At 37.9% G+C, this 72,089-nt stretch overlaps 1 protein-coding gene and 1 pseudogene across 1 annotated transcript; both read right to left on the bottom strand.

Annotated features, from left to right (window-relative positions):
- Window positions 1–7,952: 7,952 nt before the first annotated feature.
- On the bottom strand, window positions 7,953–8,229 carry LOC101395884 (large ribosomal subunit protein eL43 pseudogene; annotated as a pseudogene).
- Window positions 8,230–31,385: 23,156 nt separating this feature from the next.
- Window positions 31,386–53,017, bottom strand: EREG (epiregulin). Its single transcript, XM_004419235.3, has 5 exons — window positions 52,784–53,017; window positions 40,403–40,489; window positions 38,144–38,267; window positions 37,384–37,533; window positions 31,386–35,055 (listed from the first exon to the last, which is right to left on the bottom strand). The coding sequence occupies exons 1-5, from the start codon at window positions 52,851–52,853 to the stop codon at window positions 34,974–34,976; spliced, it is 513 nt and encodes a 170-aa protein (XP_004419292.2). The 5' UTR covers window positions 52,854–53,017; the 3' UTR covers window positions 31,386–34,973.
- Between the last annotated feature and the right edge of the window lie 19,072 nt (window positions 53,018–72,089).

Here is a 72,089-nt window from a genome sequence, read left to right as displayed (position 1 = left end):
CAATCCTCCTCTTTTTGCTGAAGAATATTGGCCCTGGGCTAACATCTGTGTCCACCTTCCTCTACTTTATATGTGGGACGCTGCCACAGCATGGCTTGATAAGCAGTGCATAGGTCCGTGCCCAGGATCCGAACCTGCAAACCCCTGGGCTGCCAAAGCAGAGGGCACTAACTTAACCGCTATGCCACCAGGCCGGCCCCTACATCTCACTTTTGAGCCAGCAATTCCACTCCTATGTATTTGCTGAAGACAATGTGCAAGGCTATTCATAGCAGCCATATTCATAATTTTCCCAAAACAGAAACCACCCAATGTCCATCAACAAGAGAAGAGAGAAGCAAATTGTATTATATTTGTATAGTAGTATACTACTCAGCAATAAAGAAGAACGATATACAATAACATGGCTGAACCTCAAAAGCATTAAATTAAGTGAAAGCAGCCAGACACAAAAGTTTCAATATAGTTTATTGTTTCAATTACATTAAGTCCAAGAATAGGCCAAATGACTCTATAGTGGCATAATTCAGAAAGCAGATGCTCTGAGAGCAGGGGAAAGAATGAACTTATTAGAAGAGGGACTGAGAAAATTTCTAGGATGATAAAAACATTTTATATCTGGTTATGGATGGTGGTTACATGGATGTATTACCCATGTTAAAGCTCATCAAAATGAGGTCATGGGTCCAAAGCAAGACTCCAGATGAGGAGGCAGGAAGGGCACAAATTCAGGGTCTCAGTTGGATGAACAAGAAAAATGTCTAAGTATTGGAACTACATAAGCATATAGTTCCCATAATCAGGGAGGGATGGAGGAGGCACCAGTCAGATGAGGACCAGTAGCAAACGTGGCTTGATGTTGAACCACCATACAGGTGGCTGAGGACACTTTAAATCTCCTCAACCTCACTAGAAACACAACTGGTCCTAGTATATGGGACAGAGATGGGCTGTAAGGAGAGTGGCCGTAAGAGCAAAGAGCCAGCTAGTTACATTGGGACTTTAAGCTTAAAATGGCCACAGTCGGGGGCTGGCCCAGCAGCGTAGTGGTTTAGCTTGCATGCTCTGCTTCGCTGGCCCGGGGTTCACAGGTTCAGATTCTGGGCGCAGACCTACGTACCGCTCATCAAGCCATGCTGTGGTGTCATCCTACATATAAAGTAGAAGAAGATGGGCACGGATGTTAGCCCAGGGCCAGTCTTCCTTAGCAAAAAGAGGATGATTGGCAACAGATGTTAGCTCAGGGCTCATCTTCCTCAGAAAAAAAAAAAAAAAAAAGGCCACAGTCACACTTTAGGTAACAGTCCCTCCTGCTCCTCCTCTTCTTTTCTTGAGAGCTGGGTTGGGGGAGTGAGGTTACTCTACTCCTTTCCAGAGTTTTCCATTTAAAACTAAATTTCACCTCCTTCTTTCTCCTCCTATCTCATCCTGTCCATATCCCATACCCCAACGTCTCCCTAATCTTACTTAAAGATATGAGTATTTCCTTAAAAAGTTGTCATGGTAGCAAAAAATTCCCATTGTAAAGTAAAGACCATCAAGAGCAAATTAGAGGCCAGAAATTGCATGAAAGGAGAGTGGTATCTGTGGTGACAGAGAGACACAAGATCTACATTGACATTGAGCCAGAGATTTTGGTGCCAGATATAAATGGAGGAAAAGTGGCTCTTTTTTTAGCCTCATTTTCTGCAATAGGAGATATAGATGTCTATATAAATCAGGCCAAAAAAGATTTTTAAAAAATGACAGTATCCTGGTGCCCAGAGCCTTAATATATTTGTTTTCTTCCTTCCATTCCTCTTTCCTTCCGCCCTCCCTCTCTTGCTTCCTCCTTCTCCTCCTCCTCCTTTTCCTCCTTCTTTTTCTTTTTCATAGTGGTGGTGGTAAATTAAGTCAAACTCACAGTGGACATGAGATCTCAAGGAGAGACGCATGTTTGTGAGGAGGCAGAAGAAGTAAATGATCCATGTTTTCCTCCGTCTTTCAAGGAATTCTATCATTGCCACAAGCTGTCACGTTTAGATACTGCATGTAACGTGAAGTAAGGAGTGTGCACAGCGGTGGTCAAGTTGCCTTCCTTCTTCACATATCATTGCCCTCTGGAGCACCATGGGATAGCAGAAAGCATTAGTTTTGGAACCAGGACCAGCTTTAATTATAACTTATATAAGTTATGTGATCTTGAATAGACTATTCAAAACTCTTTTAATCCATTTCCTCATCTCATAAACGGGGATGACAAGAGTATTTTATAGGGTTGCTTTGAGGACTGTGATGGTACCTGATCCACGGTAGACACCCAGTGAAGGTTAGTTCCCTTCTATGTCCTGCACCTTCGGACAGTTGACATCTATCGGTTCTCTCCCACGTAAATAGATTTCCTCACCTTCAACAAAGAAGTAGGATGAATGCAAGATGACTCTTTGTAATAAAAATAAAAACATTTTATGTTTATAAAGTACTTCACAGTGTACAAGTGTTTTCCTATGAGTAAATTAGAGCATCTGAGGAAAAGAAATGAGTAAGCAGATGAAAGGACCCTCAGGACCTATTCATCCTCTGGGTTTCGGCTCATAGAAGGACCAGTCTGTGTTATACTCACCAAGACATTTCTCCTTTTGTTTACTTCAGCTTTCAAGTGACTTGCTAAATAGTTGCAATATCTAAGCTTTATTCATTGCTTTTAATGAAATTATTTTATCAGTATAATTTGCATCATGTGTTTAATTCATTCATTATTTAATAAATATTTATTTAACATTAATAAATATATTTTAAAGCACCATGTGCCAGGTGCTTTTACAGACAGTGGAGATGAGCAGTGAACTAGACATATGAGCTCCTTGCTCTTGTTATAATCGAGGGATAGAGACAATAAACAAGTAGATAAATGAAGACAATAATTTCAAATGATAAAACTATGAAGAAAATAAAATGAGTTAGGGAAGGCTGGGGTGATAGTGACTACTGTGTACCGAGAGGGGTGGGGAAGTTCTCTTTGAGTGTGCATTCCAGCTGGGATGACTGAGGAAGAGACAACCATGCAAAGATTTAGGAGGACAATGTTGAAGGCAGAGGGAATAGCAAACGCAAAGCCCCTGAGGGTGGATTGTTTTAGGACATGCTATACTCCCCTAGGAGTCCTTAAAAACAAGCGTATGGTAGAACTAATAGTCACGTGGAATTATGTGATCTGTGAAGAAGGTACAGTTACAAACATGAGCAGCCACCCAGTCCCAACTGAATAGAATGGATTAAGATCCTTTCTATATCCAAGCTAATAATCTATTATCACCTCGCATCCACGAGGAGAACCAGGTTTGTGTGTCTCCAGGGGAGCCTGGAGAGTTATTCACTCAGTGAATAACTTAATATAGTGAGTTCTATTAAATTTTATACTTTGGCTCTTCCCACCATTTGAGGCAGTGTCCAGAGGAATGTAGGGTTGGAAGAGTTTTGTTCACATGCCCTCCGCTGCTCTCGATCTCCACTTCCTTTCTTACTCTCTACAGAGGCAGCTGTGACATCCTACAAGGATAAGGAGATGATGTATATCTTCTACCACCCACTTAGAAATACTTTGGTGTCATTGGCCACAGTTGTTTTTCTCTCATCCCCACCCCCATCTCTAGCCCTGCCTATCCAGCGTGAGAACATGGAAACTCATTTTGGGAAATGTGATCTAAGTGGTCCCCAAAGTTAACATTGCTTATCCCTGGGTGGTTATATTAAGGGTGAATTTTTTTCATTGTATTCTGCTGTGTTTGATTGTTTTTTGCAAGACATATAAAAAGTTATAGCTTTCTTATTTTTAAAAGATATGTTGTCTCATAGAACTAGATATAATCAGAAATGACCTTTATTTTTTCCAGTGACTATATCAGTCCCTAGTTGTTACATGCTAAAAAAGGGGCATTTATGACCTGAGATGACTGAGTAGCTGTGGTTTATACAGGTGTTCCTCATTGAGACAAACAGCATAGGTGAAAATCTTATAAAAGAGATAAAATGGTGGTGAGTTGGTAGGAATTCCTCTTTACTTTATTTTCTTTATTTTAAAGCATTCTTCAGAGAACTATTTTCAGTAGCAAAGATGTCACAGTGCATTTAAAATAAATTTGATTCAGTCACAAATGTTAAGGACATCTCTAGCACAAAGGGCATTAAGCTCGCTGGGTGTAGCAGGGGATAGGGATAAGATAAACAGTTTGAAAAAGGATGTGATATCACTCTTCTCTTTAGGAAAGCATTTCTTTGTCTTAGAGTTAGAGCTCCAGGCGGAGGAAATGGGAAGGCGGGGAGAACATGGACAGGTTCCAGAGGAGATGATGGGTCATGGAGAATGAATGAGTCAACCGGCATCAGAGGGCGTGTAGTGAGGGGTTGGGGAAGACGGAAGAAAGGAAGCAGTGGGGCCTTTGAACGCCCTCACTCCCACACCCATGTACACACACCAGGCTCTTAGGGGACATGAACAATCCTAGTGTCCTAAAAGAGTGACTGTGTTCCCCAAGCAACCAATCACTGCCAGAAACCGGCTTGGCTCTGGGGGAGAGTCTGACACACTAAAGTCAGAGGTGATGAAAGTCGAAGCATCACCCCAGTAGACGAGCGTTGTAAATTATCAGCATTTTGGTCTTCTGTTTACAAAGGTTGGGAAGGAAACAAGAAATCGCTTCTTGAAGGAAGAATTGCAAAGAAAGCTGATGGCATTTCATTGTAGAAAAACAAGTAGTTACCTCTGTTGAGATAGAATTATCTCAAAAAACCTTTTTTAGTTATTTTAAGGTATCCCAGAAGTCTCTCTACCTCATCTGTCTGAGGTATTTTAATTTCCCAGTGGACACAGATGGGAGAAGGACCATTGTTTCTGTGAACATCTACTTCTGCATCTCAGGCCTCTGGCATATACACCTGACATTTGCCCGTCTTTCATCATATCTCATTCCTCATTTTACATTCCCAGTATTAAAAATTCCTTGAATTTATGTAACACTTGATATTCTAAAGATCTTAAAATTTTTTACAGGAATTTCTTACTTAATGCTTATGCACTTTTAATTCAACAAATGGAAACATTCATATGCCAATATATAGTAATTAAATCTTATGTACCCACATGAAACAAATAAATGGACAAAATAAGAATATTACCTTATTCCTTCTCAAATTAATGTTCTATCTTTTTGACATTGCTACTTCTGAAGTAAATCAAAAATGCTTGGAAATAAAATAAAAAGACTTTGATTTTGCCATCCTTACAGCTTCTAGAGTGATCTGTTAAACCATATATGGGATTATGTTACTCCTATAACTAGAAGGTCTTCCCATTGAAGGAAAAAAAAAACCCAACAACTTCATTATAGCCAAAAGCATCTGTGTGATCTGGCCTCTGCCTGTCTCACCCACACTAGGGTGGTCACCAGACACCTTGGTTTACACCTAATTGTTTTAAAGTAATTAAGAATGCATTCTGTTACTCTCAAAAATATTATTTGATAATAGGTGGTCACTCAACTCCAACCTCATTTCTTTTTTTTTTTTTTTTGTGAGGAAGATCAGCCCTGAGCTAACATCCATGCCAATCCTCCTCTTTTTTGCTGAGGAAGACCGGCCCTAGCTAACATCTATTGCCAATCCTCCTCCTTTTTTTCCCTTTTCCTCCCCAAAGCCCCAGTAGATAGTTGTATGATGTAGTTGCACATCCTGCTAGTTGCTGTATGTGCGACGCCGCCTCAGCATGGCGGGACAAGCAGTGCGTTGGCACGCACCTGGATCCGAACCCGGGCCACCAGTAGCGGAGCGCGCGCGCGCTTAACTGCTAAGCCACAGGGCCGGCCCCTCCAACGTCATTTCTTTGCCCCTTAGGGTCATTGCCCAGGACATCTCTCCCACCTAGAACACATTTCTCCTCCCCTTCATGTGGTTAACATTTAGGCATCTTCCAAATCTACTCAAACTCACTTCTGCACACCCCAATATAAATCACTTAGTCTCTTTCATTACGTTTTTCTTGCTCATGTCACAATTTGTGATGGTACGTTTACATATATGTTTATTTCTTTAGTATTTGTCTTTTCCACAGGACTCTGAGGCAGGGACAGGACTGGTATTCAGTTGGTTCTCACTACTATGGCCTGCAAGGACTGCTGTGTATCTGATTTTTCCACCATGGATACCCAGTGCTGGGAACAGAGTAGGCCTCAATACATTTCTTCAATAAATAAAAGAATGACAAAATCATAGCTTGCCCTCTGAAATCAATTTTCGTGAATTCAATTATACAGCCTCATTGAACTCTGACTCTTTGTAAGGCATGAACAGAGTGGTTCAAGAACCATCAGCATCAGCATCAGCTGGTGCTTGATAGAAAGACTGAATCTCAGGTCCAAACCTGCTGAATCACAGCCTGCTGTTTAACAAGATACCCAAGTGAGTCCAATGCACATGAAAGTCTAAATGCAGTAACTTAGTGCACATTTATGTAATAGGCATGGAAAAATAAGAAGCTAAATTACTACTCACACTTCCTTCACTTTTAAGCAAACTTCATGGTTTACTATATAGGGCAATTCCTATTTAAACACAGGTGAAAATTTTGTCAATTATTCTAAAATTCTTAAATGCTATCCCTGGTCTTTCTTGTAAATCATATAACAAAACAGATAATTCTGTTAGAAAGTTTCTGATTTCCTGTCTTGACATGTTGTCCTAATCTAAGCAAGAATAGTCAGATTTGAGGTCTAATCTAAAATAAACATAAAAGTACACAGAGTATTGAAATTCTACAATGGTTTTAAAATAAGTAAAATTATCTTACTAAAAAAATACTAGAAATTAAAAGTAAAATCATAGTGATACATAATAAACTCATTTAGGTTGATGACTCACATGTCATTTATGCGTGTCTCCAAGGCCCACTGAACTAGCACATAAAAAGAACTTTTGCCTTTTACTTAATTCAACAGAGTCAGTTGATTTCTTGTTAATCAAGATTTTGAAACGTCAACTGAGGTTTACTTTAGAATAAACAAGGACAATTGAGGAGGACCCAGGCCAACATCCGGAATGTTGTGATCAAATGAACTTTGACTCAAAGCAAATAATGTTACGAATTCCATAGCTGATCTGGCATTCTCATTGACTCGGCAGCTTTCTCTATCAGGCTGAATGCCATAAAGAAGGCAAAGAGAGCAAACTCATTCGTACATGCCAAGGCATGTTTAAGCTTAACATTTAGCATGCTAGGTAGCTGCTGAATACAAATCTTGCATATTAGGCCAATCTTAATATATATAGTTATCATTGTACTCCTTAAAATTTTTTGACTCAGAGTATTGAAGAAATAGGGTAAGGTACTAATTTGTCTTATAACGTCCCAAACCCAGAACCTAAAAACACAAGGACCTCCATGGATTACTAAACTGAGTATTTGATTGCAGTGTCTGTTGATGCTTTAGCTTACTTCCATTAGATGCTGTAAATACCCAAATGCACAGAGAAGAAGAACTAAGTTTCAACGAATGTAAATTCAAGACATTCCCCAAGTATAGAAGTGTCCAAGGCTTCTGGAAGGAACAAGAGACCCGTGGGAGGCTACAATATTGCCAAGGCAATACAGTGTAGATGTAAAGGCATAGGCTTTGGAGTCAACAGGATTGGATGCAAATCCTGGTGCCCATCATTTGTACTAAGCCTCATCTGTGAGTAAACCATAATAATTACTTCAGAAAGATTTTAAAGGATTAGATCAAATCAACAGATAATGCATAAGAGTTGCTATTAACAATGAAAATAGGACTATAGAATTAAAACAAAATATTAAAAACATTAAGCTTTCTGGGAACTTCAAAAGAACTCACTATGGTGTAAGATAGTTATATAATTTTTTTTCCTGTTACATAAATTAACCCATTTATTGTAGGTTAGCAACGTTTCAAATGGTGAAGCTTCTACCGCTCTTTTGATTCCTTCAGGCTTCTGATGGCGAACTTCACTGTGAAGGCAGAAGTGGTGTTGCAGGTCCAGGCACCACCTGCTACCGTTTTCATGCAGGAACCACAGTGCCAGATCCCCACAGCTCATCTCTTCATCAGTTTTGCTACAGAATGAGCAAGTGTACTTGGTGTGCTGGCTGATTTCAATTTTCTTCACCATTTTCCTGAGGGAGGCACCATAATGGGTCCCACATTTACAGACAATTCCAACCTTCTTGGCGCTTTTAGCCATGTCACCTCAAACTAGGTCCAAGCCCAGAGAGCTAAAATAGCTATATCTTAAAACCGCTCTTACCAGAGGTTAGCTTTAGACAGTTCATTCATTCATTCAATTGTATTGATTGAGAGTCCACACTGCATTGTGCCAATTACTAAGGACACAAAAAGAAAACAAAGGTTTTGTGAAAAGGAACTTGAAATTTAGTAGAGAGAAGATTTTTTTAAAACAATAGTCATACAAAAACTATATGAATTGTGATAAATATTATGGAAGAAAATCATAGAATGCTATCAGAAAATACATCAAGAAGAATTCACTTAAATCACAAGGTCAGGAAAGGCTTCTGAGAAAAAGTGGCATTTCACCTAAGACTCGAATAACAAGTGGGACCTTGCCAAGGCAAGGGGGTAGGGGAGCAGTCCAGGTACAGAGGTCAACAGAGAGGTAGCTTTGAGTTTGGCCGAGTTTGCACTACTGGAAGAGCCAATCAGGCAAAGAGTGGTGGGAATCCAGATGAGGCTGGACCATGCAAAGCCCTGGGGGTCTTTTACCCTGAACCCAGTGGGCTGCCATTGAAGAATTTTAAGCAGAAGAATGATGTAGTCTGATCACCCTGTCTTCAACATGGAGGATGAATTCGAATGTGACAATAGTGGAAGCAGGGAGATCAGTTTATTAGAACAGTGTCTTAAAACCTTGGAACATAAATTTACCTTTAGCACATTCTTTGTGTAGGCAGCTTTGCTGAAGCATGAGAAGCATTAGGGTTTTACAAGCTCACATTCCGGTTTCCTTTTAGACCATTTTAAAACACGTGTTCACTAAGAGATTAACTAACAACCGTGTATTTTGGCTCATTCACTTCCAACAAAGATTTATTAAGATTTCTCATGTGCCACTTACTGTCTTACGCACTGGGAATAGAGTGGTGAACAAAAGACAAGAAGACATTGCTCTCATCAGTTCTTACATTCTAGTGGAGGAAGAACTTAAACAAGTAAACAAATAAATATATAACATATAGTATCATAACACCTATGAAGAAAAATAAATCCAAGTGAGAGCATAGAGAGTAAGGGAGGGTGGTACAATCTTAGGATGGTCGGGAAGATCTCTCAGATAAAGTGATTTTTTTTAGCACAAGTGAAGAGAAGGCCTTTTAAAATCTAGAAAACAATCATTTCAGGCAGAGGGAACATAAGTGCAAAGACACTAGGCTAAGTGTTGTGCTTAATATTTTCAAGAAACGGCCTGGAATTTTGGTCGAAATTAATGCGATTCTGTCATCACCACCACCACCACCAGCATTATCATCATCATCATTGTCATGTAACTGTAGAAAAGCTTCCTAGAGTCTTCATAGGACATGTTATTGATTTAGCTCCATGAGAGACAGTCTCACATTAGGCAGAACTTAGAGCTCAGTGAAAGTCTAAATTTTTAAGTACTCCTAGATTTTATAACACTTTGGTTTTAAAAGTTAGGAAAAGAAATCATTTTAAGACAGATATTTTCAGTCTTCAGAATGAGTAAGAATCAACTGAGGCACTTAGTAAAAATGCCCATTCCTGTGTCAAGATTTTGATTTATTAAATCTAAAGTAGAGCCCAGGAATCCACAAGTGTGACAGACATCCCAGATGATTTCTTGATGCAAGTGGTCCGAGGACTGTGCTTTGAAAAATGTCATTTTAATGCCTTTTTAGTGATTGAGATCTCACAACTATTACAGTTTCCACCATTGCACATCTGTGCTGAAACTCAATAATGAGGGTCTAACATATCATTCTCCAAATGGCAAAAGTGACAGACACAACAAGAAGAACCAACCTTAATGAAAAACCATCTGATATATGGAAATTGATGGAGAAGTGAAACCAATGAGCTCAAATTCACCGGCACTTGAAGTACAAGGCTGATGACACATTAATAATTTTCTTCAATGTTACTTTTCTAATTGGCCTCAATGACAAATCTTTTCTACTAATATAACTTAAGGGGAAATTCTTTAAATAGACATTATTTACAAAAAGTCTGGTATCTGGCATTCCTAGGGAATAATGTTATAGTTAATTAAGATATGCCAACCACGACTTACGTAGCACTGTTAATTTTCAAGTACTAGAGTATACAAATACAGTTGTGTGTCACTTAGCAACTGGGATACATTCTGAGAAATGTGTCATTAAGAGATTTTATTTTTGTGTGAACATCATAGAGTGTACTGAAAGGAAATAAAATTTGCCTACCCACAACATGTCTCTTTACCATGAGCGTTATTTTATGCTGATTATTTTTAAGAAACAAAACACTCAGAAAGTTTTTCTTCTTATCTCCCCCTTAACTGCCTAAAAGAATTCAGATTAAAAAACCTGTCTCAGGACCTTAGCATAATGTGAACTAGATGGTAGACAGGGAGGAAGCTAGAAAAGCCTGTTTGTTGGGCTCCCCTCTGTGTTCTTCTGTTTCTGTGTGGCCAAACACTTGTTTTCCAAATGTTTGCTCCTTTGCACCCATCTGTGAATTTCCTTCCTCCCCTTTGAAGTCTCAAACCACTACCCACAACAGCCTCTTTGGTCTTTAGCTGAGGATGGTATTTAGGATGAGGGCTTTGGCCATTTTGGTGAATTACTCGATTTTCCTGGGTTTCTCCCGGGTACACATGTTATTAAACTTTTGTTTTTCTCCTGTTAATCTGTCTCATGTCAATTTAATTCTTAGACCAGTCAGAAGAACCTAGAAGGGTAGAGGAAAATTTCTTCCTCCTCTACAGTACTTACACAAACCTAGACGGTTTAGCCTACTACACACCTCAGCTATATGGTACTAATCTTATGGGACCACCATCATACACACGTTCCTTTCTTGACTGAAATGTTGTTACGTGATGCATGACTGTATGCGTGGTCTTTAAATAATTCTTCACAACATTTCAATATCCCAGTGTTATAATAATGCATAAGAACTATGTACTGGAAATTTTCAGAAGTACCAATTAATAGAGAATTCTGATTAATAAAATGGTGGGTAATAGAAAACTGATATCACTGTATTTCTTCATTCAAATATTAATATTTGCAACATGGAAAGGTTGTGCTTTCAATAAAATTTCCCTTGCCTTTATATCAAGTATCAATTGATATGTTCATTTTACTTAATTACTTGGTAGTAACAAAAGTCTCCTCTAGACAACCTTCATGCCAAGATGATTATATCCTGTTAGTCAGTTTCCAATCTTTAAAAGTAGTCACTGGATCATCATCCTGTTTTGCCTTAGAAAAGGAAAGTGATACCTAATATGGGTCAGCTGTTTGGATATGTAGTGTTTTTTTTTTCTTCCCTAGTAATTAGCTCTTTTTATTATCTCATTTCAAAAGAGTAATAAGGTACTGGGAGACATCTACTGTTTTTGAAAACATAAACCTGAGATTAGCATTTGTAGAAACATAGCAAGGGATATTAACAAAGTAAACAGTAATTTTAGATCAGACTCTGAGATTCTGAACTTCAAGTGATTTGCCACTCTTTATGTGAATTTTTTTCAAGGGCTTTTAAAAATAATTACAATTATTATGATAAATAATTTTAGTTGGAAGTTGAACTTGAAAGTAGACTAATATTTTTCCATCTGTGTATATCACTTTTATATTTGAACTCAAAACTCAAAGTAACTCTTCTTCCCATCCCCACCTCCACACCTCAGATCCCAGTATAATGGTAATTTAATCAGATATTTGCACGAATATTATCTTGGCTCAGTGTTAAACACAAACAGTTTTTTGAACAGAATCACAGCCATTGTTCCATTAGGCCTGTAAGCCTCCTAAAAGACATTTTGATCACAAAATCCAATGAGCTTGAATTCTAAAATCCAAAGCAGAATTTTAATAGCTGCAGGCAAATTTGTTTTTGGCCAAACCTCACCCTGCCCACCCTGCAGTTTAGGTGCCAGTGCATCAGAATGTAACTCTGAGTAAAGTAGGGGCATTTATGATTTTGCTTCCTCCTTCCCAAAGGCACTGTTGAAATCTGAAGGGCCAGTAAGTCTGATTCTCAAATCTCCTGTCTTCAGATCACGTTATAGCCCCATCCACCTCTCTGATGACACCCCATTTCCCTTGAAAGGAGAGTACAGAACTTAGTCTTTGCTTAAAAGGATGATAAAAAAGCATCTGATACTAGAGCTGTTTGGGAGAGGGAGAGTTTATATTAACAGCAGGCCTTTTGAGGCTCTGCTTAATCACTTCTTCAATTTCATATAACCTAAGGAAAAGCCACCCTTATTCTCCTCAGAGTTGTCAGTGGGAGATCATTACGCATGCATACATACATATAATTTTATTTTAATTGAATATTAAATGTGTTCTCATGCCAAGACATTTCCTTGGCACGTATATCTGATTTTAACATTGCAGCTGTAAATCACCAGTTCGAATAGAAACCTCAGGTACAGTCCTTCCAGTGGAGAAATTAAACAGAGATTACATGGCAACCTGAAGCATTGGTGTCATCTGTTAAGATTCCAGTTTCTGTTCTAAGCATTGCTAATACATTGCTTTGGTTGTGCTTTTTAAGTCCCCTGTGTGAGGAATTTCGAAGTAATAGGAAGTTGTTCATTTAATGTGATAGAAGGATTGCAACAGTTCGAGACAGGATGGTTCTTGACTGCCTGTTAGCAAAGGAAAAGGCACGTGTCTCCTGAGTTTTTTGGCTTGTGCCAGTCCGGAGCTCTGCTGAGGCGTGTCAGCACTGATGCGAGGCATATGGGGTAGTCCTGGAGCTTGAAATCTTAGTGTTTCCTTCCTTCCCTGGAGTGTAAGCTCCAAGAAAACAGGAGCTGTGAACATATGATTCATTATATCTAGAAGGCCTAGAAAAAGGCAGGCACAGAAGATGTGCACGATAGTATTCATTAAAGCAAATGGAATTATCCAATCATTTATTCAAGAGAAATTTATTGAACACTTACCAAGTAAAACATTTATCGAACACGTGTGTGGATTACAGAGATAAATAAGATACAGATGTTAACCTTAAGGAATTTTTAGTTTATTAGAGGAACTAAGTGTGAGTTAAAATAACTGATAATACAGGAGCCAGCCTGGTGGCGTAGTGGTTAAGTTTGTGTGCATTGCTTCAGCAGCTGGGTGTTCCCAGGTGCGGGCCTATGCACCACTCATCAAGGCATGCTGTGCCAGAGTCCCACATACAAAACAGAGGAAGATGGGCACAGATCTTAGCTCAAGGACAATCTTCCTCAGGCAAAAAGAGAAAGACTGGCAACAAATGTTACTTCAGGGCCAATCTTCCTCACCAAAAAAAAACCAAAACAAAACTGATAATACAAAATAGAAAATGATAGGCAATATTAGAGAGGAATTGCTCTTGTATTTTTTAATTATTTTCAAAATATTTCCATATCGATTTAATATGACCTTATGCCTTGGAAAACACTCTGAAATGTACTGTATGCTAAATAAATGTGAATGATTACTATAGTTATAAATGGCTCTGTTGTCTCTGAAGAGTTACAATGTTGGAGCCACTGCTTTAGGAGGATTCCTCTTAGATTTCTACAGATCTCTAAACAGAAGACACAGGCAGTTTATAAGATCATCTGTGATCTGTGGCTGTTTGTTAGAATCACCTTCAGAGTTCTCAAAACTCCCAGTGTTCAGGCCACACCCCGACCAATTAAGTCTGAATATCCCGTGGTGGAACCCAAGCATAGCTACTTTACAAAGCTTGCCAAGTAATCCCATTGGTTGAGATTGTTGTTCCTAACCCTGTCTGCACATAAGTAACATGAGGAGCTTCTAAACACCAAGTCTCACTCTAAGAGATACTGACTAATTTGTCTGGAGTAAGCCCTAGGCATAGGTATATTTTTTAAATTTCTTACGTTCAATAGTAATGTGCAGCCAGGGTTGCTATGCACAGAGTTAAGGAATAACAAAAAATTATATCTAATTGTGGGAGAAATATGTTTTTGTCATTGGCAATTGTCACTGGTCATCTGTAATAACTAGGTAATATCCAGTTTAAGAGACTACTCTGTTTAATTAATTTTTCCCAGTTGTAAGTGGTTATGAGGATGATCAGAAAGGATTTCTACCCCTGAACCTGTCACAGGTTGGGCCTGGGAGGACAAGAAGACTGTCCTGGAATTCTTGGCCCCATGAGCTGGTGTGGTCACTCTTAGTCATTTCTCTTTGATGGATAAAGCCCAGACATGAATAGCGTGCGAGTGTGTGTGATCATTTCAACACAGATGTCACCACCTATACAAACCACCATCTGGGAAGGAAATTGATTTACCTCTTGCACATCTTACATGGGTAAAACAAAGCATTGTGTTATTTCAACTATCATTAGTTTGTAAATACTTCTATTGTGTAATCTATGACAGTTTGGAAATTTCTCGGATATCAGTTTCTCAGAACTATTGATATAAATGGATCCTTCTGATGCACTATATCCTCTGTTTATAAAAAGAAAGTATTACCAAACTGTAAGTTTACTGAAAAACTCAGATATCTTCCATGAAAGGCAAAATTACCTACTTTAATTTCAAAGAGAATCTGTGTGATTTAAATGTAGAACAGAGGAGCAAATTCAACATAAAGGAAAGGTGGAATAATTACGAGAAGACTAATGGTGCTAAACAATGTCAGCAGGAATTCTAGTGCTTTTGGAGAAAAGAATTGACTCATCTCTCAACATTTAATTTATTTTATTTAGTTCGCTTAATACAAATTTTTCCTAATGCCTTCAAATAATTTCACATTTCCGTTCAAATGAGTCACATGAATGGTAGCCTAGGGCAGTTTATCTTGCTAGAATTTTTTTTTTTCAGCTCCACCTGCACAAATTCTGACAAGTTATTGTGAATTCATGACTGCAAAGATCATTTTGGGGGAATGAAATTTTGATGAGAAATGGAATCCAAGACAGCATCACATTCTCTGGTGCTTTTCTTTAACTTTCTTGCCTATCCTCTAGCCAATCATAGCCTCAAATACCAACCACATTGTTACCCTGGCAGTGACACATTCTAATCAGACTAAGAATGAAAGACAGGTTTAATGGGTCAGCTCCTCCTGGTTAGCCTTGGCTTCTCCTGAGAACAGTCCTTCTCTCAGTAGAAGGGAAGGTAACACTCATGTACTGAATATCCATTGGATATGTTATCCCATGCAATTCTCACCACAATCCTAGAAGTTAGGGGAGATAATTATACTAATGTTAAAGAGTAGAAAACAAAAATTATTAGAAATAACTAATAATGTTTTAAAATTTTTTATCGTGTTAATTTTTATAGATGTAAATATCTAATTTGAAAAAAATCTACATCTATATTTTAAACTATTCATTTGTACTGTGGGGGATCAGAATTGGCCACCTCAAAATATGTCTCTTTACCTTGATTATTTTCTCTAAAACACAATTTGACCTCCCCCCGCCCCCTGCCCCACTAACTGCCTAAAAGAATTTAACTCTGGGTATGGATAGACTGGGAGGGTACATGCTAAGCCCATTCCAAGTAAAACTAGAAGTTTTCTTCTCAAGAGACATTTACGTTTATAAAGGAAATTTGTCTCCCTCTCTGTACCAAGAAGAAGGGGAGATGACCTTATCTCTGGAAACTCTTATCAGTGTGGAAGGCGAGGACTTAGATCTGCATACTCTTGTTTACTATGCTTTTCTGGTAATCTCCCATAGCTGACTTCCCCTACCCCCAACATCCTCCTTTGTCTTTCTATTAAGAGGAGAACCTAAGCCATTTTGTCGAGAAACTCAGTTTCTCTGGGTCTCTCCCACGCATACATGTTAGAAAGCTTTGTTTGATTTTCTCCTGCTGTTTGGTCTCATGTCAATTTAATTTGTAGCCCAGCCAGAAAGTACCCATCATGTGTAGAGGATAGTCTTCCTCCCCTTCAGTACTCAGATGATTCCAAACCAATTAAATTACTTGGAAGCTAAGTGAATTATAGACGTTAAAAAAAATTACAGGCATAGGAAAAAAGAAAATCTATGAAATACTGTACTCTCAACTACAAAGCAAAAATGTAATGTCAAACATACTTGGATAAAGAGATTAAAAAAACATGTGTCATATATTTTACTCTTTGAAAAGCTATCTTGCCCATAGATATCCCTCTCTTCACTCTGCTTTTTAAATGATTTTTTTTTTTTTTTTTTGGCACTGGGCACAAATTGGGTCTTGCTAGTTGTCTGAGCTGACAAACTAGCAAACCCCTTCGTCTGGAGCATGTCTGGGAGCCAGAGAGGAATGAAGAGATTAAAATCAAGCTCCTTATTGTGCCTGTTGAGCAGCAGCTCCTACAAAAGGCATTGGGTGAGGGGGGACACTGTTGTCAGTGACGTGTTGCTGCTCATGGGACGTAGTCCAAAATCTCTAATATGGCCTTTAGGCCCTACCTAATCTGCCCACTTCACCCAATGTGATCTCCCACCATCTGCCTCCTCCCCATCTAGACCCTGACCATAGGCACTCTCTCCAGGCTTCAGATATGACCTGTTCTCTTCCAGCTCAGTCTTTGCTCAAATTCCTTCTTCTGCCTGGATAGCAAACTCCTCTCCTCACTGCTTCCATTTTACTAAAATGTGCTCAGGGCTCAGTTTAAACATGTCCTTCTCAGGGACACTTCCTTGACTCACGCAGAGTTGTTTGGGTCCTGCTTGTGTATACCCCATGTCACTCTGTGGGTGACTTAATGGCTTTATGATTTCTTATTTAATATCTGTCTTCCCCAGTGATAATGATGGTAACTAACACTTATCTGTTATCAGTAACAACTTCCTGAGGGAGCTATTATTATTCCTATTCACAGGTGAGGTCACTGAGAATTTCTGATATTGAATAACTTCCCCAAGGAGACAGCAAAGGATAAAGCGAAGCTGTAAACCTGGGCACTTGACTGTGAAGCCATCCTTCTGACCACTTTATTGTTACCTGAGCCCCACCTGGTTGTCTTGTTTCCAATCTACCCCTTACACCTTGCACAGGGCCAGGCACATCCTGAAACCCATATATACATACAACAAATGTATATACATTTGTTGAGTGTAGGAATAAATGAGCTGAGAAAAAAAGTAAGAAAAAAATAAAATTAAAAGGTCTTGGTAGCCGGCAACTCACAGTTAGGCCATGGTGTCCCCCCCTGAATATAAACTGTACCCAGAGAATATCAAGAAGAGGCAGACAGGACTATGCCATGACAACAGTGGAACATGATAAAAATAAGACCACTTCCCAGTCATGTGTGAACACAGAGACAGGGTGTGATGCAATCACAAAAATAACCAAATGCCCTCCTTTCCCAATTAGCACAAGTCAATACTATTCCTTTACCAACGAGAAATCCAACCTTGTATCCTTTCTCCCGTATCTTAAATAGAAATTTTTAAGAGACCCAATTGAATTACCCATGCTTTCTGATAGCACCCAATCCAGAACAAGCCCTGATTTCCTTATACTCTCCCCAAAATCATCCAGCAGAGACCCAAATGCTATAGAAAGCCCCTCCTAACTACCCTTCACCAAAAGCATCCTGTGGCATATGCTCTCCCTTGCTACAGCAGCAACAGAGTAAGAAATATAACTTTGTTTGACCATATGTGTGTTCTTAGTGGACTTTCACTGGTGGGCATTGACAGAGCAAATGAGTGGTTATTTTAAAAAGTTGTGGTTAAATAAATTTAACCTCAAAAAGTTAGGACTTGTACCCATTAAACACATATTCTTATTAGTTGCTTAGACTGGTGAATTTTACAGTAGATGATACTGAATTATTTTAGTCCTGATCCATTCAATGAGATATTTATGGATTTAGTTTACTAAGTGAATGTTCTCTTGTTTTAAGCAATATATTTGAGGACTGACTTAAAAAACAAGCCAACAAAAAATAAGTCCCATCTCATACTGTTGCTCTTTGGGAAAGCATCCTTAGTTCCCAGAAGGAGAAAGGTGAATTACAGATACGGCTGTAGAAGAGAGATGATATGGCTAGCTCATTTTATAAATGCCATTGTATTAGTTGCAGAATTTTCTTATCCTTGGGAAAACTGGTAAAAAGGCAAAAATTCTATATTGATGTCCCCCATATCTTTGTGTAACCTCTTTTATGTATTGTCACCACTCTGGCCTTCAAATCCTTCCTCCTGTCATCTCAATTCTCACATTATCACTCTAACTTTTTAGCCAGGATTATCATCTTCAATAACTTTCCATGGTCTGCATTTTTCTTTCACTCTCCTCATTAAAATTCCTCTCCTTGGAGGCACACTTTTCTGCTAATATGATATATGAATGTGTGCTAATGTAATTAAGGGTGCTAATGGATTAATGAGTTGTCCCTCTTTGACAATGACCTTTTAAGGAGCGTCATTTGTCTTAATACAAAGAGTTGATTACATTGAGAAGAACACTTATGGTTTAGTGGGAGAAATTTGGAATAAGAAAGACTTTTCAGCACCCACCAACAGTATCATGTAAACAGAATTTGCCAAAACTACAATTAGGGATACCTGTATAATTATTTTCCGTTACAGAAGTGTCGCTACTTAGGAACTTCAACTTGTAAATTTATATATACTTTCCTAGATACAAAGAGGTACAGTGCAAAAGCATGTCAACTCTGCCTGCCACCAACAGGTGGCATTAGGGATTCTAAATGGCTACTTCTGTCTTCAGGCACTGTTTTATTGGCTGTTTTGCTTAGTTTTGAGGTATGTTAAGAATATAGATTATTGTACAGTAAGAGAAATTCATTTAATATGTGGAAAGTGTTGTTTCTATGCAATCACAGCAACTAAAGACAGGAAAAGTGGTAGACAGAAATGCAAGGACTTCAGACTGTAGCTAGAGAATAAGCATCAATATTGGATGCCTGTTTATATTCATTCAAGAAAGGAACAGAAGTTTGTTTGGAAACTTAAAGATTAAGCACGGTTCAAAGTACAGCTGATGAAAACTTTTTTAGCCAGCCACAGATGGCTCACAGGTTTGAGGACTGGGGATTCTAAGCAACATCAAAGAGAGTGGCGCGTGGAGCCTGGGAGCTCCACGTTATGCTGACTAAGATGATAAACGAGGAGATGACGGCTGTCAGCCAACTGTCAGTGGAGATGATACTGGTTTATTTTACAAAAATATGCTTTGTAGAATATATAACAGCAAGAAAGAGACAAGTATGCCAGATTTTAGCAATTTGAAGGACCAACTTACTTTTCAATTTAGTAAGTACCTGTAAACTGACTGACTTAAGAGAAAGCACTTTGGAACATTCTTTCAGAACCTAACCTGTTCATCTGGACCATTCTGCCTCAGTTATAAATGTAATTATTGCTACTACTTTTTAAAACTAGCAAAATCTGTGTTGCATTTGCAGTTTGTAAATACAGGGTTGCAAACATGGGAGAGTTTCTATCTTCCAGTGTTATAATCATAGAAGCCCATCAGAACCCCAGGAAATACATCTGACTCCAGTTTGAATCCTGGGTGTGGACCTACGTACCGCACATCAAGCCGTGTGTGGTGGCATCCCGTATATAAAACAGAGGAAGATGGGCACAGATGTTAGCTCAGGGCTAATCTTCCTCAGCAAAAAGAGGAGTATTGGCAACAGATATTAGCTCAGAGCCAATCTTCCTAATCAAAAAAGAGTAATACTCTCTTTCAAAATGTGTCTTATTTTTAAATTATTTTCTGTTTGACTTATATAACAGACATGTGTGCCTAAGAATATGACAAATATATTTATTATAGTAGCCAAAAATAGAAAATAATTTAAATGTCCAATAATAATGTGAATATAAACCATGATCTTTGTAATGAAACATTTTGTAGCTATTGAAATAATATGGAGCTATTTTATGTTAAGTGCAGGAAAAAAGTATGAAATTACATATAAAAAGATCTACATTAGAAAATAATACCAGAAACACTAATAATCATTGTCTTTAGGCAGTGAAACCATAGGGAAACTTTTTCATTCTATTTATATTTTCCAAATTTTACATTTCATCTTAAAATAAAAATACATAAACATTTTCTATGTGATTTTGCGGGCAAGAACAAGGAGATTACAAAGATTAGAGGGTGCTGTTCTCATTGGGAAAGATGGAGAAGAAACTTATGACTTGCTATTTAACTCTAATAAATGTCGATTTAATATTTTTTAAAATAGTGCTGAAAAGTTCTTGCGAGTTCACTGGGAAATATTTAATGAAAACTGGGATTTCTCTGCTAATCATTGAAGAACTACGTGTCACTCTTCTTTGAGTAGTAAAGGCATCTGGGAGTGTCCGTGACACAAAGATCTAAACAAGTTTTTAAGTATGATTGATTTAAGATGGGAGGAGGAGGAAATATTTTATGCTTTTTCACACTAATTTCCATGGGAGTCCTTTTTTGAATCAATTTTCTTAGTGTAAAAGTAACATATACTTATTGTGGAAATTTGTGAAATATGTAAATGACTTTTTACAAAATTCACATTCCCACAGTCCAGAGATAATTAATATTAACCTTATGTTATTTGTCTCCTCTTTTCCTTTCTCTCACTCCCTCTCCCGTCTTTCTAATTCTCTTTTTCTCTCTTTCTCAAAAATGAGATTGCACAGAATAGTTTTTGCCGTAGCATGGAGGTGACCAGTCAGATCTCCCTTCAGGAAAGAGTGTCCTGATCAGCTGTGAGAAGTGCAGCTAGCTGACAGACCTCGGCTGCAGCCTCTTTGAAATCTGCCACAGTGTTTGAGTGGAACACACTCTCCACAGGCAGGGCTAGCCCGTGGCTGAGCACAGCATTGGGTACTAGCGCCTGGCCCTGTCAGCCCAATGCAGGACTCTTCCAAGAGCAATCTCTGTGCCAGAGCCCCTTGGCCTGGCTGAAACTTGCTCACAGGCTGAGTCTTCTCTTACCCAATCCTCCTTCTTCCCTCTCTCCTTCCACAGATGTCAGACCTATATTGTCATCTGAAGTCTCTCCCCAATTATCCTAGTTCCTCTGCTTTATCTTTCACAGGCGTCATCCTACCCAAAAATCTTCGCTTCCCAGAGAGCCCAACCAACATGGCTTTTTATCTTGAGTCTCTCGTTTAACACTAAACAGTGAGCATTTCCCAATGGCATTAAAATATCTTCATGAACATTATTTTCATTCCATGGATTCATTATATGAATATCTAAGATGTTCCCAAATTTTTGCCATTATGAATAATATTATGATGAGCATTCTTGTTCAGATTCTTTACATAAATTTCAGAATATTTCTTCAGAATAGATTCCTCAATGTGTAAATTACCAGCTTAAGCTTGCTACATTTTGCGAAACAGATGTTCAAAAAGACAATTTGAAAATTTACTTACTTTTTTTTTTTATGAGAAAGATTGGCCCTGAGCTAACATCTGTGCCAATTTTCCTCTAATTTTTTTTATGGGATGCCACCACAGCACGGCTTGATGAGGTGTGTGTATGTCCGTGCCCAGGATCTGAACCCGCGAACCCCGGGCCGCCAAAGCGGAGCGCGCGAACGTTAACTATGCCACCAGGCTGGCCCCCCAACTTACATCTTACCCAGCAATTTATTCACTATTAATTGAACTTTTATGGGGTGCCTAAATTTGTGGTCTTAAGAATAACATCACAATTAATATCTTTATAGTTAACTCTTTGTTCACATTTCTGCTTTTCAGTTCCTCCAGCTCTGGTTTCTGTGAGGTCTCTTATGACGTGTAGACAACTAGACTTCCTCTTTCCCATTCCTGAACTCCGGCCTCTAAAACAGAAACAGCAACCCCTCTGCTGCGGCCTCTGAGTCTTCTCTACTCATGCTTGGTGACAGTGCACCACGAAAGAGGTCACTGTGCTGTTCTGCGACCACAGTGATTCCAAGGAGCCCCAATGTCTCACTAAAAGGGAATGTTTCATCTACCAGCTCCCGTGATGCCACCTTCCCCCTGTCTTGGATGATGTGGGAAAGCTGTGCATTTCTCTGCTTTCTACTGCCCAGGAATCCTTCTGACAAAAGGTTAAGAATGCATTACTGAAAACTTGCCAGAAAGCAAAAGTACAAATGCACAGCTGGTTTAATTACACGAGGGAGAAAATTCAATCAACTTATATGTAATTTAGGAGTAACTGGAAGTGATTTGAAAAAATTATTTAAATTCTTAGTTTCTCCCAAATAACCACTAGTTGTAAGGAAATATTCTCTTTTGAAATAGAAATAACAGAGGGCACCCATTGAACATTCGGTATCTGCTAGGTACTGTGCTTAACATTTTACATGTATTAATTGAATTAATCCTTATTGCAACCTTATAAGACAGGGTTACTATAAAGATGATAAAATGGAGGCACAGAGAGATTTAGTAACATGCCCAAACTCACAGGTTAAGATGCCCAATGTACCAGGGCCTTCATTGGATCTCAGTTAGTCTGGATTATGAGCACACCGCCTTAGTCTCTTTACTAAATTGACATGAAAGGCCACTTCTGTTTAATTTATCAAATCAATGATGGAACAAGGACTCATAAGCTCTTAGTGATTACAAATAAATAAATAAACCTTTAGGAAAAGCTTTTCCTTACAATAGAATGCTAAATAATAAATGTAGAAGAAATGATGGATTGGAAAAACCATCAGTGATGCTAAAAGTAGTTGGTTAAATTTTGATAAGAAACAGTTTATTTACATAGTCCAAAACTATATCTCCCCACTAACTAGTTACTATCATAAAGGGAAAACATAGTAACTTTACAGTGGAGAAATCTAGTGGATAGTACTTTAACTTCAGTGATCAATATCACTTACATTGTGTTACTATCACAAACATTGGGATAAATTAATATCATGTGGTTCCTAATATAATGTACTGCAAGAAACACGCTATTACTTCCAGCATACACAACCTGAATTTAATTATGAACAAACACCAAAGAAATCCAAAATGAAGGACATTTTAGGAAATAGCTGTACTGTAATCTATACAAATGTCAAGATCAAGATGCTGAGGAACTGTTCCAAATTAAAGGAAATTAAAGAGACCTGACAATTACATGCGAAGTGTGATCCTGGATTGAATTCTGGATCAAAAATAAAATCAATAACCATAAAGGACATTGTTAGGACAATTGATGAAATCTGAATATGAAATGAATATCAGATAATAGTATATCAATGTTAAATATCCTGATTTTGATAACTTGACTGTAGTTATGCAAGAGAATATCCTTATTCTTAGGAAATAAACACCGAAGTATTTAGGCGCAGAGCTGCACAGCATCTGGAAATTTTCTCAGATTGTTCAGAGTGACGAGGGATGATGGAGGAAGTGAGATAAAAAACCGATGGGTTAACTCATAGTGGAGTCATTTGCCCAAGTCTCCTATTGGTATTAACATACATTTTTTATTTTGTCATCTGGAATTTAAAAAATAAGTTCTGAGAGCTGTATCAAAAGCAAAATTTTAGATACCCTTTGCTTTGTTCCAGTAATTTCACTTTGGGGCATTTATTCTAAGGAAGTAATCATGGAGAGGCACAACGGTTTTGTTTCAAGGATATTCATCAATATTCGTATATAATTTTGGAAAATTGGAAACAATTTACACATCCAATAATATAGCTTTGTTTTAAGATTATGGGTCATTAAAATGCTGTTGAATAATATTTAATGACATGTAAAACTGCCATTGTTAAGTGACAAAAACAAGATGTTAAATGGTACACAATGACTCCATTTCTGAATATACATGGGCATATAAATATACCCACAATCCCAAACATAGAAAACATTGCAAAACTATAAATCAAAATGTTAATGTGGTGATTTTTAGGTATAGAAGAAAAGGGTAATTTTTAAACTTATTTTTACTTGACAGTACTTTGAAAATTTGCTTAAAACAAACATATAAATTTGTAATTATAAATAATAATTTGCTGGAAGTCTAGAGAATGTATTAAAAAAAGAGGTATAAATAGCCAAAAATTTTAATGAAATTGCAAGCTCCTTGTCACACACACAAACACACACACACACACACACACACACACACACACCTATTACATAACATAACTTCTTTCCAATGACACAAGATCCTGCTGCTGAAGTTGGTGAGTGACATGTAAAGCACGACTCCTAAACTCTTCCTTTTGTGGAATATGCATGCCGGAAATCCTTTTTCCACTGTTGTAAACCAATGTATGGTTGTTATAAAGGGGCATGGCCTGTTGGACTTGTTTCCTGATGAAAGTATGAAGCCTGAAACCAAATGCTGTACCTTCTGATAAGAAAATGTGATATAATTTATTACTATCTGTGAAAGGCCACATTTTTTAAATTATATGCTCAATTTGCATTTTTTCAATATCAAGGACTTATGAAGTAATTCAATTATTTCTCTTGTGATTTGATTTCCAAGGTTAGTTTCTTACATGTAAAAGAAAGTTGACATCAAGGAGGAGGTTAAGATTATTGGCTACAATGGGAGTCGTGAATAACCAATGGATTTCACTTCTTCCGCTCACCTCTGGCACTCATACGACAGATAACTGAGAGTTGGCTCTCACCCGGAGTTTCAGGAAAGGGACCAATGCATGTGAGTCATGTGCTTACATAAGATGCAGTCTAGATTACAGTGGGAGAATCTGGCTGTGGGAATATAAATAAGCCCCTTATCACTGGGCAGTGCCTCTTTATAAAACATGGGTTGGGCTATGGAACAGAAAGTTGAACTGAAGAACATACACAGGAACTGTATTGAGAATTTATTCCCCTTCCAATGAATATGATAGCTCCTGATCTGTTGTTAGTGTCATATCATTTAGAAATCATGAGTAAGAGGTTTCATGTTAATGGATACAAATCATGGTTGACTTCTCAAAGGTAGCAATGTGCTCTCCTTGATATAACAAGGGCTTGTAGTTGAACTCAAGTGCTACGTTACAACGTTGTTTCTGCCTTATAAATTATTGCTTTAGAGTCTCTGACAGTCCATAGCCTCCATTGTAGACTGGAACCCCATCTCTAATGGTTTATATGCTTAAGATATATTTGTTTTCTGGCCATTTGCCATTCTGTGGTACTTAGTAGAAGGGTTCAACATTTATTACTAATATAATAATAGAAGTAATGATTCCTCATTAGGACCAGTCTAGATTGTAAAAAAGACCAAGGCTGTAACAGACACAGGGTCTGCCTTTTAAGACAAACACACAAACACACACACATACGAAATACAGATTGTTTTTATAGCCATACACAGATAAAACTACAGAGAAATACATTCAGAGTTGAATGACAAAGAAAGATTAAAACAAAAAAAGATTACAGAAATAGTTTCCAAATCCAGACCTGTACTAACTGAAATTCAGGTCCTAAAAAAGGATTTCCGGCATGCATATTCCACAAAAGGAAGAGTTTAGGAGTCGTGCTTTACATGTCACTCACCAACTTCAGCAGCAGGATCTTGTGTCATTGGAAAGAAGTTATGTTATGTAATAGGTGTGTGTGTGTGTGTGTGTGTGTGTGTGTGTGTGTGTGTGTGTGTGTGTGTGACAAGGAGCTTGCAATTTCATTAAAATTTTGGGCTATTTATACCTCTTTTTTTAATACATTCTCTAGACTTCCAGCAAATTATTATTTATAATTACAAATTTATATGTTTGTTTTAAGCAAATTTTCAAAGTACTGTCAAGTAAAAATAAGTTTAAAAATTACCCTTTTCTTCTATACCTAAAAATCACCACATTAACATTTTGATTTGTATATTCTAAATACAGCCTAAGTTCAACCACTTATCACCTCTACTACTACATCTGTGTCCCAGTCATGTTATAATTTAAGTGGGTGATTAAAATAACCCCCTACATTATCTTCCAGGTTTCAGTCTTTCCCCTTTTTAGTCTATTTTACACAGAGCAGATAGACTAATCTTTAAGAAATACTAATTATATCGCCACCCTATCCTCAACCCTCTGATGGCTTATTGCATTTTTAGTAAAAGGCAAACACCTTACCAAAGTCTATACCCCCTACATTTTCTACCCTTGCCTACCTCCCTGACTTCTCTTGCCACGGTCCATTGAGCAGACTCCAGCCACACTGGTCTCACTGTCTTTTGAACATTGAAGTCTCTGTACTTACTGCTCCAGGCCAAGAATACTTTGGCTCCACACGTTTATATGGCAGCATTTGCCTCATTTCCCTATGTCTCTGCTCGTATATTACCTCCACAGAGATGTCCCCCTGACCAACCTAGCTAAAGTAGCCCTGAAACCATAGTATATGGTGTATTACTACCTTATTTCATCACCGCCCATGAGTCCTTGGGCAATTTACTCTGTGCCTCAGTTTCTTCATCTAAGAAATGAGTTATAAAAATAGTTACATACTTCATAGGGTTGTTATAAGGATTTAATAGGTTACTACATTTAAAAAGCTTAACAGCAAATAGCAAGCCCTATATAAGTGTTTGCTACTGTAATTGTTACTAGTATTTATTTATTTTCTTCTTTTCCCACTAGAAATATAAATTCCAGGCATTATCTGTCATGTTTAATCACTTATTCTCAGGATGTAGGACAGTAAGACACATATTCAGCCTTCAATAAGTAGTTGTTGAATGAGTGAATGAATGAATGAATGAATGAAATATTTAATGATTTCTTTTGCCTTCACAGCTCCTTTTCTTTTACCAATTCCTTGGGTAAAGACATCTCCTTGGACTCAATCATTGGTTTCCTTGGCATTCTCCCTCTGCTCTAAGAATGTTTCTCTGGCTTCAGCTATAGTCTCTGTGATGGGAGTTCTCACCATAACATCTTTAGCTCAGACCATAAAGCCAAGCTCCACACTGGGGAAGCAGCTGGAAGTAGGTGGAAATTTGGCCGGGAACTCGGGAGGCCTGGGATAGTGTATAAGTTCTACGACTTTACCTGATTTGTGACTCAAGGCAAACAACAACCTTTCTGGAGACTATATTCTCTTGTAGGTAATAATTATTAATCTATACCTTCCACCTCAGAAAGTATGTTTAAACAAAGAGCTAGTAGATGTGAAAGTGTTTTGTAAATTGTAAAACAGTATATATAATTTTGAGGTATTGCCAAATGCTTCAAATATGCTATTTCTACATATACACTCTGCTGTTGTCTTAGATTCAACATGTTTAAACTAGATTAGTTTTCTTTTTCCCAAACTGAATTCTTTCTGACTTTGCTTTCTCTCATTTCTCATATCCAATCACTAAATACTTTTGGTTCTCCCTCTGTGATATGTCTAAATTGCCTCCTGCTCTCTGTTCTCCCAGACATAATCTTACTCTGAGCATTCTTCAACTTACTTCTAGGTCAACACTCCATCAGCTAGTCTCTCTGCCTCCAGCCTCTTCCTCTCAATCAGTCTTCTCAAACAATCTCATTTCAATCTTCCCAAAATTATATTTCATTTCTATTACTGCTGTAACAAATTACCACAAATTCAGTAGCTTAAAACAATAGAATTTGTTATCTCACAGTCCTGTAGGTCAGAAGTCCAACATGGGCCTCATTGGGCTAAAATCAAGGTGTCAGCACTGGGTAAATATCAAGGTATCGGCAGGGCTGCATTCTTTCCTGGAGGCTCTACAGAAGAATCTATTTGCTTTTCTTTTCAAACTTCTAGATGCCACCTGCGTTTCTTGACTTCCAGCCCCCTTCCTTCTTCTTCAAAGCCAGCAACTGTGTGCCAAGTCCTTCTCGGATCACAGCTCTCTGACCACAGCTGGAAGCTCTCTGCTTTGAAGGACTCATGTGATTGGATTGGGCCCACTTGGCTAATCCAGGATCATGTCCTCATCTCAGGGTCTAACTCGAATCACATCAGCAATGTCTCTTTCGCCATGTAAGGCAAGATATTCACAGGTTCTGGGGATTAAGACATGGATATCTTTGGGGGCTGAGCGTTATTATTCTGCTTGCCATGCCACTTTAATGGTGTCCCTCCCCTTATCCAGAGCTTTAAGTGATTCCCTATTACCCATTAATGTCAAGATTATCTTCTCAGTATGGCTTTGAAAATCCTTCACATTAAATTCTTAACTATTCCCAAATAGAGATCCTATACGACTGTCAGGATGGTCTCCCTGACATATCTTAAACATACTTTGATTTTCCTAGTGTTTTTGCTGATTATTTTTTCATTTGAAATGTCTGACAGTCCTTTGCTTGTCAAAGTCCTGTCAATTTTCCAAGGTCCAGTTAAATTTCCACCTCTTCAATCAAAGCTTCCCTGCTGATGTCACTTTTCTCTAAATTGTTTGATATGATACTATTCAGTTAGTGTATATGCTGGACTTCTGATTGTTCAGAATTCATTTGTTCTCCCTCTGGCAATAGCGCTCTTGTTTTTCTTTGGGGGAACATTTTCTCCCATTTGATACAAACTTGGTGGCTTCTCAACTAAAGTGTACTGCCCTTCTGGCCAAGAGGTGAGCCCATGCTCCCAGCTGGGCCATCAGATGTCTCTCCCCAGATCGTAGACGCCCAAGAACTGAAAGCGATTGGAGTCCTCACTTTCTGAAGCAGCACACTGCTAACTAAATCACTAGAACTTTTCTGCTTCTTTGGCTCTTACTTTAAGTCTATCTAACCCCCCATATCCTTCCTACAAATTTCTTCTTGATTCAGCCAGAATTGTTGTCTGTTCCATAAAATTCAAAGAACCCTAGCTACTAAAGCCTTGAATTATTCTTTAAACGTCTCTGCAACTTTAAATTCCTCTTCTAAGTTTCTTAAAAACTACAATATATTTTTATACTTCTTTTGAATACTCCACAACCCCTTGTATAGTAATTAAAAAAAAAAAAACTGTTCAGGGCCAGCCTGGTGGTATAGTGGTTAAGTTTGCGTGCTCTGCTTCCACCGCCCAGGGTTTGGATCCTGGGCACAGACCTACGTACTGCTTATCAAGCCATGCTGTGACAGGCATCCTACATATAACATAAAGGAAGATGGGCATGGTTGTTAGCCCAGGACCAATCTTCCTCAGCAAAGAGAGGAGGATTGACAACAGATGTTCGCTCAGGGCTAATCTTCCTCACCAAAAAAAAAAAAAAAATCTTTTCAATAAATAGTGGTTGACTAATTCACAAAGTATTAGTTTTTATCATTTTTTTTCAGCTCCTCATAGCAAGTTGAGGGACAGGAACATGACATATATTTCCTTAGTACCAATCCTGCCATCCCCAGAAGAAGAGGAAGTAGAAAATTATTGCTCCCTTCTGATAAATTGGTTGGAAAAGTCACTATTCCACTGATTGTAATTTTTATGTTATTTCTTATGTCCCCAGTGAGTATAATCAAAGCTCTTATCCAAAGTTTTCTATCATTTTGTCACACAGCCTGCATCTATTTAGCATGTAATGGATCCGTTCACAATACCTGCGTTAAACAAGCCTCGTCTGTGCTTATTTTCTTAACAGGTGCATTGTGCTTTGGGCTCATATGAAATTTTTGGAAGACTTTTCCCAACTATTTATCTGACATTCAGATAAACTGAATAGAATATTTGTGTTTGGTTTCATATAATGGGTAGTTACCGTTAGCTGGTGACCAGACAGGATATTTAAAAGATATCCATGTTTTATGTCTCCGTTTTATGTCTCCTTCTTAATGAATCCATGTTGGAACCTGATGAAAAGCACTCGTGTTTTATAATGTTTTGTGACCATTTGGGGTAAAATATCTTCTAGAATTGATCAAAGTGAAATCCAGTGCCTATAACTTCCTCCTTTTGAAAATTGTGATAATCTGTCTAACTCTGGTTTCCTGGAATTATTTTCCTTCTGCATAATCTCTTCAAAATGACCAATTCTGCCATTGTTATAAAAAGTTTAGGGTAGTCTTCTGTGAAATTACTTGAAAGTGAGTCATTCAGCACCTCCCAAAGGAGGACACCAGGTTTTTGGCCTGAGATACAAGAAAGAAGTACAGACTTGAATTTAATTGAGATAGGAACATTGCAGAAACAACTTTTCAGGGGAATATCTGTTATTGAACATGCCACTTTTGAATGTCTGGTGGATATCGAAGTGGTGTTAGATGGGTAGTCGGATGATGAAGTTTGGAACTTAGCAGAAACATCTAGGCTGAGAGTAATCAGTATATAGATGGAAATTAAAAGCTCAAGACTATGAAATAAAGTATGGAGTAGCTATACAGAGAAAACAATTCCAAGACTGAGATCTGGGGGCACTCTAGGATTTACAGATCAGTGGTAGGGGATTGGAGCTATTCAGGAAGATCCAGCATGAGACGGAAAAGCAGGTGGAAACCAGGTGAGTGTGGTATCCTGGAAGCCAAGTGGTAAAAGTGCTTCAAAGAATTCTTCTCCTTAACCCCCTGGGTTCTCAGACTTTGAACAGAGTCAATCTGAGGGTTCTGTGAGATCCCAAGGATTTCATTTTACAAGAATTTCCATTTCTCCCAAGAAAACTCTAAACTAGATCTCAGGTTACCTCTGCATGATGGTTCTGCTGTCTCTGACGTGGCCGGAATGGCAATGGAATTGGGGATCAGAAGACTTTGTTTCTCATGCCAGCTTCACCTTTTACTGTCCCTGTGACCCTGGACAAATTACTTTACTTCCTTGTAAATTGGTCATAGCTACGCCTCCCTGCCCTATCCATAGGCTAATGAAATGGTCCAAGGAGCTAATAAACGGGTAAAGCACTCTACGGGTTGTTGAAGTGTCTACCAAGGAAGCCATTATTGTGATGGAGGTTCAGAGGGACCAATGCTTCCTGTTCTGAAGGCCCAGGGAAGCCAAGTATCTTGGTTGGCAGATGCTGAGGGAATCATGAGACACGCTTCTGGCTGATGTGTCCTTTCAAACGTTACTTCTCAGTAGGATATCTATCCTTTTTAGAAATACTCTTTTTAAATATACTAACACCTAGAATTTCATAATTAATGTGGCTTCTTTTATTTCAAAGAAATTCTTCACTATGGTAGGCCATAAAATGTGATAAATTTATATAATGCTTTCCCAAACTAAGATCAAATGTCTTTAGATTTAAACACATTGTCGTCCTATCATTGCTTTTAAGTCCTTTAATGTATTATGGAAAAAAAGAAAAAGAAAAAAAAGAAAGAGACTATGTTTATCAGTGAAGTTTTTTATGCATGGTGCTTAACACATTTTTTTCAACTGTGTTTTTTTTTTCCAGTTCCCAACAAAAATAAATAAACATTAACAATATCTTGTAAAGTATCAATATTCTCCTTCAATATCTTAAGGTACACAATTATCAAAGCTGATACTGAACACAAACAAATTGATACAATTCAGTACTCTGATAAAATTCACTGTCAAATAAGTTATTTAAACTGTATGCAATACAACTTTATGTTCCATAGCATCTTTAACATAAACTGTATACCAACACGACTCTTCAAACTTAAAAAAGTGCAATTACAGAGTGCAAAAAAAGCAAAGAGAAAAATATATATCTCACATTTAACATCATCCAATTTGAATAACAGATATGATTTAGATAAAATTATTCTTTAGTTAAAACATTAAAGTGTACTCCAGAACACTGTTTATACAAGTTGTTACCCCCTTTCTCCCATATGAATAAGAGTAGGAAAAAACCAGAAAACATTGGGCAGCAAATTAAACACATTTTTTTTCCCAAAAGTCTACAGAATAGATATCGCAGCAAAAATGACAAAGTGAATTTTTAAAAAGTGCATTATTGGAATCAACAGAAATTAGAAACTAGTATCATGCTTTTGCTGCACAAAAATTGATTGGCTATCTGACTGCAGTTGAATTTAGCTAACTCTCTTCTCAAGGACTCCAAAATTAAAATCTGGGTTAAGACATAGTCATACCAGGGCACCATTTCTTCCATTGCTTTGACTTTTGGCAGGGAGATGAGAGCAAAAAACGTTGAGAACAACATTGAATTCTATTGTATTATACATGTTTAATATATTACATAAATCTCAATTTTGAGGTTAAACCTTTAGTACCAACCATAGAACTTTATGTCCTTGATCATAGAGAGTGTCAAACTAGTTATTGTATGGCCTGGGTGGGAAGCCATAAATTCTGCATTTATGCATTGGATTTGCATTTGTTCTCAATTTGTTGGATATAAATAGCCTCTTCTAGAGCTATGTATAGGGAGAAATCTGTAAAATGAGGAAGATAGACTAAATGTGAGCCAAAGTCGTTCCATTGTTTGTCGGAAACATGAGATGACAGCAATCATTTTTTATATTTTTTCAGCGGTATCCTTATTAAAACAGTTATTTTTTACTTATTTTCACCCATAAAAAGCTATTTGGGGGGCCGGGCCAGTGGCGCAAGTGGTTAAGTGCACGCACTCTGCTGCAGCGGCCCGGGTTCACCGGTTCAGATCCCGGGCGTGCACCGACGCACCTCTTGGCAAGCCATGCTGTGGCAGCGACCCATATAAAGTGGAGGAAGATAGGCACGGATGTTAGCTCAGGGCCAGTCTTCCTCAGCAGAAAAAAAAAAAAAAGGAGGATTGGCAGATGTCAGCTCAGGGCTAATCTTCCTCACACAAAAAAAAAGCTATTTGGATCATACCTTTTTATTTAATATGCATTTATAAATAAAGATTTAACTTTTACAGTGGTTCATTTTTTAAGCATTCTTAAATAAAGATTAAAAACACTACAAACTACTTACAATTAGTTATATAATATGAATTGAGATGCTTACGATAGACCAATATGACTCCCTTTTTTTAAATAAAAAAAATGGATTGCAGCTGATTTCGTACTTAGTCAATAAATTTTCCTTGAAACAATCAAAATCTCTTAAAATAGACAGATTTCCTTTACATACAGTAGGTGTCAATAAGGATGTGTAGGATTTAAAATGTGTTCTTACACAGCACATTTGACTTCAGCTATATTAAATGGGAAACAGAAATATCCTTTTGGATCTCACTGAATTTTATTTTATTTCTCTTTATTTTTTAGTTTTATATATTGTTGGTGGAGCAACAGATGACTGTAATTCTGATTGAGCTCATGTGTACAAGTGTGTGTGCATATGAATCGGCACATATATATACATACATATATACATGTTCGTTTTTTCCCCTAATAGTAGGAGACCAGATCGAGGACTTTGGATAAGAGTCACATGAATGCACCAGGGTATGTAATGCAGGGACACATATATAGGAGGCAAGTCCTGGTACCTGGCCCTTTAGAGATGAGCCATCTCTTCTGTTCTCTTTGTTGCCCTAGTACATGCCAGGAAAAAAGGTGGAAGAAGAAGAGACCAGGTGTGTGACCCTGAGAGACTTGACCCAAAGGTCTAGCATTCAATGAGGCAGTCTCCCAGGAGATCTGGTGGTGGTGACAGCTGTGGCTCCTTATGTGGTTGCCCCAAGTACCCTTATTAACTCATTGAGACCATGGGCTCCAAGCACAGGAGCAACCTTAGTTTCTTCCAAAACATAAACAAAAGACAGAAAACAGGACCCTGGTATCACCTCAGTCTCCATAGGAAGGTGACGTTAAGTCTCTAAATTTTAAAAGCTTTCAAATGAATTTGTTCATTTGGAAAAATGCACTACAATTAATTTTTCCCACTTCCTGCATTGGGATATAATTTTTAATATATAATTTTAAATTGTAGAAGAAGCTCCTTACTGCATTGTTTTAAGTTGAAATTCTCTTGTATAGAAAATTAAATAACTGGATTTCCATCTTTAGACAATATATAGAAGGACTGTCTTATATTAGACTTTAAAATAATGATTAGTCCATCAAATTTTGGACTGATTTAACTTTAGAATTCTTCTGCAAAGTCCTTATGAATATAAATAATCTTAAAAAGAAGCACAAATTTTGGCTTCAATTGTGGATTTTTTTTATTGTCTTACGAGCAACAGTTACTGCACATAAATGTACTTTAAAAAAAAGGAACCTTGTGGGGATATAAAATACTTGCTATTTACATAAAAGATGGTATAAAATAAGTTCTTAATTCATTTCACTTAAGGAGAATCTATGAGATGAGTGATCAGTGTCTGCAGGAATTGTGGTTTGGAATAGGGAATTGGCCACTTTCCCGCCACCTTCCCGCCAGACAGATAAACATCTAGCTATAGCTGAGGAAGGGGGTGGACGGAGTATAGCCCTCCTGGGTTTAGTTTGTTTCAAACATGTAGTGTTTAGCACATGATCTATATTTGCTTCTCCCCAATTCCCATTAGCATTACTGTTTTAATACATGATACAGTGGTGTTGACTCATATATCAAACTATGATATAGTCAAACCAATTATCATTGATTTGAGGAGTAGAAAAATATACTTATTAAATCGATTTGACCATATCTTTAGGCTTACAGAAGTCTGTCATTCGCTGACACCTCCTGACCAACGAAACAGGCATTGCTCACTCTTAGGCGTTGTGCAGCAAACAAACAAGCTTTGAAGCTTTCACTCAAGCATTTAGCCCAGGAAACGATTTCTTACAAAAATATCGGTTTTCTTTCTATATTAAATATTTTGTGTACATTATACATTAACAAATAGTCTGTCAAAAATAAAACAAAAATAAAAATTTTCCAAGTATATTAAAAGCACACCATGTTGTCTTAACACATTACCCAACATAAATATTATTAATAAAATAGGAATATTAACATAAGAGGCATGCTGTGCATCCCTGTCCACGAGCTCAATGGCACCATTCAGACTTGTGGCAACACTGGATCCCCTGAGGTCACCCTTTCATATTCCTTCTTTGGTTCTTTCCTCTTTTGATATCTGTACCTAGAAATATTCAGAAAGGAAACTGTCAGCATCAGAGTTAACAGTAAAGAACAAGTATTTTAACAAAAGGAACAAAGCTATGGACTCAAAAGATACAGCAGCATAGTGTTTCCGAAATGACAAAAGTTTAGGTTGGACAAGAGAGAAAAAGCAGGGAGGAAGGGGTAGTGTTCTGTGGTCAAACAGTTTGGGGAGGAGATGGTGAAACAGTTAAAGAAGTTCTCAGAGGCTTTAACATGATCATAGAAATTGCAAAATTCCAGGAGAGCATGTGACTACAATTAAAGCCTTGACTGTTTCTCTCTCTCTCTCTCTCTTTCTTCTCTTCCCTTTTCTTCTCTCTCTCTCTCTCCCTCTCTCTCTCAATCTTCTTTCCTTTCTTTCTTTCTTTCTCTTTCTTCCTTCCTTCCTTCCTCCCTCCCTCCCTCCCTTCCTTTCTTTCTTTCACTAGTATTTTGAATATCACACTACATTATTACATTCTACCCATCACGTTGATATAACGCTATCACCAATATAAATAAAAATAATTAATATTTATTGGGCACTAATTAGGTGACTGACAACATTCTAAGTGCAATATATTCATTATTTATTTTATCCCCATGCTTATCCATTATCATCTTGATTTTACAGATGAAGAAAGTGAAGTACAAATCGGTTATAGAATCTGGCCAAGTTCTCCCATCAAGGGTCACAAATCTATCATGATTCAGAATCTTCATTCGTTCAAACTATCTTCCCAACATTTTGAGTTCATTTCCTCCCCATTTCAGAGATGAGGCCTGTAGCCTCGAGGATGCTGCATAACGTCTATGCTTAGTGGAAGAATACAATTAGAAAGACTTTTTTTGTTGTTTTTTGGTGAGGCAGATTGTCCCTGAGCTAACATCTGTGCTAATCTTCCTCTATTTTGTATATGTGGGATGCTGCCACAGCATGGCTTGATGAGCTATGTGTACGTCCAGGCATGGGATCCAAACCCACGAACCCAGGGACACTGAAGCGGAGCCCACAAACTTAACCATTATGCCACCGGGTCTGCCCCAGAAAGTCTTTGGTTAGACTCCGTTCTGCCACTTGTCAACTACACGAGCTGGAGCATGTCAGCCTGCCTCTCTAGGTATCATTTTCCCCATCTTTATAAAGGAAAGGATTGTAGTCAAAGAACTTTCAGGTGTATTTCAGTTTTAATAATATTCAGTGATCATAACTAATTACCAAGGCATTATTATTTGACAAATACTTAGAATCAAACATGAGAAAAACAAATTTAATCTTAAAAAAGCACACTTTCAGACCTTCAAAAGTAGAAGTGCACTACTTTCAGCAGAAATAAATAATAATAATACTATGGGCTGGCCTCGTGGCTTAGCGGTTAAGTGCGCGCGCTCCGCTGCTGGCGGCCCGGGTTCGGATCCCGGGCGCGCACCGACGCACTGCTTCTCTGGCCATGCTGAGGCCGCGTCCCACATACAGCAACTAGAAGGATGTGCAGCTATGACATACAACTATCTACTGGGGCTTTGGGGGAAAAAATAAATAAATAAAATTTAAAATAATAATAATAATAATAATAATAATAATAAAATTCACTCAAATATACACTGAACAATTTGTACCAGCTCCAAAATAAGAAGGATTTCTTGGAGACATTTTAAAGGCAGCTGTTATTAACTAATTCACACTGTTCCCATGCCTGGTCCTAACCCTAAAAAACTGCCAGTCTGATATTCCGTCAGTCGTTTCAAGGTCCACTCTACTTTTTCTCAGGTACCAGCATACGTCAGTATAGTATAGTACATGAGAACGGAGTGTGACTGTTTTGGGGGACTGACATGAATTATTTTTTTTAAATGAGTTTTTATAATTGTCTAGAAACTCATTTCTACCAGTCTTCCTTGAATTTTAAGATCCTAAGCCTCTGGGCTTACTAATTTACAAGGCTGTGTTTTATGAAATACAAAATTTGACCTAATGAATTAAATACCAGTGGCTAAGTATAAAATTGGCATCATGGCTCATGGTTTACTTTCACACGTATTATCATATGCAGTACTGAAAACAGTCCCGTAATTAGTGCACAATAAGAATTTCTAACTGTATTTTATAAGGGAAGGAACTGATTCTCCAAGTTTGACTTGCATGAAGTCACACAGGTAACAAGTAACAGCTAAAAGTAGAGTCAAATCTAGATGTTCTGCTGCTAAAACTTCTTTATAAATATCATCAGTGCTGAGTCCATCTTATCCCTCTAAATAATACGTTGTCCATATTTGTAAGTCTGTATGGTATAAAAGTAATTTATATTAAAAAACACTGGCTTACCATCTGCAGAAATAGTATAGGGAACCAGCGACGATGACAACAAACAAGATAACAAGAATCACGGTCAGAGCCACATATTCTTTGCTCAAGGGTTGCTGGACAGTTAAAAAGAAGTGCTCACATCGGACACCAGTGTAACCCACTTCACACCTAAAGGAAAATGCAAGAGAAAGATCAATTATTCAAAAAAGAAATCATAATTATGAATCAGTTCTGTAAGAACTAGTCTCACACTATAATGGAAGAAATCAACAAGGCTTGCCAAATGTTGTAAAGATGAATTTAAAGACTGACCTTAAAGCTGGGCCAATATTGATCAAAGAGTTCCACATGGCTCTCAAGCTAAATTGTGGTGTTAAAATGACAGTCTGGTTCAGCTGCCAGGGTGGCTGACAATCTAGAATAGTGTTTTGTAAGTTTTGTAGGTTTAAGGTGCTTTTTGTCTAAATTCATGTAATCAATTCTTAAGATAATAGCTGGTATATAAGTCATTGAAAAGAATAAAAGTTGAGCTGCTATTATGGCAAGCTGGAGAGGGAGGCTTCTGAAGCCATCCCCACTCTGCACCCCTGAAGTATCTGCACAATTTGACAACTGCTATTTGTTCCCTAACTTTAAAAAAATTCACTTAATAAAGTTTCTAATAGAACATATAGACTGCAGCCCACGGAAATATAGAGTAACTCAAAAACTAAAAAATAGAAAGAGATATATGGGTTTAAAAAATCCTGTTTTTGGTTTTTTGTTTTGGGGATATTACCTGCAATAATTTTCATTCATGTCCACCAGGAAGATGCACTGTCCGTGCAAACAGTAGCCATTCATGTCAGAGCTGCACTTTGTTATTGACACTTGAGCCACACGTGGACTGTTTTCTGTCTGAACTGTGAAGGAAATGGAAAGTTGAATATATTCTGCTGCCTTCTTTTTTTTTCGCTAAGGAAGATTCACCCTGAGCTAACATCTGTGCCAATCTTCCTCTTTTTTTGCTTAAGGAAGATAAGCCCTGAACTAACATCTGTGCCAATCTTCCTCTACTTTGTATGTGGGTTGCCGCCACAGCATAGCTGATGAGTGGTATAAGTCTGTGCCCTGGAACTGAACCCACAAAGCTGGGCCGCCAAAGCAGTGTGCCAAACTTTAACCACTATGCTAGGGGGCCAGCCCCTCTGCTGCCTTCTTTGAAGCATTAATCACCCTTTCATAACAGTAACCAAACTGTTATGTTACAGACCTGCTACTGTACCAAAGCACGTCAGGCGCCAGTCAGTGGAGGAGAATTGTCAAGAGCAGGAGGTCACTCTAGTTATCACACCTCCTAGACCAATAAACAAATAACTGACCCCGAAGGCAAATGTCCAACAGACAAACAAAACAAAATAAAATCTGGGGATTTAATCCTCAAAAGACGACTTTTAAGGATAGAAAAATAAAGTTTAAGACACACAAAAATCATTATCCTCCTCAGTTATTCCCTGATCCAAGCAAAGTTTGTCTAATTTTTTCAAATCTCAAAATTTCTGAAATTTTGAGCAAAATTCTGAAGTTCATTACTCCAAAAGCAATTGCAAGCTGAATCCATAAATTGATTCAAGAGAGCAGAATTCTATAATGAGTTTTAAGCTAGTAAGTCTTATTTTAGTGTGCAGTCCCACATTTTTGAGGTTACCATCAAAGAAATCAATCAAAGTCTCCTAACGTCTCTAACAATGAGACCTGAACAAATCCTGAGTTACAAATGCCTCAGGTAAGCAAATACAACACTAAAAATAGGAGCCTCGCTAGAAATAGTGTTGCCACCTACATGTAAAATTCACTTCAGAATGTTTTAATTACTAAAATGTGAAGGAATGCTTATGAAATAGTCAAAAAATAGCATCTTGATTGTAATACTGTTGCTCAAATAACCAATAAAAAAAGGGAGGGGGGCAGACCAAACTTCCAGAGAGCCCAGTGACATAGCAGGACAAGTGAGAAGGTGAAATTATTGTGGAGAAGACCCTGGTTCCTCAGGATAACACTTGACTCATTAGCTCAGACTGAATACACAGCAGATCTCTCTTGAACCACACCCAGAGTCCTCTAGGGTCCTTGAAGGAAAAAGATTGTGCATCACTTCATTTTTGTATCCCTATGCTTCAGCACAGTGTTTGACATGAATTAAGTACTGCATAAATGTTTTCTGAATGAATGCTGTGACTAGAAAGAAAGGACATCATTTGTTCGTTTTATAAAAAATAACAACACTAAATACATTGATTATCTACTGTGTTGTTGTTGTCAGTGCCAATGAGTTGATTCTGACTCCTAGCAACCCTGTGTACAGCAGAGTGGAACCCTGCCTGGTCTTTTTGCACCATCCTCTGGCCTTCGGGCGCTATATCAGACGATCCTCCACTGCCATTCATAGGGTTTTCATGGCCGATTTTTTCGGACGTGGGTGGCCGGGTCCTTCTTCCTAGTCTGTCTTAGTCTGGAAGCTAGGCTAAAACTTGTCCACCACGGGTGACCCTGCTGGTATTTGAAATACCGGTGGCATAGCTTTCAGCATCGCAGCAAATACAGCTGTCACAGTATGACAACTGACAGACAGGTGGTGTGGTTCCCTGACTGGGAAATGAACCGGGTGTGCAGTGGTGAGAAGCTGGATCTTGACTACCAGGACTGGCTATCTACTGTGTACAAAGTTTAAATTTTCCTGTTTTGCCTGGGATCCAACCTCTAACAATGGTTTCACAGCATAGCTCTGGGGAACGGCCAAAGGGAATCTGATTTTCTTTCTTCCCTATCTCTTTAAGATCAAATCTCTCTATATAACCAGATGCCCAGTCCCTCTCCCACTAGTTATTCCTTTATATAATTTTCCCAGATTGCTAGTTCATAAGGGGGTTAAAAAATCCTTTTGTTACTACAATAGCTACCCCCTCTTTTCCACCGTCACATATTTAGAGTCTTTGAGTTTACATTTCTGTTAAAAGTGTATAATCCTCTGATGTAACATTGACAAAGTTGGGATTACCTAAAGCTGTGCAGTTATCTTCAGATTCTTCTGGGATACAGGAAGGAATCACAGTTGTACTGAGAACTGCTTGTAGAAGATGGAAACCTATTTATGGAGGAAAATCAAATATATAATTTATACTTCAAGGAAAGAAACTTTAATCAGATTTCCACATAACTGCAGTATTTATGGAGTTGTCTTAATTATTTTAAGAATTTGACCCATCAAAACCATAAAGGAAATAATTCATTGAAACAAGTGTATAATTGAAAATAAATGAACCCCCAGCTCTTCTATCCAAGGGTAAAAGTCTTGGCATTACATTCATAGTTGTAGATTTGACCTGCTCTAAACATTTCATGGTCACCTTTTCAAAGATCTGATTTTGAAGTTTGATTTCCTAAGGAGTTTAGCAACTGGAACACTAGAGAATTTCTACCATTTTCCTCCATGATGTATTCAAAGCAATGCTCCAAGGTAGAATCTATCACAAAAGAGGGCTTCAAATAAAAATCAGGTTCTATTTATAGTAACAACTAAACAGGACTCTCAACCTAAGGTACATTTGTTGTTGATTTAAGTGCCTAAGTTGCTCCTTGCATTGTATTAGGAATGAAAATAGATTGTAATTAATAAAATGTAATCTAAGTCAAGTCAGAATATCTCTTATCTAATATAGGACAGAACACCTATGCTACATGAACCACACTGAACCCTCGAATCCAGTTTCTGTCAGGCCAATAAGAGTCTGAACATGGCGTTTCATCGTGTGTCTCCACTGGAAAGATGAATGTTGGAAAACAGGCACCAGAATGACTCAAGTAGTTTCTGAATTCCATAGAAAGCCTAAGAAGAATCCTTTTAATTGCATGGGTGTTTACTAAAGAGAGTTTAGCCTCTTCTGTTAGGAGTCAGCTATTTGCACTTCAACCACTCCTTCCAGTCTCCATGAGTAACTTACATAATGTCAATGGTGGCGGTATTAGCCGTAGTTGGCAGCAGTTAACATTTCTTGAACATGTAGTATATGCAGACATATTCTATCCTCCTTGTCTATATTATCTCATTTAATCCTCTCAGGGACTCTTTGAGGAAGATACTATCGTTATTCCCACTAGACATATGACAAAACTGAGACATAAAGAGTTTAAGTAACTTTCCCAAGGGTACATAGCAATGTTGGCATGGGCCACATTATAGAATCTGGAAATGGGCAATAATACTAGAGTATAGTGTACATCACAGGGAACAAACTAGGGTAAATGTAATTGAGGCACAGTATTTAACCACATAGGGAGGCCACAAATTATGGCAGAAAGGCAATCTTGGGAGAAAACTTGAGCTATGTGATTTATTTTCCCTACCTCATAGAGTTTGGGGGAGAATTAGATGAAATGATATTTTTCTGAAATGCCTAGCATACCAGAGACTCTCATCAATGTTCCTTGATCCTCAACGTGGAGCCTCTAGTTTTAGCAGTCTATGTGGGTAGTGCCCTCTACTGGTAAAACAAGATTATAAATCTCTTTGCAATTTGATATTTGAAAGGATAATTTAGTCCACATAATAAAGGAGTTTATTTTATTTTTTTCGATCAGAGGAGGCTTGAATCTGTTGAGTAAATTGTCTACCCTTTAGGTACTAAAAAATAAATTACACATCAGCATCATTGTTTGTAATTTTGTTTCAAACTTGACACTTACAACAATCCTGTGAAATAGTTATTAGCATTATTAGCCCCAAACAACCTCAGTTAAATTAAATGTCTTGTCCAAGACCAATTATCTAGTGATCATAGAAGATAAGAGTTAGGCATCTGTCTTTTGACATCAAGTCTCATAATCTTTCAACGATTTGAAAATACTTTTTGAAAAGTTTAGAACTATCTCCTCCCCACTCTGTATTTCTCCTGCAACATAAATGCTGCTTCAAGTGCTCTTATAGGAAGATAAATCATCTTTTTTAGATGACAAAAAGTGTTTAAAGTTTGGATTTCATTTTTGGTTGAACAGAGATTTTAAAAAGTTGATTTTGTCCCCATTGCTTTTTATGGAGGATGAGCCAGATTCTCACTCATGTCAATTTTGTTGTACTCTCAATATAATTTTGCCAGGCACCTCTACTACTAAAGAATTAAACCCTTTAATTTATACAGTCTGCTCGACACAAACTGGAGTTCCAAATGTGTGTTTTTATATCCTTAACATTCCTATTCCTTCATGCTTCTTCAACTGAGGAAAGCTTTGGGGGAGACATTACCAATTCTCCCACCACAACAGGGCCAGCCAGGTCCATTGTGCAAATGCACATTTGGAGCTCACTTTTCTATCCTTTGTAGAAATCAGAGACTAGCCTTTCCTGTTTGGAATTGCTTACAACTGCAACCTGTGACTATTAAAGAATGCAGCTAATTGTTTTGGGGTGTTGCTTCTTAGGTTTCTTTCTTTCTTTTTTTTTTTTAAGGTTTTTAGTAATTGTTAGTCTTTCCACTGTTGGAAACTTTGTTCCAGTTGGTCAGGCCACAGGTGAAATATTTGTCTTTGTGAGTTAAAGAATGTTCAGCCCAGGGCGTGCCTCCGTAAAAACTGGGCTCCCCTAACCTGTGACGCTCCCTTGGACATAGTCCATTGCTCAGGATGGTTTCTGTGAGACTGGCTACATTAATCCAACGTCCGGGTATTTTACAGATAAAATGGTAAATCATTTTAAACAGTTCTCTCAAATGAAAGTGTTTAGACTACAGTTCCATCATGGATGTATGTAGCCAATAGAATAGCAAAATTGGTTCTAAATTATGTTTCCATCTGCACAGCTCCATTGCTCTAAAACAGTGGTTCTCAAGCTTCCCTCAACCTGACCTCTACTCCAGGCCCTTGCAAACTAGGGTAGAGGGCTAGGTGAGGGTGATCAAAAGATTGAAAAAGTTCATCATGGAAGATTCTGATATCTACCATCCTGTCACCTTTAAGAATCACTACTCATTATTTTAAAGTCATATAGGAAAGGAATAGATGCTAGAGTCATATCCATGTATTTCCCTAATATTTCAGTTTTTCACGACTTGAGTGTTATTTGAAATAACAATCTCTCTATGATTCAATTGCAAATATTTTACTAATTTTTTGATCCTTGACCACGGGTGCATGCTAAGAAAATAATTCACTATGACACTAAAGATTCTGGACAGTGTCAGTAGGTCAGAACACAGATCTGGCGGCAAGCTTTACATTGGTAAGTAAGATAAGAGGAATTCTGTGCAAGGTGATATGGGGTAAATGTTCCGTAAACTCAAAATTGGCAGTTGGAACTTCTATTTCTTTCTACAGGGAACGATCCCTGTAGAGGCCATTATTTCTGTCAAATTTCCAAATGAGTTTTAGGAATCTGAAGCTCGTCTATTCATCGCTCTACCTTCAACTTTCAGAGATCGTGTTTCTGTGAATCTCAAATGTGCCAGCAGGAAGTGGTGCCAGTGACTCACAGGATACAAATCACCTCTACCCTGTGAGTCAGGGCAGAACCTACACCCTTACACAATCTTGGGGACTGTGTGTGGGGGAGGTTGAGTACCATCCTCCGAATGGGGGTAGCACTAAATGTCGTGGGCCCGGGACATTAAGAAGTGCTTGCCCAATAGTCAGGGGGATTGTCAGATGTAGCAAATGTCCCTCTTATTGCACATAGTTTCTTTGGCCTTGCTTCCTTATGGCTACACTGAGGGGCTCATCTAGAAGGAAGCTGGGATTTGGTGACTGGCTGACCAAGCCAAGTCTGCAAAATCGAGTGCATTGCTCAGGGATAAAATGGCTCTCCTGAAAAACAATCTAGCAAATAAAAATGACCCCAAATTAAAATGAGGTTGGTTATAGAAGGAAAGGAATGCACCTTATTTTTCTAATTTAACCTTTTAGAATATTTAGACCAGAACAGCAAACTCACAATGAATCATGGTATTTGTCCAGCCCAAACTGGTAGCAAAATCCGCTTTGTTCACACTTTTGCTGTGGTCACATGCCAACCTACTCACGGACTGTTAGGTTTCTACCTTCTTCCATGGCAGTCTATAATTTTTGGATTTGTCTTTAACATAGCAGGCTTGTTAGGTCTTGTATACTTTCAAGGAGTGAATACGCTTCCCCATTTCCAGATGCTTTTGTTTCAAATTATTTTTTTTGTTGTTTGCTTGTTTCAAATTAAATTCCACTATTAGATAAGGTCTTGCTTCATTTTGTTTATATCTTTTTTTTTTTTTTTTTTGGTGAGGAAGATCAGCCCTGAGCTAACATCTGTGCTAATCCTCCTCTTTTTTGCTGAGGAAGACTGGCCCTAAGCTAACATCTATTGCCAATCCTCCTCCTTTTTTTCCCCAAAGCCCCAGTAGATAGTTGTATGTCATAGTTGCGCATCCTTCTAGTTGCTGTATGTGGGACACCGCCTCAGCATGGCCGGACGAGCAGTGCGTCAGTGCGTGCCCAGGATCTGAACTTGGGCCTCCAGTAGCAGAGCACGAGTACTTAACTGCTAAGCCACAGGGCCGGCCCTCATTTTGTTTAAAATAATTGTAAACTCTTTATCACATCAGATACTGAAAAGAACTAGTGTCAGTACTTTCTAGTAACATCCTATGTTTCAAAGAATAATATATATACATACACACACACCAAATAAACCTTGCCTTCTGCCAGCAATCATTCTTCCTACAGTTTCTCAAGGTTAACTTTATAACTAAGTTACATTAAAAACTAAATGTAAAAACTAGCTATAACTATTTGAGGTAAAACAAGACGAAACCAGAGGTTGATATAATAAAGGAGTACACATAAGTATTTCTTTAAATTTTGAGTTTTAAAAGATAGACATAGGATCTTCTTTGTCAGGTGGCAAGAAAAGATTTAATAGACTATGTTTTTCATTCATAGGCATCAAATTATACTCTTCAATTTGGTTGTAATTTCTAAATCACACTTCAAAGTTATTGTATATTTTAGTCATCATACAATACTATACTTCAAGCTATTCAAATCAAGAACCAGTGAGTCAAAATATGTGTATAGCTTATTTTACCCTAAAAATGGATTTAAAGATGTATATCTTGTTAACATGGAAGTGTTCTCACAGTACAGGGGAACGGGTATCAACTCTTGTGTAAAGGGTTCAATTTATATTAATCTGCGTGTTTTGGAATTTTGTGACCAAGAGCTCTCCACATGGGATTTGCATCCTCTAAAAGCCAAAGATTCATTTCCAGAGTATTATTTCAAACATTCTATTGGAAATATTCGTTTTTCTTCAAAATAATGTTACATGGGAAGGTCTTTTTATAACCTTTTCTACCTTTGCTTTCTTCCCCATTGCTTCTCACACCTATCCCTATAGATCCAATTCAGAAATTTAAATTACTATTACATTATGGTTTTGAAAGAAAAATCTCCTAAAGGGGCAACTGTTTGGATTATGAATGTTTGCCATTTGCCTTTTTTTCATTATGATCATATTGCGGCCTGATGCTTTGAATGCTTAATAGCATTTTTAGAAGCATATTGACTAGTATATCATGCGTTTTTAATAGAAGCCTATTGCAAAAATGAATTTGCAAAAGGACAGAGTTTTAATCAGTGATCATTAAAAAAAAGAGAGAAAATGAGAACATAAACGGTAATTTTGCATAATGCAATTAGCACATTAGAAGCTGCTAAGAAATTTTATTTTGTGTAAATGTATTTTTAGTTAACATTGGAGACTTCAACTTCAGTGAGAAGCACATATGCATCTGCAGTATGACAGTAGGGTGGTAAAGGCTTAGTTACACCCAATAAACAGAAAAGAAGAAGGAGAACAGCTTAGCCTTTTAGTAACTACATGTGTCAAATTACAGTTGTTCAATAAATATCTACTGAGATTTTTCTATCTGCAAGATATTGAACAAGATGCTGAAAGGAAGATTGATGCAAAAGACATAGCTCCTGTCCTAAATTGAGGCAATGGAGCTAGACACCTGTGGGTGGAGAGGAGAGGAGAGAATTCATAGATAATGCCAAGTTTCTGGCCAGAAAATATCAAGGAGGCTGGTGACATTAAAAGAGTAGAAAACAGGCAGGTCAGCATGTTTGTGGTGGTATTTGCAGCTGGTAGACATGAAAGGAAGACGTAATAAATGAAGGAATTTGAGTTTGTAGTTCACTTATCATCTATTTATATTTGTGAGGCACCTGGGAATGCAGATCTTGAGTAAAAGAATAAGAATGGAGTTGATGGAGGCTATTCAAAAGGCACATGAGGAAATATGACCTTCACAGGCAAAGGAGCCATTCAAATGTTCCAAGGGAAATAGTATGGAATAGAAAATAATAGAACTTTGGGAAATAGGTGGTAAGGAGTACACAGAAATGGCCAAGGGAATTGGAGAAAAAAGAAAGTTCAGTGTGGTGGGAGCCAAGAGATCAGAGTTATAAAAGGAGGCATGGGGTGGTCAGCCATGCAATGATTAAAGAAAGCATGAGTGACTCCATCATAAATAAGATTCATTATTATTCAGAGTAAATTGTGCTAAAATCAACAATAAAAATTGCTGTTGATTTTTTTAACACTAGAATTGGTTTTATATTTGCACCCAGCTTACCATTAATGTTAATTTTGTCTTGATAACTCAAAAACTGATTATTCAAACTGTGAATTATGAGTGGCAATGTGTTATACCAATGGGAAATACATTAGGCTAGTGGTTCTCAACCAGAAGCAATTTTGCCAACCAGGGAAATTTGGCAATGTCTGAGGACACTTTTGGTTGTCACAACTCAGGGGGGTGCTACTGACACGTAGTGGGTAGAGACCAGGTTGCTGCTAAACACCCTGCAATGTATAGGACAGCCCACAGCAAAGAATTATCCAGTCAATAATGCAAATAGAGCCAAGGGTAAAAAACCCTGCATTAGGGGGGCCGGCCCAGTGGTGCAGTGGTTAAGTGCACCACTGCAGCGGCCCAGGGTTTGCCAGTTCGGATCCGGGCATGCACAAGCGCACCGCTTGTTAGGCCATGCTGTGACGGCGTCCCATATAAAGTAGAGGAAGATGGGCACGGATGTTAGCCCAGGGCCAGTCTCCCTCAGCAAAAAAGAGGAGGATTGCATCGGATGTTAGCTCAGCGCTGGTATTCCTCACACACACACACACACACACAAAAACCCTGCATTAGATCCATGAGGTTTGGAGTCCAGTTCTAGCTCAGATACTGATTTTATCCCCCATAAGCTGAGTTTCCTTATCTCTGAAAACAGAGACCTAGGAGTAGGGTGGAGTAGAGGGGAGATGGAATTTAGATTAGATTACTCTAAAGTTCCTTTCAATTCTAAAACAATACTTCTCTTTCACTGACTATCCATCATTCAGTCATTATCACTGCTCAGTAACTTCTCTCTCTCTCTCTCTCTCTCTCTCTCTCTCTCTCTCTCTCGCACCCGTGTACACACACACACACACAAAGTGTGTGTAATTTAAGATACACTTAAATTTTGTTAGGCATACCATCAGTGAACACAGACTGTATTAAGAGAGAGAACCGGGAAAGAGAGGGAAGAAAGATTATTAGACTTTATCAGAAACAACAGAATTGAATTTTCAAAAACTATTGCTTATTCTCAAAATATTTTGCTTCTCAAGCACATTTTCAAAGAACAATTGGTTGAGTCAAAACATAGTGGTGAGAACTCTGAATAAAGTACCAATCTAATCATCCATCCAACAAACGTTTATTGAGTGTTTCACATAAGTCTATCACAATATGAATGATAAAAGGTGAGTATAGTACCAGTAAGGAGGGACAGTGTGATATGACAAGGGCAGGACCAGAGGGACAAGTGGGAGAGGTGCAAAAGAGGGGCGAGGGGTGCAGGCTGCATAGCTATTTTTGAGTGGTGGGAAAAAGGTGGAAGGGGTCATTAGAGAAGGCTTGAGCGAGGAAGTGACGTTTTTCTTCAGTCTTAAAGGATGAGTAGAACTTTGACCAAGAGTGAAGAGTGAGTTGGGAGCATCCCCAGTAGAGGCTACAGCATATTCAAACACGGAGACTTACACGCTAGACAACTCATTTCTTTTTAAGTCTGTTTCCTCATTTGCAAAATGGGAATAATAATACCTTTCCTGGCTAAAAGGGAGTTATTGTAAGGATCAAATGGGCATTTTGTAAGAAAGCGCTTGATGATGATGATGATAACTCTAATTTTAAAAGTGCTTTTTCTTATTTTCTAATATCATCATATTTATTAAATCCATATACAATAACCTAACAACATAGCTATTATAATCTCCATTTTACAGATGATAAAACAGAGGCTCAAAGAGAAATAAATCTTTGTGAAAGTATGAAATAAAAGAACTGAGGTGTGAAATCTGTATTGTATACACTATCTATGTCTCAATTCAAAACTATAAAGTTTCACAAAAATAAATGTGTGTGTGTATATGAGAGAAAGGGGCTTTTTCTCTCATCCTAGGATTCTCAAGAGGATCTATATTTAACTCAGTTTCATGCCTCAAATTTAAAATTCAGGACTTTTAACCTAAGAATTTAAGGGTTAACATTTTTTTCTGGACAATCAGCAAATCATCTTGTGTATTATAAATAGTATCCTAGTTAATTAAATCATTACTTTAACTTAGAAAGGCACTGAACCTTTACTTGCTCTGTAACTAGACACCCAGTCTTACATAAACTGCATCGCCAGAGGACACTGAGTCTGTCGCATTACTTCATTTTTTCAAAGGTTCCAGAATTGCGATACCAAGGCAATGGCTGTTAGAGAGCTCCTCCCTGAGGATCTCTCCAATTACAGCTTTGGGAAGCCTTCCCAATGTCTTCTGATGGAATGTTCCCAACAGCAGTTACAGCCATATTAATTAGACAATTTGCATAGGCCTACATTCAGAATAAAGATTGACAGATGAGGAAACTATACCTTAATGATTGGTCTCTTTGAAGAGAATTTCTTTCCTGACAATTGCATCTCTTGGTTGACCATTAACCAGGAAATGGGAGATTCTTGTGCAAAAACGGACAGAAAACATTCAAATTCAATTTTTCCAAAGTGACTACTTGAGTATCGTACTTTTTTTTTTAACCAAGGAAGTACGTCTATTTTCTCACTGTTAATAGAAACGTGCTGTCGATTCCAACTTGGTCCCTTATTGACACTACATTCAATTCACAATAATATAAAAAGGATACAGGGAATAAAAAGAATACAGGGAAAAAACAGGTATCCTTGATTGCTTTACTTAATACACTTCTAGGAAGATATAAAATAAAAGCCCCAGTCTACTGACATAGACAATAAAAGCCATTTCCTGGGAACTGTGTTGATTAAAAACGCTGAACGTAAGTTAAGTGAAAATTCAACGTATTTTAGCACAATTTAAAACAGTCACATGTTTTCTGCACCTGATTTTGAGTGATAACATAAAGATACCATTTCTGTACGTATGCTTGTCCCCATAACAGGTTCTAAGCCCTGGGGCAGCCCCCAGACTACTCTGGAACTTCTCTATTAGAACCTGTTATGTTTATTATGCTCCTGATAACCCTGAGACTCTCTGGCTCCTTACACATTATTCCAGAATGACCTTGCCATTTACTATCTCTAAGTCTTTGGAAGGTATTTGACTGCACTGAGCCTTAGCTTCTTCATTTGTCAAACTGGGCTAATCATACCTACTTCATACAGTTATTTTAAGGAGTAAATGAGATGATATATGTAGGGCACCTAACACACAACATGGTTGGCTCACAGGAGGCATTTAGTAATTGTTAGTTCCCTTCCCATCTCCTGGGTTTGGGCCCTAGTGGTGAACCACACACCCCAATTACCCAAGCTGTTCATATGGCAAGATGATACAGAAGGCAGCCAGAGTACCTGGGTCAAAATCCAGACAGGAGAGGCCTGTCATCATGTTCTCTGCCTAGGATGTGTCACCTCAGGTTGTGCCAACACACAGGCAGCTCATAAACTCTCCGAGTCAATAGAACAGTTCTGAGACGAGCCAATGTCTCATTGAGATCAGTGCTTCTTATATTTCAAGAAAGAATCTTTATTCTGCTCAATTCTCTGTCATTGTGCAATCAAGTAGGGATAAATTGTCTTAGAGATGTCATTCAGGAACACACTCAAAAGCCCATTTGGGTATCAATGAAAATGTTTGATTTTAGATCGAGAGCCCCTAAACATTCATTGTAGAACTCAAGATAAAAATTTCTCCTCTTTGAAACAATCACAAGATTAGAAATGATAATTCAGCACTAAAACTGCAGATTATTTAGAAATGTGGTATCTAGTTTGGGGTATCTCAACTTTTTTACTTAACGTTCGGTAGGCTAAAAGTGCTTGCAAAGCCAGGTGTGAACTTTCTCAGATTAGCACTGCTTTTCTATGGGAGCTTGGGTCACAGTTTCCCAATCTATAAAGCAAGAACATCAATATCAAACATTTGTAAAATGTAAAAGTAATCAAATGATTGTGTGAGTGAGTAGCAATTTACATCTGCATGTGTTGGAGGCAGAGGATGGAACTGAAGGTGTCCATATTTTTCCACCATCATAAATATATATAAATTCCACAAAAAGCAACAATAAAATGTTTGCTGAAATATAAAATAAATGTCTCCTTCTTTTGAAAGACAGACATTTGGGAAAAGCATTTCTGGTAATCTATTGTTTGGTAGCTTTGCCTTTTTCCCACACGCTTTAGAATATGACTACTGGATCTGCATACCTGAATAGAATGTAGAGATAGGATATAGAACTTCAAACAGGAACTTTTCTAGTGGCGGAGAAATATCTAAACAAACTGGGAAAACAGAAACTGACCTAACTTATTTGGAAATGGGCTTGGCAGCTGATGAAATAGATGAACTATAATTAAGTAACGCAATAAAGGAGTTAAGCACTTTTATGACAACAAAAACACACACCACACACACACTAGGTGGGTGGTAACCAAGTTATTCATAGGCTCTTGCTGTATCAAATTAGAATATTCAATGAGTGGCCCAGAACAGACACTTGCATTGTTCAGATGCAACCTTACAGGTAGAAAAAAAACCACTAAGCCATTCTGACCTCTAGGTTAATTTCTCACTCTAGGAAGACTGTCACATTTCCAATTTTATTCTTTTCACAAAGACTTCTAAACAAAGACAGCAAAGCCACAATATTTACTGAGGATCTCCTAGCAAGTCATTCTTAGCACAGTTTTGGTAGAAACCACAGATCCTGTTTCCACTTATGTTCTTGAACCTGGACCAGTAAGTTCCAACTATGCATAGTATGCATTTCATTAGGTCTCCCAACCCCTGAGATAAGTCATGTCGAAATAATAATTTAACTGTCACATCCTGCACAGGTAGAGTTAGTCTGTTGGGGCAATTCACCTCACTGCCACAGGAAGAATGTGAGACTGGCAACTTTTATTTCCTTATTCAAAGAACATTCAAAGCTGTATGTTCATATGCAGCTCCAAACTCCTCTCGAAGTTTAAGGAAATAGGAATTAGGAAGAAGAGATTTTTTTCAAACCAGGAAGGCTACATAAAGATTTTTTTTTTTCCTGCCCAGAAGAACAAAATCATCTCAAATAGGAAGACAGGCACTAAAGTACACTCAGAGATTACTGGATTTGGGGTGCAATTAGCAGCAAGTGAAAAGCGCCTGACCAGCCTACCACGCTGCGGGCTGGGGGACCGGAAGCGGCCGATGTTAGGGTCTAAGGGCGTCTGGGAGCCCCAGGCCCTTCCCATGTCCCTCCTGCTCCAGGTACGCAAGTACGGCGTTTAATTCCTTCGCGCCCGGAGCTCCAGCAGAGCTGGCACCACCAGCTCATGCCAGTGCCCCCAGAAGCTTAACCAGGCTTGATTTAGAAAACTGCGGGCAAGACAGAGAAGCGAAAGCATTTCTTTCCAAAAGGTCAATTAGGCGCGGGTCTAGTCTCTACTCCCCCACCCCCACCCCGCTCAGCAAGAAAGAACAAAATTTGAAATGTCAACACTGCTTCCCAGGTCTCTAGATTTCAAGAACTGGCAAATTTTCAAAAGAAAAAAACAATAGCTTTTCGATTTTTTATTTTGCCTAATAAGGAGCTACATTAATACATGCATAACATACATACCAATAGTAATTGATCAATGAAAGACATTTTTAACACAGATTGCCGCTCCCCACCCCACCCCATTCCATCCTAGACTTAAGGGAAAGACAGGCTCACGTAACAAGAAACATCCTTTTAAGTGGAGTGCACTTCGGCTCCGTGGAAAACTCCCTACTCGTCAAGTGACCCAAGCCCAGGGGCCGCGCTGTCTCCCCGGCGGCGGCGGGAGCGGGGCTGCGGCGGCCGGAAGGGGGCGGCCGGGGGCTTACCCAGGCAGAGCAGCAGCGCCTGGAGCGGGCCGGCGCGGCGCGGCTCCATCCTGCTTCCCGCGGCGACCATCCGGGAAGCGCGCGGGCGCTCGGGCCGGGCGGCGGGCGGAAGGCGGCGGGCGGCTGCGGGCAGCAGGCGCACTGGCCCGGGCAGGAGCCGGCGGGGCTTCGCGGCCGCGGCAGGAGCGCGGCGGAGAGCCTGCAGGGGCCGCGCGTCAGCCAGTCCCTGGGACACTGGGCCTGTCAGGCAAGTGAGCTCAACTGCCCCGCGCTGCGACCTTTATAAGTCTGGGGAGGGGCCTGGGGCCCAAGGACTAACTAGCGGGTGAGGTACAAAGTGCCCAGAGTTTCATAATCGGCCCCGGGGAAGGAGTGGCCGGAGGACTGTCCGGATGTCACCCTCCCTCTCAGAACACCTGAGAGTGGTTGAGGAATGAGAAAATGCTCTTCTGGTTAGCCTTAGACTACTCCCCGAACTTTTCCATCTCCCTCTGACTCCCGCGGGAGGAGGTGGGGAGCGTGGACCAGATGGGTTGGTTTGCTTTTTGGGGTCACCTGCCCGGTAGTGGGTGGTTTTTGTTGCTCTGGGTGACAGGCACAACTTGAATCAAAGTTTGTCTTCCAGCCAAGGCTGGTGTTCCCAGTACGTGCTTTTGGAAAGCTGCGTGCGTGATAGAGTGACTTGTGGACATTCTTGAAGTTTGTCAGCGGCTCAGGCGCTCTCCTTGTTTTCATACCGACACCACCCAGAAGTGCCTTACGTGTCTACACGTTTCTTCTCAGCCCCTCTGCTTCCAGCATGGTATAGTAGGCATTTATGGTTTCAGAGTCTAGTACTTATCATGGTGATCATTTTGTAATGTATATAAATATCTAATCCCTATGATGTACACCTGAAACTAATAGGATATTGTATGTCCGTTACACTTCAATTAAAAAAAAAGTCTAGTAATTATGAAGAAAAGCCTAAAATTATTTTTTCTCTGTCCTATTTACCATCCATCAGCCTACTGCTTTTAATTTAACTTCCCCAAATTTTGCTTTAATCCTGTCGCTCCCGGTGCAAAATCTTTCAGTGACTTCCCATTGCCTTTTGGACAAGGCCTGCCGCAATGTGAACCAAATCAATCTTTTCAACCTCAGCTCCCACTAGGTCGCCAAATTGTCCCACCTCAGCTAGGCTGCAAAAGTCACTCTGCCTTTGCTGATGGAGTTCCAGTTCAGGGGAACGGCTGCCTTTTACTGGAAATAGTCAAATCCTACTCATTTTCGTTTTTCTCCTCAAGGGCCTGGATTTCTTGAGCCTACAGGGATCTCTTTTCATTCTGATCTCTTACAGCTTGTATTGTTTATCGTCCCCCTAGACTCGTAAAATTATAGATCTGGCCCTTCACACCTGATGAAACTACTTTGTATTGTTTAACTTTTCTTGTTCATAAGTCATATGTTCAGATCTGTACGAATACATACATTGTCCTACTTTTTATTGTATTCCCCTGTAGGGCCTGAGAACAGTGAGTCAATTTAGCAGTAATGAAAACATATTTGAATAGAAAGTGGAATTTGATGGATGTTGATAACTCCTTACCTTTCTACTTTTAATTGTTTTCCTCTTATTCCTTTTCTTTTCTCCTTTGTTTTCTGACCTCTTTCTCCCTCACCCCGGGTGGTGTGTTTTAATATCCAGAACTCTCATGCTGGAAACAAATACTTCATCCTTCCTTCAGTGGTTAGGATCATGGGTTCTGGTTATGGATTGTCTGCTTGTAAATCCTTGGACAACTTTTTTAATCTCTCTCAGTTTCCTCATGTGTAGAATAGGGATAATAATACTATCTAACTCATAGAAGCGTAATGAAAGTGCTTACCATGGTGCCTAGCACAGAGTTAGCATTCATTAAAAATACTTATTATTGGGGGCCAGCCCAGTGGCATAGTGGTTATGTTCGTGCTCTCTGCTTTGGCGGCCCAGAGTTCGAGGGTTCAGATCCCAGGCACGGACCTACACATTATTTACAAAGCCATGCTGCGGCAGGCGTCCCACATATACAGTAGAGGAAGATGGGCATGGATGTGAGCCCAGTGCCAATCTTCCTCAGCAAAAAGAGGAGGATTGGCAATGGATAATAGCTCAGGGCTAATCTTCCTCAGCAAAAAAAAAAAAACAAAAAAAACTTTTGTTATATGTAAACATGGATGATTAGGATGATGATACTTGGTAGGTGGTCAACATTCATGAGTTAAATGAATGGATGCATAGTAGGATAGAAGTAGAATGACGGGCTCCTAAGTCTAGCTTCTGAACCTGTTAAGAAAACAGGCAGTAAGTGACTTCTCACTTAACTGCTCTTTTGTAAAAGAACAAATGGAACCAAGAAAGATGATTGCAACAAAGAGTTACAGTTTTATGGAGTGTTGACAGGAATCACAAGTTTGGTAAATTAGAATTAAGGAAAGCCGACATAATGGCTTTTGTTTTACAAATTGGATCTGGAAAAGAAATAGCTTAAGTGTTTGAAAAATTAAGGCAGAAATTGAAAGAATGGGATGTCAACTGGGAGCATTTCCTTATTCTGCATAGTGACGCCATCAGGTACTTGCAAGGAGTGACAGGAAGGAGAATTTATTAGTCCTGATTAATGTCTTGTTTCATCAAATCCAGTATTGTGCTTCATACTCAAAAGGAGGATGGGGTGGGAATGCATTGGGAAGAATGAGGTCACGCTGCAACAATCAACTCTACGGTATTGATAAGGGGGAGGAATTTTTTCACTTCGTAGCTGATGCGTGCGAGCATGAGATATCATCATAAAAAAAATCCTTGCGTTTATCCCAAAATTTTCCACAGCAATGTGCTCTTCTATGGGCTGATTTCACATGGTGTGAAGAAATCTCTACTGGTTCTGTGTTTACTCAACTTTCTAGCCATTAGTTTTCGAGAATGACTCCGTCATGACACATCAGGGAAGAAATAGTCTTCTTCCTTTTTTTTTTTAATAATTGGGAACAATTTTCATTAATCGTTCATTTAAATATATATACATAGTATGAAGTACAATCATAATTCTTCTTAAAGGCACAAAACATATTTGAAGACAGAACAGCTTGGAAAGAAAATAATCAAGCCATAAAGAATTTTCCAACTAGGAAGTGACTTAAAGACATCAGCCAGATCAGCAATTTCCAATCCGACAGGTAGTGGGATTTTTTTTCAAGGGGTTAGTAAATCCAAATAATATCTATAGACTATATCTCTATCTAACACTATTTTAAAAAATATATTGAGTTTCTGTTGTGAGTATTAAAATGTGTTCATTTTAAATTGATACTGAATTCAAGGTGGCTTTGGGGCGTATGTTTTTTAATTGATACATAACATACATGTAACCACTGTCAGGTGGGGGAATGCTGTAAAATCATCTTTTTATGTTAGAAGGGGCTCCTGTCAGGAGAAGTTAGGGAATCCTGGCCTGGCAGCACATATATATAGGCCGTATACTTGCATCAGCACTGAACCCATTGCAGGCCACAGCCAGATAGAGCCTGACCTCAGAGACAACATCTAGCCTCAGACAAGAATCTATAAAACCTCACAATTCTTCTCCCATCTCTTGCTTTTTCCTTCAAGTTAGTGCTCTTTGGGACTGCAACTGGCTCTTGTTTATTATGAAATTACTGCTTTTCAAACTGACAACCGAGAATACCTACTTTGGTAAATTAGCTTTTATATAACACAAAATATTTAAAGTCTTTTATTAGCTAGTCTTTAGCAAAAACCGCTGAGATGGAATGATATTGGACTGCTTTTTTACAATGAAGGTACTGAAAAATATAGGAAAGTGTCCAAGATCAGATTGTTAAATTTAATATTCAAATATGAGACCTCAAACATGAATTCTGTTCTATCAGATGCTAACTTTTGAAAAAGTGGGTTTTATTCTAAATTTAGCCAGATGTTAATCATATGGGACCTTTTTAGCAAGTTCCATTTGAATGAAGAATTTATGTCTTTCATGATAATTTTTTCATATATGTTAAATAACCTCTTATAAAATAAAAATAAAGCACAAATTTCCAAGCAAAATTCTGGGCTTTATATTTTCCCATAACCTTTATGAGGTGTGACTGTTTTGCTTTTATCCTTGAACAAAAATCAACAGACTACAACACTGTTAGGCATATCTTTCATTTATTTATTTGCTCAGCAAATATTTACTGAACGTCTCTGGAATGGCATTGTTATATAGATACAGGTAAACATAGATAGACAAGTGCATCCCTGAACCCAAAGAATTTTTGATTCAGTTAGAGACAAAATAGAGAAAAGGAAGGAACATATATTGAATGTCATGATACTCTTCTTTATTTAAATAGCTTCTATCATAGATTTTTTTAAAAGTCTTTTTCCTCTGAACTAGTCCATTCTTAATTGAGAATTGGTTTAAGAATTCAAGAAGATTACACAGCAAAAGAAAACATGAACACAATGAAAAGGCAACCTACTGGATGGGAGAAAATATTTGCAAATCACATATCCAATAAAGGGTTAACATCCAAAATACATAAAGAACTCATACAGCTCAATAGCAAAACAACAATCCAATTAAAAAATGGGCAGAGAATCTGAATACACATTTTCCCAAAGAAAACATACAGATGGCCCACAGGCACATAAAAAGATGCTCAATATCACTAATCATCAGGAAAATGCAAATCAAAACCACAAGGAGATATCACCTCACACCTGTTAGAATGGTTATTATAAAAAAGACAAGAAATAACAATTGTTGGCAAGGATGTGGAGAAAAGGGAACCCTTGTGCACTTTTGATGAGAATGTAAATTGGTGCAGCCACTATGAAAAACAGTATGGAGTTTCCTCAAAAAATTAAAAATAGAACTACCATATGATCCAGTAATTCCACTTCTGAGTATTTATCTGAAGAAAAAGAAAACAGTATCTCAAAAAAATAAATGCACCTCTATGTTCATTGCAGCGTTATTTACAATAGCCAAGAGATGGAAACATCCTAAGTGTTTATTGATGGATGAATAGATAAAGATGTGGTATATATATACAATGGACAAACTATTCTGCCATAAAAAAGAATGGAATCTTGCTATTTGTGACAACATGGATGGACATGGAGGGCATTATGCTAAGTGAAATAAAGCAGAGATAGACAAATACCAAATGATCTCATTTATGTATGGAATCTAAAAAACAAAACAAAATAATAAACCAAACTCATAGATACAGAGTACAGACTGGTGGTTGCCAGAGGGGAGGGTTTGGAGGATGGATGAAATGAGTGAAGGGGGTCAAATGTACAAACTTTCATTTATAAAATAAGTAAGCCATGGGGATGTAATGTACAGCATAGTGACTATAGTTAATAATACTGTATTGCATATTTGAAAGTTACTAAGAGAGTAACTCTTAAAAGTCCTCATCACAAGAAAAAAAATTTTTGTAACTATACATGGTAACAGATGGTAATGAATTACTGTGGTGACCATTCCTCAGTGTATACAAATATCTAATCATTATGTTGTACTATGAAACTAATATAATGCTATATGTTAACTGTACCTCAATAATTTAAAAAAAGGATTCAAAATGGAAAGTTCTCCTGTTTTTCTTTCAGTATATAATTAAAGAGGTAGAAGAAAAAACTGAGAAAGTTTTAAAGTCTACTTAACAGTAAATCATGTTTTCTCATTGGTTAATCTGATATTTGAGGGTTTTACTTAAATTAAAAATGATTCCAACACATCAAAAATTCACATACCATTAGAATGTTGAATGATTGGTATGGATGGCTGATTAATGATTGGATGAGTGGATTCACTGAAAAACAATTTGTTCTATTTGTGGCTTTATACAGATTGAGACCTCTAGGTGAAAAGGAACATGAAAGTAGTTATTTGTTCTTAAATATAAATGAGATGTGCCAAATAATAGCCACTAATATTCATATCTAGCATTTTTAACTCACTAGGGAGTTTAAAGTATAGTTGCTTACTTATTCCTCAAAATAACCCATGAAGTAAGTACTTTTTAATTTCCATTTTACAGATGAGACTAAGGCAAAAAAGATTAAGAAATTTGTCCAAGGCCCTTTAGCTCACAAACGACAGAGAGGGGATTCAAACCAGGCAGGCTGACTCCAGCCCTCCACTCTTCAGCACTACACTTTGTTGCTTTTACCTGTAACAACATTTTGTGCATCAAAAGCGCAGGGTTTGTTACATGTGCAATGGAAATAAATGAGACTTTATTTCCATTAAAATCCATATTTCTGGAGTTTTCTAGTCAGATCATTTACAAAGAACAGTCATATCCCTTTGCAGATAGTTTTCGTACTCTTTCCTTAAAAAGAACGTTCTATGTTGTTTTCTCGTTGAGGAGAAAATCACATGTGCCAGTCTTCCAGCTTCTGTCTCCAAAGTATTTGTCAGTCTTACTTTTTTATTATTCATTGTGCTTATGAAAAACATTTTATTCTAAAAATATCACATCAAAAAATGCCATCCATGAATTTCGTCAACAGAATCCTCTGAAAAATCATTCAGTAATCACAACATTCACATAGAACCAGATACTAGTTGATGTTAGGAACCTGATGGATTCTCAATGTGCTGCTTCTTGAACTTGCCACGAATTATGCCACAATGATAGATAAGCCTCCCTGTCCGTCACTTATGCACACCCACAGAGCATTGATTACACACGTAGTGATGATGATTTAGGAATGCGGCTATCCCTACTTAAAGCACAGCCATTTCATGTCTAGCTAACGCCTAGTTACATGTCATTGTACGTTGCCTACATTGATGCTGCTACTCCTTAAGCAACACTTGACAGTTAAAATATTAGCTTTCATAAAGTCATTGATTCAACAATCATTTTATGTTTGGTCGTTTACCAAATATTTTATGTCTTATTCAACCACAAATCATCTTTTGAGGAACTTTGCATTTTAGTGCTAAATCATTTGCTTGATTGTTGCACAATTACATATGGATTGATGTAGTTTTACAAATATTTAATGTTAATATTATCCTCAGGTGTGGAAAAAGAACAAAACATACATGGTAAATATTTAAGCTTGAGATTTTCTTGTCTTTCAATCTCCTCAGAGATACCTGAATTACTTTCTAAGTCGAAGTCTCAATAAACATTACCTAGGATTGCCTAATTTATACAGACCCTGGGGGTAAAAATATCTAGAAGACAGAGTGGAATGCCACAAACATCCTAGGAATGTTTTTTTTTTTTTCGTATTTTTTTTTCTGTGAGGAAGATCAGCCCTGAGCTAACATCCATGCCAATCCTCCTCTTTTTGCTGAGGAAGACCGGCTCTGAGCTAACATCTATTGCCAATCCTCCTCCTTTTTTCCCCCAAAGCCCCAGGAGATAGTTATATGTCATAGTTGCACGTCCTTCTAGTTGCTGTATGTGGGACGCGGCCTCAGCATGGCCGGAGAAGCGGTGAGTCAGTGCGCGCCTGGGATCCGAACTCAAGCCACCAGTAGCGGAGCGCACGCACTTAACTGCTAAGCCGCGGGGCCGGCCCCCTAGGAATGTTTTATGATTGATATTTTTTTCTCTGGTTAGCACTACCACTAGCAGACAAGTAAAAGTTGCTAGTGAAGGCAATAAAACAAGAGCTATTAAAGTCTTTATTTTGATTGTAATGGATATTGCTAGTAACATCTATTTGACTTAGAAAATATTCCCCAATAAAATTACATGTAAATAAGATCTTACTCTATCTTACAATGCATTTTATTCTATAAGGAATTATTTGTGTCAATTGTTAACATTTTGTCATTTGGCTTACTAGACACTGATTCTCCCCCATGGCTGCCCTTTAAAATCACTTGGTCAGCTTCAAAAAAAATGCTAATGCCTGGGCTTTACCTTCCCAGAGATTCCAATTCATTTGGTTTGGGAAGGGCCTCAAATGAATGTATTTTTACAAACAGATAGCCTGATATATTAACTAAAATGTGGAAAGAGAGAAAAAACAATAAACCATATATTTAGATTCAGGTTCCAGTCCTGACTGAAAATAAATTGTTGTGTGATCTTGTATAGGCCATTTAAGTGCTCTGGCCCAGACTTTTCTCACTCTTAAAATGCAGGTTTGAGCCACATGATCTTCAATGGAATAGCTTTCTATGACCTCTGAAATATAGTACTGAGAAGATGAAACCACAGCTCTATTATTTCTTGACTGTAGGTGCCTTTTAGCATTGAGCAATTTTAGGCAAGTGTGCAAAAGCATTGGTTAAAATATCCTAGAGTGATAGCACAGGTAATGTCCCCAGGATATGAAAAAGTAGTTCATCTTATAAACAAGCTTCTCCAGTTTTCTAAAATCTTGCCTCAATCTCCCTTAGGATCTTTGCTTAGATCTTTTTTTTCCTTCCCTTTGCTTACAACTTATGAATCATGAACTCCACACACGCACTCAAAAAATGTGGGGATTTAGAAACTAGAAAATCTAGATCTTGTTGCAGATAAAGAGGACTGTATTGTTGTATGACCCAAACCACGTTTATGAAGAAAGTTTCACTCTTTCTGATGGAAAAAAAAGTATATGTATTATATGTCCTAAAAACCAGAAAAGAAAGCAATCAACTAAGCAAAAACTGACATGAAATCAGCAGTTAGAAGCCCTAGGTTTCAATCCTAACTCCAATCATCCGGGAGTCTTTTGACCTTATGACCTTATTTACGCTACACTGGCCTCATCAATGAAACTTGGAAATAAGTGTTCCTGTCTTTCGTTCGTCGCAGTATTTTTATGGGACTCAAATGAGAGACTGTTTAATAAAATTGTGAGACAGAGTTGTAACATATAATTGTTGACGCTGATAAACATCAGATATTTGTTTAGTGCCAGGATATATAAAAGAGTCAAAAAAGTTGAAAGGGCACCTTGATAGTTGTGGATTCCCAAAGCAGAAGGAGGTGGATGCCCCAAAGAGGAGGCGTAGGAGCCAATAGCAGGGGGGATAATAGGGTCAAGACAGTAGGAATGGAGAAAGAGGGCTGGCAATAATGAGCTCACGGGTAACCTTTCAGGGGAAGGTTCAGTAGAATGGAGAGGAAGGAAATCAAATTATAGACATATAACATCCTGTATTTCTTCTAATACCAATATTGCCATCAGAAAAAATGAGTCATCTGTGAGTCTCAGTCAGGGCTCCTTACAGCACAGGCCTCTCTTAAGTTGTCATAACTAAGTGTGAAGCTCACGTAACAGAGGTGAGTCATTCTTCCTTTCAGGCCTTGTTTAGCCCGTACTATACTCCAATGCATGAGATAGCGAAACTGCAGATGGTGAGTTTTACTGTAAGATGCACTTCTTAATATTTTCTTATTTAATTTGGAGGGAAACATCAAACGTAATTTCCTTCAATACTACATAGTTCTAAGAAGGTATCTTTATAAGTTATAACAGAGGGAGTAGGGAAAAAGTGATTTTCTGAGATACTGAGATTTTATACTTACTATCTCACTCACTTCATATTTAAATGTATTTAGCCTCTTCTCTTATTCCTTTCCCGCCTATCCCTGTTTCCCTATTTGTGTGTGTGTGGGGGAGGGGGAGATATATACAACAGAAACTGTATGTATATAATATACATATAGTGTCGTATCTTCAGTGAGGGCAAATAGCTGACTCTAGAGAAACAGACATGGGTCAACATCCTCAGTCTTTACGTAGTGTTATGAAACTTATTACACTAGAGGAAATAGTACTTCAGATCTGTTCTTCCTGGGTCAGTGCTACTGCATGCCTAAGAGCATATGAGAAATGAAGTTAAATGAAACCCAAAATCTCACCAAAGAAAACCTGAGCTTGACGTGAATCGAGCCAATTTCCTAGAGGCTTTCTGTACCCTACCCAGATGGCAGAGTGTGTCGCTGGATTCGGAAGACATATCACCCACATAGCTGTGGGGTTCCAAAAGGAATAGTTGTAAACTGCCCTTCTCTTTGCAGCTACCCTGTGCTGCCAGTCTCTTAGTGGATATTATGGTACCCAAAGATGAAAACTTCTGCTCTTTATTATGGTATCTATTGTACCAAGGTCTCTGGTAGCTCTGAAAAATCCTTGACTCTCCAAAATCACAAGTCAATAAAAGATATTCAAAAGGGAACACTAAATCATGGTCAACAACGAGACAGGAGAATAGGGGTGGCTTTTGATGTTAGAGGGTAAATTTGGGGGTGGAAAGATTGACCTTATATAACATTTCTACTTTTGTGAATTTTGATTTCAGAATACTTTTATGACACTTTTATTCAGCTCCAATTAATTGGCGCTTTTGCTTATTTTTTTGTTCTGACCAACACTCAAATGAGTCTCAACTTTAATATCACTTCCTCTGGAAGCCTTGCCTGACCTTCCAAGACCTTGTTAGGCACTCTGAGTGATGTCCTTGCATTACAGTCTGAACTTTCTCTATCATAAAACTTATTAGTTCTTCATCCATTTGCTTCTTTGCTTCTCTTCCTGAAAGATAAGCTCTAGGAGGAAGGGATCAATAACAATGCTTATTGAGTAACTTATGTGACAGGCAATGTTCTAAAATATGAAGTTAAAAGTTTTGGAACGTTGCCTAGCACATAATAAGTTACTCAATAAATATTGACTATTGTGATTGTTAGTGGTGATTTAAAAGTTATGTTCTCAATACCAGATTCTAATATTCTTGAAGCCAAAGTGATGTCTTAGTTGTGTTTAGATATCCTGCTGTCTCTAGTTTAGTATCTTGCATATAGTAGGCAGTAAATACACAGTTGTTGAATGAATTTGTTCATTACCAAAGCAGAATTCCATATTATAAATCATAAGAAGAGGAGGAAATTACACTGGGACTCAGTTGTCCTATATCTGGTAGTGATCAGATGTTACAATTAATTATTGCAACTGTAATTCCTATTACATTAATTATGTGCATATTATCTCAGCTAACTCCTGGACCAGTTTTGTTAGACACCTACAAATCAAATTTAGGGCCAATAGTGAGGAAGACGTGCCCATTAAGCAGGCCACTTAACAATACTTCTCTGCATTGATCAGTACTCTTTCAAGTCACAATGTCGTATGATGGGTTTGGTATGGACAACAAAAAGCCTGTTGAGCAAAAGAAATTACTTTAAGCAATCTTCAAATTATGATGCTTGTTGAAGACTCTATAACATCTTGAATCATGCTGAGAACCAGTCAGAGATGAGATGAATCATTTTAAGAAAACACTCTGCAGCTTAAGGAGCCAAGGGATTTCTTCTATTGACAACCCAGCAATTAGGAGCCCAACCAACACCAGACCCCTGTGGGCCACGTGAAAAAGACCTGGTCACATTTGGATGACCATTACAATGAAAATTAACACGGGAATGATACTGAGACCTGAAAGATAAATACATCTGCAATGTTATTAAGAGAAGTGGCATCACTCAATTCCGTGTATTAACTATTTTGAAGTATTTGAAATACTTTTTACTGTGCATCCCTAATTTATGAAGGACTTAGCAACGATGATAGAGAGCATAAGACAGCCCAAGTTCTTCAACAATCTTAAGTTTGAAACAAAACATTTTTTTGATAGACAGGGAAAAAGTAGCATGACACGTAATTAAGAAATTATAAATAAAGAAATAAAAATAAACTGCTAAAAACACCCAACTACTTCTTTCTATTGCTAAAAAAATTCTTACTTCCAACTTCTTCATTGATTGGCCTATACATGTGTTCAATCATAACTTTTCTTCTGAATAGAGTTCCATTATATTTTATTAGAGTTGAAATAATTTCAAAATTATTTTACCAAAATGTTATAATTTTCATGAGGTTTTCTCAACCTCATGAAATAGTGCAGGGTCTTCCAGACTTTTCTTAACTAAGACTTAAAATCATTTTACATTATGATGCAACATACCCATGGATGTATACTCATATATATCTAAATAAGTGCTTTAAAAGCAATACTTTATCTTGTTGAAATGTACTGTGATCTCTTCTATTTCACCTGAAAGATAAAATAATAGCTGAGATTCGTTAAAATTTATTTAATGCCACACTAATTGGTTACAACATGCAATTTAGGAAAAAAACAAGTATATCAATGATGCGTTATAGTAGTGGTTTTCCTATGGATCCTGGAGCCCTGGAGCTAGCTATGTGTGGAGGTGGGTGGCTCAGAGTCTGTAGTGGTCAGAGATGGGAGAGAGAATGTGTGTTCCTGAAGTGGATGGATTCCAGGTTGTCATTCTCATTTTGTTATTTGTTGTGCATCCAGGTCTTCCACATAAAATTTCATTTAAAGAACATATCATCATGGGCTCGTCTGGGTTCACAGGTTCAGATCTTGAGCACGGACCTACAATACTCTTCAAGCCATGCTGTGGTGGCGACTCACATACAAAATAGCGGAAGATTGGCACAGATGTTGGCTCAGTGCCAGTCTTCCTCAAGCAAAAAGAGGGAGGTTGGCAACAGATGTTTGCTCAGGGGCAACCTTCCTCATCAAAAAAAAAAAAAAAAAAAAACCCATATATATCATTGGTTTAAAAAGTTGGACAATTACCTCTGTATATTATAATTTCCTTACCTTTTAGGGCAAATCCTGTTATGACAAACACCACTGCTTCTGAAATCACTATATAAAGTAAGAGATTTCTCTCATGATCTGTTTATTTCAAACAATATTCTAGGCAAAAAGTTACAGTAAAACTAAAGTATTTATCTGGGTCCTTAGGATTTTCTTATAATGTAGTTTTCCTTACATCTTTTAACTCTGGCATCAGAATTTTGGAATCTATATTATGGGCTTGTGTTAATTTGGTTAGATGATTTACATGGACTTTAACGCCTTTGCTGAGAATTCAATGCTAACTTTTGAGTGGTCACTGTTTTTGTTTCTGATAAGTGAATACATTTTATTCTTTAAAGGTCAAGATAGTTTATTTATTGACTTATTTTTCATGCTTTTTCAGATAAAGAACATTTCATTTCAGTCAAAGGGAAAATTAGAATTTTTTTTAGACTTTATCAGTTTGTCAGGAATGGGAACAAATTGTTCCCAGAGAGATATGTGATATTTCAAGCACAAAGGTGACATTCCACAGTTTTGAACTAATTTAGATAGAATTTTAAATGGTTATTAGAACTTCCTGAAATTACATCTGTTTGAGACAGGGACAAAAACCCAGTTTATAAAAATGAATCAAGATTGGGATGGGGTTGGGGGAGGCGGAGAAGAATAGGGAGCAAAAGAAGAAAGAGAACTTGTATTGATTGAATATTCAGTGTGTGTGAAATGTTAAGCTAAATGCATTACACATATTCCTTCTTTGAATCCTACAACAATCCATTGAGTAGATATAAGAATCTGCAATTTACTGATGAGGACCTGAGGGTTAAATAACACATCCAAGATCAAGCAGTGATGGAGTTGGGATCTGAAACTAGGTGTGTTAGATTTTAAATCCCTGGTCTTTCCCAATGTTCCCTTTGCTTCCCGAGACTGGTCTACTTCAGCGGGGTTTCTGTGAATTGCCCTCTTCACTTCTGCCCAAGCACAGGTTCTCGCACTAGTCATGGTCTAAACCCCTGACTGCATTCCACCCTGCTCTCCCTCTCCTCACTCCTCCTATGGCCCATCCCTTTGTGGCTCCTTCTCCCGTTTGGGGGCCCATCTTGCCCTTTAGACTCAGCACTCTTTGACACTCCTTGTTCCTTAGCTTCCACCTGACTTCAATTTAGCTTTAACTTGAGACTACACAGCAGCAGGCTACCTTAGGTTGATAAGCCTCTTGGTTTAAAGCAAGGACTCCTACAAGAAAGTCACATCTCCTCAGTTTATGCTGGACCCCCAAAGTAGAGGATTAACACATATGCAGACACTTCACCTCACAGTAACTCAGGTTTTGGAAAGATTTAGGTCCAGAATTGGAGGGTCTATTTGCATGAGAATTAGAGGAGCTGAAGAATTGAGAGGCCCAAAGGAGTAAACTATTTGAGGTCAACAGCTGGTTGGCGTCACATGAAACTTTTCAGAGGGGTTTATGCAGAGCTAAGAGTCAACTCTCCCCCATCCCAGACGTCTATCAGGTAGGGAGGAGGGTCACCCGGAGGGGAGACCGGTTGGGTGGCCTTAGCTTGAAGTGGAAAGACATTTGTTGTTGGGGGTGAGAGGCTACTGGGTGCATGGAGGACAGAAATCTCAGAATTTTTTCTAGCCAGAGGCTGAACAAAAAACGCAAGAATGAGGAGTAAGTCAAGCACGAAGCTGTAGCATCTGGTTTTATAGAAAAATGAGGGAATAGGGGCACAAATTCTTTGTGACACAACAAGAAAATGTAACGCTGTTGAGGAAAAAGGGATTTCTCTTTACCTTTATGACTGAGTAAAAGAAAACAATCAAGAGCTTTTCTTCAAACGAAGTAAGATCCTCAGGAACAGAGGTCTGTTGAAGCTGGGATCCTGTGGACAATCTGGAGCTCTGGTGATAGAATTTCCCAAAGACTCCCCTCTTTTGTAGGTCAGAGAAGGACATGGGGAGAGAGGCTGAATTTCCCCAGGCTGCACTAGAAAGGCCTGAGGAACACTTTTTAAGTTTCTCTCCTTTTCTGGATGGTGAACCAGGCCCCATGTCTTGCACTTTTTTTTTTTACATTCTCCAGCGCTCTGTACCTGGAACATAATCAGTGTACCATTTGTGTTCTTTCGGTGAATGAATGAGTTAGGCATTAAATGGGATGACATATGTGAAAGCATTGAAGAGGGTGGATGGTTAAAGCATGGGCTTGGAGCCAGATTGCCTGGGTTCAAATCCTGACAACCCCATTTACTCATTGTGTGACTTTGGGCAAGTCACTTAACTTTTCTGTGCCTCAGTTTTTCCCCATTTGTAAAGGGGAAATAATAGTATTACTATCTCTTAAGAATCTTGTGGGTCTTCTATGAGCATGACGTGTTCAGAACTGTGCCTAGCTTATGGTAAACTTTACTGCCCCAGGAAAGTTTAGCCACTTGAAACTTAGCAACTTGGAAACTCTAAACCATACAAGGTTTTTATTGTTTTTAAAATGGCCAAGATTGATTGGATAAAGGCAATACAGTAAACCTATGGCATTCAAGTGTTTAATATTTTAAGTTTGACTATTATCAGTCCTAAAGGTTGTAACTTGAAGTAATGTGTGATTTTACTTATGCATGAATTTAAATTGCCAGTACTGTTAGACTTGTATGCAAGATGAATCTTTTCTCTGAGGAGTGCCCCAAAATATTGCTCACAGCACCTGACACTTATTATAATTACATAATTCATTATCTATTTTCCTAATAGATGATGTTTGTCTTATTTCTAGAGCCTCACACAATAATAAAAATGGCTAAAAATTATGGTATATTTGCTATGTGCCAGCAACTATGCTAAAGCTTACATAACTGGTATCAAATATAATGCAAGCTGAGGCTTGAAAAGCACGTACATGGATGGTCTTGCTTTCTTGCACCTCTGTCATCATCATAAAAACAATGCCTGGGCTAGCACCTGGTCCCAACAAGTGGATGAGAGACACGTGGAGCAGAGCTAAGCCCCTAGTCAAAACCAGTCAAGATCAGCCCATCTCCAGCCAAATTCCAGACTCGTGAGGAAGCCCATCCCAAATCAGCAGAGCTCTGCAGCCCCCTGTAGACACTGTATCCTACAAATTTTGATAAGTTGTGTTTTTATTTTCATTTAGTTCAAAATAATTTTTAATTTCACTTGAGACTTCTTTAATTCGTGTGTTATTTGAAGTGTGTTGTTTAATTACAAAATATTTGGGGATTTTCCAGCTGTAATTGATTTCAAGTTTAATTCCATTGTGCTCTGAAATCATAATTCCTAAGATTTCTATTCTTTTAAAATTGTCGAGGTATGTTATGTGGCCCAGAATGTGATCTATCTTGGTGAATGTTACATGTGAGCTTCAGAACAATGTGTTTTCTGCTGTTGTTGAATGGAGTATTCTGTAGATGTCAATTATCTCATGTTGATTGATAGTGCTCTTCAAGTCAACTGTATCCTTACCGATTTTCTGCTGGCTTGATCTATTAACTACTGAAAGAGCTGAAGTCTCCAACTATAAAAGTGGGTTTGTCTGTTTCTCCTTTTACTTCTATTAGTTTTGCCTCAAATTTTTGATGCTTTGTTACTAGGTGCATATACATTTAGGATTGTTATGTTTTCTTGGAGAACTGACTCCTATATCATAATGCCTCTCTTTATCCCTGATAATTTTCTTTATTCTGAAGTCTGCTTTTTCTGAAATCAATACAGCTCCTCCAGTTTTCTTTTCATTAGTGTTAGCGTGGTATATCCTTCTCCATCCTTTTACTTCTAACTTTTCTGAGTCTTTATATTTAAAGTGGGTTTCTTTCTTTTATTTTTTTAACAATCCTGCTTTACCAGTTAATGTCATGCATTATGATGCTTTTTTGTTTGGTTTTGTTTTGTTTTGCAGGGAAAGATTTGCCATGAGCTAACATCTGTTGCCAATCTTTCCTTTTTTTTCTCCCCAAAACCCAAGTGCATGGTTGTATATCCTAGTTGTAAGTCCTTCCAGTTCTTCTATGTAAGTCACCACCACAGCATGGCAGCTGACAGATGGATGATGTGATTCTGTGACCAGGAAATGGGTCACCAAAGGGGTGAGCATATTGAACTTTAACCACTAGGCCATCAGGGCTGGCTATCAAATCATTTTTTAAGTAGGGAAGGTGTTAGTCAGAAATTACATTCTTACTTGGAATAGATTAATCTCATTCTTAACAGCATTCCTCAAATAAGCTCAACTTATGTATTTTCAAATTTGTAAAAAAATCCATTAAAAAATCATTATGAGATGCATCAACTTTGCTATTGAAAATCAGAAGACTATGTTTATTCGACCTCTGTCTGTGAATTCATTTTCCCCTTGGAGCCTCTCCCCTATCCAAAACAGAAACCATGAATTTAACTGGCTGATAGAATTGTGCAGTAACATCAGAGACCTGATAAAGACAACAACCAGAGAAGAAGTATCTATGAATCTGTTGTTTGTAACTGGAAACAAAGACAACATCAGATGTGCAAAGAAACTATGTAATAACTATTATTATTTTCACTTAAGAATGAATAATAATTATGTCATACATAGGGTTGTAAAAATATACTGGTAAAAATATAGGTCAAACTCATTGGATTTCTTTTGTTTATCTATTTGTGGAAATTTTTTGGTATTTAAAATTGTCCCATTATTTCTGTTCATCTCCTTGTTGAATACTCAGTCATACAGGTATTTAAGATAGCTTGGGTGAGCCCCAAGAGATCTAGCCCAACTCGGAGTCATTCTCATTTGAAATAAAAACATGGATTAATGTTTGCAGTTAGTCTGTTCATGTAAGTACCAAATGGACTCCAAGAGTCTACTTGAACTTGTGATCTGGTGGCAAGATTACCCTGGGAATCCTTGGTGAAACCTAAGAACAGACTCAGATCAGTGTCTGTGCTGGAGTCTCTGGGCTGAGCACACAACCAAAAACAGCCACAGGAATGGGGTGTGTTGAACAGAAAGAAAATCTTTTAATTTTGAGTGGTGGTGAACAGACTTTCTCTCTTTCAGCTGAGACAAGACAAATCAGGATGTTCTTAATGGATAAGAGGCTTCCAGGAGGTACCCTGGCAGTTAAGAATGGAGACTGGAATGGGCCACAAAGAATTGGTGTAGAGTCTCGTCCTTGAAGATTTTAGGGGTGGGGAGGTAGACTGCTATCTATGTTTTCAGTGCAATTTTGTCAAAAGACTGCAGAATGGATTAGGTAACTTCTTGGGGTATTGACTTTGCTAGTGATGATTTTCACTATTTTTAAACTTCATTCTTGAAGCCCAGTTGCCACACTTATTAGCTTGAAGTGGTTTAACAAGCTTGAATCATAATTTTATCTGTAGTATGGAGTTAATAGAACAAGTATTGTGGGATACTTTTGAGGTTGAAATAATTTCACATATTCAAAGAACTGGAAAGAATCCCTGGCACATAGAAGGTGCTCAAGAAATAATGTGCCATTTCTTCCTAAACACCCCTCCCCCGCCACAAACACACACACACATGCCAACTAAGAAACAATCCTTGTCCATGATGAAGATTACAGTATATGCCAAAATGTCAGAGACTTTTAATTTTATTATAAAATAAATAAAAGTTTAACAGATATAAATTGTCGGGAATGTTGCAATTTTGTGACGGTTTAAGCAATGTTTCGCGTAGGCACAGCTGCTGGAAATCAGTAGGATACTTAATGATAAACAATGACTCCTCAAATTTAGAGTGCGTAGGATCTTTGTCTTTTACAAAAGAGAGTTGAGTAATAGCACATTTTTTTTTTTGAATGTCTAAACTTTCTTTGGGGGAATAAGTAATGAAGGAAATAGGAGTATATTTACCATCAGATAAAATATAGAAACTAATTTGACTTACAACTGTTTATATTGTACTACATATCCAAGCATGAAGGACAAAAAAGAAATAATTTAGTGTGATTCCTTCCTCTAGTTTTTCTTTATTCGTTAAGTGTGGCATCTGTCTTCATTTTGGTTCCTGAATTAATGTCAATTTTATATTGTAAGTGCTATAATGTAAACTTTGTAAACCTAAGCCTAATTTTTTCCTGAAAATTTTTTTCAGAAAACATAAACATTACAACAGTTTTGAAATAGCTGCATATTTGAAGTCTTATTTTGTTCAAGGACACAGCTAAGTTATTAAACAATATTAAATAAAATCCAGAGTATAGGACTCTTGAAATTACACAATTTATTGATCTAAAATTATAAACAATAGTAACATTGGAAGCAATCTGAAAGATCCAGTATCTATAAATTCTATAGTTCTCTGTAAAACTACAGGTCAACTGATATTTGCTGCAAATACTCATAACAGTATTGATTCATTAAAACCTTAGTCACAGAACACATGATTTTATTATATTAAAATATAATAAATTTTACAATTTTTTGTATTTACAATTATTTGTATTTACAAAGTCACTATTTTTTCATTCTTTTACCATCCCTACTGGTTAATCTAATTGTGTTGATTTCACTAGTTTGCGTGAGAATAATTTTGCACTATGAAGATAAAACAATATCATGTGAAACAGAATGGGAATGATTTGTGTTATGGGCTCAATTTTGTCCCTCTAAAATTCATAGTTGAAGTCCTAACCCTCAGTACCTCAGAATGTGACTATGTT

This window comes from Ceratotherium simum, chromosome 8 (assembly GCF_057802395.1).
Source record: "Ceratotherium simum simum isolate JZ-2026a chromosome 8, ASM5780239v1, whole genome shotgun sequence".
Lineage (NCBI taxonomy): Eukaryota > Metazoa > Chordata > Mammalia > Perissodactyla > Rhinocerotidae > Ceratotherium > Ceratotherium simum.
The sequence above is the reverse complement of the archived record's forward strand: the minus strand, read 5'-3'. Positions and strand labels throughout refer to the sequence as shown.

What these genes read in the sequence shown, in the direction of transcription:
- EREG (XM_004419235.3), bottom strand. Translation starts at nt 52,853, where the DNA reads ATGGTCGCCGCGGGAAGCAGGATGGAGCCGCGCCGCGCCGGCCCGCTC. An exon ending in GGCGCTGCTGCTCTGCCTGG is followed by an intron (nt 40,490 to 52,783) that starts GTAAGCCCCCGG and finishes CTCCATAAATAG; the next exon opens with GTTTCCATCTTCTACAAGCA. An exon ending in ATGAATGAAAATTATTGCAG is followed by an intron (nt 37,534 to 38,143) that starts GTAATATCCCCA and finishes ATTTTCCTTTAG; the next exon opens with GTGTGAAGTGGGTTACACTG.